General features: G+C 36.3%; 2 protein-coding genes and 1 pseudogene across 4 annotated transcripts in view; 1 reads left to right on the top strand and 2 right to left on the bottom strand.

The window, feature by feature from the left end:
- The window catches only part of LOC145039780 (eukaryotic peptide chain release factor subunit 1-3 pseudogene), a 4600-nt pseudogene extending 641 nt beyond the window's left edge, over positions 1–3959 (bottom strand). The window contains exons 1-3 of the transcript XR_013679836.1: positions 3798–3959; positions 1185–1343; positions 1–919 (exon numbers count right to left, since the gene is read on the bottom strand). The exon at positions 1–919 is cut by the window's left edge and continues 641 nt beyond it. The product of XR_013679836.1 is annotated as a eukaryotic peptide chain release factor subunit 1-3 pseudogene (transcript). The remainder of the gene's footprint in view (positions 920–1184; positions 1344–3797) is intronic.
- Positions 3960–20056: 16097 nt separating this feature from the next.
- Positions 20057–22997, top strand: LOC145039786 (eukaryotic translation initiation factor 2 subunit gamma-like). Its single transcript, XM_078987797.1, has 9 exons — positions 20057–20230; positions 20370–20546; positions 20691–20752; positions 21139–21251; positions 21340–21442; positions 21514–21741; positions 21825–22043; positions 22105–22365; positions 22444–22997. The coding sequence occupies exons 2-9, from the start codon at positions 20441–20443 to the stop codon at positions 22744–22746; spliced, it is 1395 nt and encodes a 464-aa protein (XP_078843923.1). The 5' UTR covers positions 20057–20230; positions 20370–20440; the 3' UTR covers positions 22747–22997.
- Positions 22998–23503: 506 nt separating this feature from the next.
- On the bottom strand, positions 23504–26106 carry LOC145039793 (uncharacterized). 2 transcript variants are annotated; one of them, XM_078987811.1, is made up of 8 exons: positions 25798–26106; positions 25133–25374; positions 24922–25069; positions 24610–24801; positions 24408–24536; positions 24132–24301; positions 23908–24038; positions 23504–23780 (listed from the first exon to the last, which is right to left on the bottom strand). In XM_078987811.1, exons 2-8 carry the CDS (start codon positions 25359–25361, stop codon positions 23721–23723), a joined length of 1059 nt encoding a protein of 352 aa, XP_078843937.1. In that variant the 5' UTR covers positions 25362–25374; positions 25798–26106; the 3' UTR covers positions 23504–23720. The 2 variants fall into 2 exon arrangements, with proteins under 2 accessions (XP_078843937.1, XP_078843931.1); XM_078987805.1 differs by having other exon boundaries at positions 25133–25392.
- Positions 26107–72089: the final 45983 nt, after the last annotated feature.

Below are 72089 nucleotides of genomic sequence, written 5' to 3' on the forward strand. Positions count from 1 at the left end.
AACACACACTTGTCCATATCCTGGCTCATCTCTTCAAAATACTTTCCAATCAAACGTTTTTCTTGTATAAACTTCAGATTAGGAAGAACTTCAGAGGACAACTGGATAGCTTGATTGAAACCATGCTCCCCTCCATATGAAACAGCAACCACATTCATGATTTTAGCTCCAAGACAAGGATCAAACATGTCACATTGCATCAAATCGGTTTCCAAACCAGCAGATCCAGCAAGTATAAGACCAGAAACGTTTGATTGACCAGTGGCAGGATTGATGTACAGCTGTGTTGCCAGCTCAGCTGTTTTTCTCACATACTTATGACGTTTCTCCATATGAAAAGCTGCAAATGGAAAGCCAGACTGCTTTCCTCGCCCATGTTTCATTGGTAAATCCTCTGTGAATTTGTGTACAACTTCCCTTGTGTTGCCACTCAATGTCCCAAAAAGTGTCCCGTTAACATCCATGATAATGAAACCAAACATGTCATCAGATTCCAACAGTTCACTTACAGCTTCTGTATGGAACTTGTTATCACAGAGATAAAGGGAGTCCTTGATCGGTTTGAAGGGTTCAAAGTCTTTTGTAACTTTCTTCTCCTTTTTCCCGTCATCAGTAAGTATGGTTCCTGTATAAATCACCAGTCCATTGGGAGGAACCTTGTTGTATCGCATAAGTCTCTGTTGGGCAGATGTTATGGCGCCTAAAACATATTGACGATTCACTCTGCTCTTCATCTTTGAAGTAGTTTCGAATTCATCTTCAAGCATTTTAGTGACTCGAGAAATCTGATCTCGTGGAGGGATAATAAGAGAGATCATGCTGGTACCATTGCCTCTTGCAGCTTCAAGTTCCTTGATAAGGTTCTTCATCTTCCATATCGCTATATTCTTATCGGCTTCATCAACGTCCGACATCTTGACTAAAACAAGCGAAGAGATATTATTATTTTGCAAAACTGTTACACCGCTATTTCAATTTCTACTAATCGTACAAAGAGCGATCAGACAACTCAAAGATCTGAGATAACAATTTAAAAAAATATAAATAAAAAATCCACAGGTTTTTATGAAATCAAAGCAGAGGAAAAGAACTTCAACAATTTCACAATCATTACAGTGAAGCATATCAGGTTTGATCAAACAGATGTAATAACACTTGCTAAGATCTGGGGAAAGAGTTCTTACATAAAGAAGAAGGACGCCTGCGGCTTCGACGACGACTGGTGTCGGTTTTTGGATTGAATTGTGGGTGAAAGTTGAAACTTTTACCCAATTGAAACTTTTACCCAAACATTACCTTTCCGGAAATTGAGGAGCCTAACTTATTTACAAGTCTTTCCGGCCCTAAAAAGATTTTTTAGATATAGGATTTAGGGTTGAATATCGTTTGATTTGTACAAAAATATTCATCTTACCCGATTAGTCTTTCTCACAAAAACACAAAACAAATCTAAAAAAAAAAGCGTTGGACATTTGTGCCCTAACCAAAAAAAAAACACATACAATATCTCCATCATCCCATCTCCGATCATCCATACATGCTAAATTTTGAACTTACATGTTGAATTTATGAGCATACATGCTAAATTTTGGTTATGTATGATGTTCTTTCGAATATACATGCATAATTTTGGTTATATATTTTGTTTTTTTGTACACATGCAAAATTTTGGTTATATATGCAGCTTTTTTGTATATACATACTGAATTTTGGTTATATATGTTGGTTTTTGTACACACATGGTGAATTTATGAACATACATATTGAATTTTTGTTATATATATATATATATATATATATATATATATATATATATATATATATATATAGAGAGAGAGAGAGAGAGAGTTGATTCGTACACAACACATTTTCTCCGTACACAACAATTTGTGCTTTAAAGTGATGTATTGTATAACTCTATAATGCATCAATTGTTGTATATGGCAAAAAATTATTGTGTACGAATCACTTCTCATATATATATATATATATATATATATATATATATATATATATATATATATATATATTGTTTTTTTATATATACATGATGATTTTTTGTTATATATATTGTTTTTTGTATCTACATGCTGAATTATGTATATATATATATATATATATATATATATATATATATATATATATATATATATATTTTGTTTTTACTAACTATTGTGTGCCAGAATGCATAGATCTGGACCATCGGATGGAATATAATCAATGGTCATGATGTGAGAGTCTATGATATTACAGTAAGGTAGCATGTACTATGTACTCACATAATTTTCAGCATAAGGGTATTTTGGACAATTAACTATATTTAAAAAAGGAAATTTTCGAAAATTTAGGGATAATTAATTCTCCTAATTTTAAAATTTTGAATTTTTTTAAAGTAATTCAATATTAATTGATTTAATTCTAATGTATTTTTTATAATAACCGAATTTATTCTGTCAGAATGACATTTTGTTAGAATGATATATTCTATGAGAATGTCAGAATACATATTGAATGCTATAATACATATTCCTATAGAATGAATATTAGTTCATATCTTGAAACATTCTTTTAATTCATGTCATTCTAACCGAATACGTTTATGAGTATCTTAAAACATTCTTGAACCATAAATGAATAAATATTCTGACAGAATACATAATTTGAAGGAATGAACTTCTTGAAAAATAACAAATTGTTGAACCATCAATTGAAAAATAAAAACAAAAATTACACAATTCTTAAAAAATATGTGTAACAATTGCTAAGAATAACATTTATTGTTAAAAAATAAAACTAAAAACGGTTAAAAATTGAAAAAGAAAACATCAAAATCTAACAAAAGGCACTAATAAAAATTGTTGGTGGGAATCACTTTCAATTTTGCAGTCCGTTCTTCAAGCATCTATGAAACGAAATCCAGTTGTAGTTTAGAACCCAATAACACATTAGCAAATGCAAAATAAAAAACTAAAGTCTTTTGTACAAATCTGAAGACAAGTGAATTGCTCCAAAATCCATAACCAATAATTGTAGAAAATGCACAAATTAGTGATGAAATATCATGATTCCATTCCAACAGAAATGAAATTATTGATTTCATTCCCATAGAACTGTTTAAAAATTAAAAAGAAAAAAAAAAAAAAAAAAACATCAAAATCTAATAGCTTTAAATTCATTATCACAAAAAAGCAACGAACAAAGCAATTCTCAAATTGCTTTAAATCCAACGAAATCAATTTTCTAATTAAATAAGAATACGCCTGTCTTTTAAAATTATGGTCTAATCTTGATTTTAAATGTCTAAATGAACCATATTTTTCATAACAAAAACCAAAAGGAAATAAGAAATTTAGGATTTACCGAGTGACTTCAATTTTCAAATGAAGTTTCAAAATCTAATTAGTGGAGTAATAAAAATAAAAAAAGAAATTCTATATTCTAATTAGTCATCTATATTCTGAAGAAGGAAAATTCTATTGAAAGCGGACGTTAATGAAAAAGAAATTAATTATTTTTTGGGTAGATTTAGACTTAGGCTTCCTAATGCTTCCATTATTATATCAGGTATTTGAATGAATTCTATGTGAATGACTTTTTTTAGTTTATTTTAATTATTTTTCCCCATATTTATAGGCTCATAATTCATAATATTTTAAAGAACTTGTGAAATCGGCGTTTGTAGATTGAAAGATGATATACAAACATTGAAGTTTTTTTGTTTTATAAAATCAAGTTTTATCAAAACCTCCCAAGTATATTATTTAAAAAATCAAAAGTGGATGGAAAAAAAAACTTACCTACTCATAAAGGGAAACGAAGATGCGTGGGATTGCCTTCCTCTTGTTCTTGTCAATAAAGGGTGCCGACCAATGAAGCCTACAACAATTGGGTACCTACATAGTTTCTTGAAGCCCTTTGATTTCTTGAAGAATGAAGAATTTGGTGATCGGGGATGGAGATGATGGTGAAACTGTGAAGCCGATTCATTTGATTTCTTTTTCTCTTTTGTAGGTGAAGAAGACGTGAAAAGAGAGAGATTAGGTCAAACCTAATTATTTTGTTTTCTTAATTGAAGGGATTTAATTAAATGATCTCATTAATTGAATGTGTCAAAAACCCAAAAATACTCTTATTCGTTAAATAAATTATTTAATTATTTGCTAAACTGTGATTGGTGCATTTAAGAACACAATATTTGCTAGAAACATTTGAACATAACTCTCTCTCTCTCTTTCTCTCTCTCTCTCTCTCTCTCTATATATATATATATATATATATATTGTGACATCCTCATTTTCACGGCCAGAAAAGACCGATTTGTTTATGCTTTGTTTTATAAAATTAGAGTAATCTTTTAAAGAAAACGGTTGCGGAATTTGTTTCCAAAACAAGATATGATAATAACTTATCAAAACATTTCTCAAAGAGAACGTATTTTCATTTAATAATAAAACCTCGGGATGTCATGTTCCGATACAGACATATAAGCATAAACAGAACTTACATTCAATTACACTAATGATTTATATCTCATTTAAATCTCTCTGTGAAATATGTCTTCGTATCAATACCTGTGATACAAAGAAAACTGAGTGGGTCAGGCTTGGGAGCCTGGTGAGCATATAAGGTTTTCATCCCACAATGTTATATCATATATTTATAAATATAGAACATTCAAACTTGTACAATTTCAACATATAAAGGCAACTCTTATCCCGCCCCATCGATCCTCAGAACGACACGATCTAAATTCTCGTATCTAAAATTTTCCTTTTTACCTGATCCCTACTCACGGATCTAAAACTATCCTCTTCACCTGATCCATACTCACGGATCTAAAACTACCTGATCCATACTCACGGATCTAAAACTAACCTCCTGATCTGATCCATACTCCTGGATTAATGATTGTACCCAATCCATACTCCCGGAGTAAGGACAATTAACTATACCCTAATCCTGATCTGATCCATACTCCCGGATCAATAACTGTGCCCAATCCATACTCCCGGACTAGGGACAATTAACTTAGTCTTAATCCATACTCCCAGACTAATAACAAGTTTTATCTCTTTACCTGATCCATACTCCCGGATCTACAACTAACCTCTTGGTCTAATCCATACTCCGCTGAATAACTAGATCAACAACAACAACATCGGGGCCTCTCATCTGTTTATCACACATCAACTATCTACCCATGTTCTACCCAACATATTAGTAGATAAAAATATATATTTTTATACATAGTTTAATACCTGTATAGCATTCTCATTCAATACCTATTCCACATAACAGATGAGGCACACCCACATAACACGTATTTCATAGAGAATAAATCAGATCAATGAGATAGAAGAAAGTGAATATACATTCACACACATAACAACAAAATTATACACATAACACGTATTTCGTATAAAATACTTCATAGTTATGCGTTAGAAGAAAGTAACCACACACTCACTTGATTAGAAGATGATCGGACAGCACTACGACTTGTATAAGTAGTATTCTTCGGTAGATCTGGAAGATCTTCACAAAAACCGAGCTCCTTGCGGGCAGAGCTTCGGCTCGGGAATCGCACTTCTCGGGATCTTCGGGGCCTCAGGACTTGCTTCGGGGCTCGGGAATGATACCGGGGCTTTGGGATATTTCTTGCACGAAAAACGATGCAAAAACGCGAGAAAAATGGAAGAAATGAGCAAAGAAGTCGGTTGCCCTCAACACCCTTTTATAGGGGGCTGGAAACCCATTTACGCTGGGCGTAAATCTACATTACGCTGGGCGTAATGGGGATAAGAACGTTGACTCCCCCCCCCCCCCCCCCCCCCGGATAATATCAGATATTTTTAATTAAATTTAAATACCGAAATTATTAAATAAACTTCAAAAATTCATATCTTCCTCATACGAACTTTGTTTTCAACGTTCTTTATATCCCCGCGTAGGTGAGACTACGCTCTACAACTTTTGTTTAGATTCCGTTGGCTAATTTTGACTTTATTTTTATTATTTATTTTTAGTAGGCCAGGACAGGAAAACTCCGTAATAAAATCATAATTTCGTTATCCGACATCCGTTTTCGCCTATCTTTTCATCGTTTCACTACACTTAACGAGATCTTCGATTCTCGTTTAGATTGTTTCAGCTAAAAACCGCTCGATCTCAAATTGAGTATTCGGGCTGCATACCGCTAAGTCGAAACTTAGAAAAATCATAACTTCCTCATACGAAGTCAGATTTGGACGTTATTTTTATGCACGCTCATGGTTTAATGAACTCTACGAATTTCATTTATATTGTTAAGGCTAAATATCACTCTAACGTAAATTCATTTTTTACATCATTCTGCGTCGTGTCGGTTCTGTCGCGAAACTTCGACAGGTCATAACTTCTTCGTTATAACTCGGATTTTGGCGTTCTTTATATGCACGAAAACCTTGTAACATATACTATAACTTAGTTAAGATTATTCATTCTAAATAATCTTTCATCAAAAATTCATTTTTGATGTCTATCGTCTTTAAATTGATTAGCCCGGATCTACGGGCGTTACATATATATATATATATATATATATATATATATATATATATATATATATATATATATAATATATAAATTCTTTTTTATTATAAATATGTCACAAAGAAAATCTAGAATAAGAGATACTGATTCGAATGAGTATGCGTATATGCAATATATGATACATGGAGACTTTGTACAATGTTACAATATGATGCGTCTTACACAAGAGGCATTTGTATTATTATCCAATCACTTTACGCAATATGACATCCTCAAATTCACAGTCATTTTAAAATTTTTATTTATGCATATTTAAAAACCATAGTATCATTTTTGAAGAATAATATTGCGGAATTTGTTCCCAGAAAAAATAATAATGATATTATCAAAGCATTTCCAAAAAATGTATATTATTTATATTAAAACATTGGGATGTCATCATCAATACAAAAACATAAACATAAACAGACCTTACATTCATATATATACTAATGATTTACACCTCCTTTAATCTCTCAGTGTAATATATCTTTGCATCGATACCTGTGATACAAATAAACTGAGTGGGTCAAGTTGGGAAACCTGGTGAGTACATAGGGTTTTCAACCGACAATAATATAATTATTATGTTTAATCATTATACAATTAACCTAATGTAACGACCCAAATTTCAAGGCCAAAAATTTCATTTTTGAATTAACGCATTTAATAAACATTTTACCAAAACCTTGTCAATAAAACATTCCATTACAAAATCATAATGTTGTATTTCAAACCATAACATCATAAGTATTGAAAATCAGAGTATAGTCCCAAAAACTTCTTGCGGAAACATGTGTGTGTGATGCGCTGCTACACCGTCGGCTCTTTCCCCTTCGACGAAGAGGTACCTTAAACCAAAATCAAAATTGTAAGCACAAAGATTAGTGAGTTCCCCCATCATACCACATACCATACAATATCATCGGTATCTTTCAACCAGTAACCTTCATCGGTATCTTTCAACCGGCAACCATCATCGGTATCTTTCAACCGGTAATCAACATCGGTATCTTTCAACCGGTAACTGGGGACTATTTCACCCCTACCACTAGCATACAATCAACATATATGCATACAGTCAGGCATATCCAGGTACTGATCTACCCTTGGATCCTAAGGACCATTGTTAGGGAAACTAATCCCAACCATACACATAACATAAACCTAGTTAAACCTCTTAACCAACACATAACCAGACCAAGATAATTATCACAAAGACCACTATCTTCTAAATACCCCTTTTTGGTGGGTCGACATTGTGGCCTTAGACCCACCCTTACTGGAAAGTAACTCGCCTCAATGTCGTGCAATGTCTGAACTATCCTCGGCGCACAAGTCAACTCCCAACGATTCCTTGATCCCTACACGACAACCTTCAAGTCAAAACATATCACATACAACCCTAAACAGGGTTAGCCCAAGTTTAGTCAAAGTCAACATTCAGTTGACCTGACTCGCCGAGTTGGCTTACCAACTCGTCAAGTCCATGCTTTTCTAATCCCACACAAAACCCCGACTCCACTCGTCGAGTCTAGCAAAAACTCGACGGGTTCTCCTTCAATCATAACATCGGGATCATCTTCATCCGACTCGTCAAGTTCCTTCTTGAAGTCGTCGAGTTCATATCCAACTTAAGAACTTGTCCAGTATATGACTCGCCGAGTTGTATGAACAACTCGTCGAATCCATATTCAAAGATTAGGAGATTGATATGGACTCGCCGAGTCTGCTCATACCACTCGTCGAGTCCCATGGCTTCCAGGTCCCTTTTTGCGTCTAAACCCACAAGGGACTTCCTTCCTAACACTTACCCATTCACAGAAAGGGTTTGGTGCACAATGGTCACCGACTCGTCGAGTGCTAAAAGCAACTCGCCGAGTCCACCCTTGACCAATTCCATACAATCGATTTAAATGAGGTCTAACACACCAAAACCATAGATCTGGCCTCCTAATGTCCATTTTATACGTAAAGTTCCAAACTTGATGCACATGCATGGGGTTTTTAGCTCAAAAAATCCATATAAAGTGTCCTACAATGTGCATGGGGCTCTCATGGCCCTAAAGTTGGCACCTTTATGCCATGAGACCCCTCTTAAGGCCCAAATCTGAAGGCTAGAGTCAACATAAAACTCCTTAAATCCGAAAATGGATTGAAAGCCCTAAATGCACCCAAGATCTACAATCTAAAGATGAACAACCTGATGGGTTTTGGACATAAGAACTTTCCCTATGTGCACATACAACCCTATAGCTTGGATCTAGGTTTCTCTAATTGAACATGCAATATATCCAAGACTTTCATGGCTAGATCTAATGTAAACTAACAATCAAAATCATATGAAAACAGATCTAGAATAATACCTTGAGTTACTTGCCTGAAACCTTCTTTTTCTTGGAGCTTAGAGTCACAAATGTCACTCCTTTAATGGGTTACAAACACCAACTAGCAAGAAGATGATTTGAGATAAGGAGAGAGGTGAGAAATTGGATCTAGGGTTTCCTCAAACATGGAGTGGCCGATTTCTTGAACCCTAAGGGCCTATTTATACTGTGAGCTCTTAGGGTTACACCTTAAAACCCTAATTGGATAACTTAGCCTCAAACCAATCCAATTCCCCTCTTGATAAGGCCTCAGACGATTTCTAGGTGATCCACATCCCTAAAATCGTCCAACCTATATCCATAAGGGTTATTAGCTCAAAATACAACTTTCACACATTTGATAGTGTATGCCCCTTTATTCAATTAATCTCTTTAAGTCACCAAATTAATTCCTAATTAATTTATGACTTATATTAATCAAATAATATTATTATCCATCTAACATATTATCCTTATAATACATTAATAATAATATCTCTTCTCTCTAAATCACCCTATCAAGTTGCTATGGTGAAGGCAACCCAAAAGGACCATACACAATCGGGTCAAGTACTTACCAAATATAGTTACAGCCTTAGACACTAATCCAACAGTCTCCCACTTGGATAAGTCTAGTAACTATAAACATAAACATAATCCGATTAGCAATTGTAGCTCTCGAAGACGCTGTCAACTCTGATCTTATCAGCAACCTGTCCTTTAGATAAGGGATCGTACAATCCTCTGTTTTGATATCGTGCAGACGATTATATGAAACATTGTCATACTTATTGTCCAACAACTATTTTCTCGATCTCATATTTATTCGATATAGAACTTAATTGAACACATCAATTCAGTCCTGACCGGGCCCGACACATAAGTCAAATGAAATCATCGAGCGGCCGTGATATCGCTTTTACCCTCTTAGGATAAAAGTAACAGACAAACTTCGACTTATATGCATTTACTTATCAACTAATTACCTATACACAACAATGCATTTTATGACATCAATTTACTGATGCGGTTTCGCATTTTCAATACACAAACAATTAGTAAATAATAAACCATATATCTAGGTTTTAAGACCATATGATATTATCGTCTTGCGATCGCTCCAAAGTGATTCCAGCAAGCGCGGGTTTATTCCAATGCTCAAAACTTGTTCATAAGCACTCATGAACGTTGTAGCAAACCTTTGCTATGTCTAATACCATTTAGACAATCTACACACCAATTCACGACAATCTTCACTCATACCTACTTCCAATATATAAACGATTGTGGACTGTTTAAATAATTCATTATTCTCAATAACCTCAATTATTTTGGAAGTCAAAACATGCAAAGTGAAACAATAGCTAAACAATTAACATAAGACAGTAACTTTACTTATAAACAATACTCTTTTATTTAATCATCAAATTTCAATTACATTTATCTATTACATGTTTCTAAAACTATCTAATCTAAACTAGTATCATCCTTCAGCCCAATACTCCTAGCATGCTGCAAGTGCTTAACCCTGCTTAGTCCCTTCGTAAGCGGATCTGCTGGGTTATCTTCTGATGATATCCTCTTAACCACGAGGTGTCCTTCTTCTACTCAATGTCTAATAAAGTGATATTTTCTGTTGATATGCCGAGATCTACCATGATCCCTCGGTTCCTTGGTCAAGGCAACAGTTCCTTCATTATCACAGAAAATTTCCATGGGCTCCTTTATAGCAGGTACAACTCCAAGATCGACAGAGAAGTTCTTAAACCATATTTCCTCTTTAGACGCTTCGCTCGCTACAATGTATTCTGATTCGCACGTTGAATTAGCTACATTTTCCTGTTTGGAACTTTTCCAAGTCACTGCTCCTCCATTAAGGGTAAAGATCCATCCCGACTGTGAACGGTAGTTGTCCCTGTCGGTCTGGAAACTGGTGTCACTATACCCTTGCACCTTTAAGTCATCTCTCCCTCCGAGGACTAGAAACCATTCCTTGGTCCTGCGAAGGTACTTAAGGATATTCTTGATCGCAATCCAATGCTCTCTTCCAGGATTCCCTTGATATCTACTAACCATGCTCAAAGCAAAGGCCACATCAGGTCGAGTACAAGTCATAGCATACATGATCGAGTCAACTGCGGAAGCGTAAGGTACTCGGCTCATCTCAGCTATCTCGGCTTCGGTACTCGGACTTTGAGTCTTACTCAACTTGGTATTACTCTGTATCGGTAGTTCTCCCTTCTTCGAGTTTTCCATACTAAAGCGTTTTAGTACCTTATCTAAGTAAGTATTCTGACTAAGTCCTATTAGTCTCTTACTTCTTTCTCTCACTATCCTTATTCCCAAAATATAGGAAGCCTCTCCGAGGTCCTTCATAGCGAAACACTTCCCGAGCCAGGACTTAACTTCCTGCAAAGTCGGGATGTCATTTCCTATGAGTTGTATGTCATCTACATACAAAACGAGGAAGCTAACTATACTCCCATTGGCTTTGACATATACACATGATTCATCTTCGCTTCGTACAAAACCAAACTCTTTGACTTTCTCATCAAAGCAAAGATTCCATCTGCAAGATGCTTTCTTAAGTCCATAAATGGACTTCTCAAGCTTGCACACTCTATTTGGATGCTTTGGATCGACAAAACCCTCTGGCTGAACCATGTAAACATCCTCAGCCAACTTTCCATTAAGGAAAGCAGTCTTGACATCCATTTTCCATATCTCATAATCATGAAATGCGGCAATAGCTAGCATCACCCTAATAGATTTTATCTTCGTCACTGGTGAGAAGGTCTCATCATAGTCAACTCCGGGAGTTTGAGTAAAGCCCTTCGCCACCAATCGCACCTTATATGTGTGCACATTCCCGTCCACATTATTCTTCTTCTTGAAGATGCATTTGCACCAAACCGTCTTACGTCCGGGCACATTGTCAACCAAATTACAAACTTGGTTGTCATACATGGACTGAATCTCGCTGTCCATCGCCTCTTTCCATTTTACAGACTTCGGGCCTGCCATGGCTTCCTTATAGCAATTAGGTTCATTTAGATTTATTAGTGTACTATCACTAATATACGTTTCCCCTTCGGTAGTAATATGAAAACCATACAACTGGGGTTGAACTCTAACTCTTTCAGAATGTTTAAGAGGTAATGACTTGTCAATTGGTTCAACCGGAGTTTCCTCCTCGGGTTGAGTGCCAGCGGTAGAGGTTCCTTCATCACTCAACTCTTGAATCTCTTCAAGATCGATCTGCCTCCCACTGTCTCCTTGGCTTATGAGTTCTCTCTTTCTCGGAAAACCCCTCAACTCGCAACGAAGACAACATTGTCACTCGGTCTATAGAAGAGATATCTAAAGGATTTCTACGGGTATCCGATGAAAGTACATCGCTCACTACGGGGTTCGAGCTTGTCATGAGTTTCTCATCTTACGAAAACTTCACAACCCCAAACCTTGATATGTGCCAACGAGGGAGCTTTCCCTGTCCACATCTCGTGAGGTGTTTTGGTAACCTTCTTTGTAGGGAATCGGTTAAGGATATGGGCGGCAGTCTCTAAGGCATACCCCCAAAATGAGATAGGTAGCGAAGCATGACTCATCATTGAACGAACCATGTCTAACAAGGTTCGATTGCGCCTTTCTGCCACACCATTTAACTGCGGTGTCCTAGGTGGCGTCAATTGTGAAACTATTCCACATTCCTTGAGATAGTCGTGGAATTCAAGACTTAGGTACTCTCCTCCTAGATCGGATCGAAGCATCTTGATTTTCCTGCCCAACTGATTCTCCACTTCATTCTTGAACTCTTTGAACTTTTCAAATGTTTCAGACTTGTGTTTGATTAAGTAAATATACCCATATCTATTATAATCATCGGTGAAATTCACGTAGAAGCGGTTTCCATCCTTTGTGGTGGATCTATAGGGATCACATACATCGGTATGTATGAGATCCAATAAACCCTCACCCCTCTCACAAGTGCCAGTGAAGGGTGACTTGGTCATCTTTCCAAGTAAACAAGACTCACACGTGTCATCTTCCCTAAGGTCAAATGACTCCAACACTCCATCCTTTTGGAGTTGGGCTATGTGCTTCTTGTTGACATGTCCAAGACGACAATGCCACAAAGATGCTTTATCCATACTATTGGAAGAATCTATACACAACACATCATTTCCTAGGTTATCTACAACCATAACAATTTCATAAATTTCATTACAAGGCATTGCTTCAAAGTATAAAACACCATTTAGATAAGCATAAATATAACCATTTATATTATTAAACTAATATCTAAATCCTTATCTAAACAAACCCTCAAATGAAATGATGTTTCTTGCCATATCTGGCGAATAGCAACAATTATTTAAATCTAAACCTAATCCATTACTAAGCACTAAAGAATACACTCCAATCTTGGTAACAGGCGATGATCTTTTGTTCCCCATGATTAGGTTTATTCTTCCTTGCTCCACATCTCTATCTCTTCTTAGTCCCTGCAAATCAGAACAAATGTGGTAACCACATGTAACATACACGTTCTGATATTGTGTATTGTTATTATTAAAAGTGAATAAAATTGAGTGTTGAGTTCTAATATCTAGTTTTTACTAGAAATGAAGTAAAAGTATGTTTAGAGTCACTCATAAAATATTGAAAGTCTTATGAGATTCCAATTAATAGCCAATAATGAAAATTTAGTGAAAATATAAATTTTTAAATAAGTACAATTTTATTATTTGATGTTGTAAATCATCTCGTTAGAAACTTTTAGGCGAAAACCTCGTCGAAATCCGAGTTATAACGAAGACGTTATGACCAACCGAAGATCCGCGACAAAACCGACACGGCACCGAATGACGTAAAAAGTGAGTTTTTGATAAAATAATTTTTAGCCTTAGTGATCTAAATGAAAGTCGTAGTATTCATTAAACCGAGAAATTCGATAAAAAGAACGCCAAAATCTGACTTCGTATGAGGAAGTTATGATTTTTCGAAGTTTCAACTTAGCAGTAGACAGCTAAAAACTCGAATTTTAGATCGAGCGATATTTGACCAATACATCCTAAACGAGAATCAAAGGTCTCATCATTTGTAGTACAACGGTAAAAAGTCTGACGAAAACGAATGTCGGATGAAGAAGTTATGAATTTTTAACGAATTTTCATGTCCCTGTCTGTTAAAAATAATAATATTAAAAATAAAGTCAAAATTAGCCAACAAAGTCTAAACGAAAGTTGTAGAGCGTAATTTTAGCTACGCATGCATATAAAGAACATAAAAAACGGAGCTCGTATGCGAAAGTTATGGATTTTAGAAGTTCGGGGCTCAATTACCAAGAAATCTCGCATGAATAGTAACATACACGTCACCTCGCACGAAGCAGGTGCGTCACTGAAGTCGTGGCAGAGTCCGGATCCAACGCGTGTTCTCCAGCTGTCCCGGTCTCGTGTGGCTAGCCTCGTGGCCTCGCCTCGCAGTGCCACCTGCCCCTACGCATGTCCGAGCCTTGCTTCGCCACCGCCGCCCCCCTCTCGCATGCGAGCCACGTGCTCCATTTCGCAGGAGCCACATCTGACCTCGCTGCCCCTCGATGTTGATGCCACCAACCTGCTTCGCTGCCTAGTTCCTTCCCAGTCGACTTCGTCCTCGCGCCCTATATAAAGGGAGGCTGCGAGACTTGCCAACTAATTTTGGAATTTTGCCATTTTCACCCTTTTTTCCATATTTTCTTCATTTTGACTTTCCCCGAAACCCCGGTATCAATTTTAGCACCCGAAACACGCCCTGAGAACCCCCGAGAAGCCCAAAAATTTTATCTTTTCGGTTTTGAAGCCCTACCTTTGTAGAGCCCGGTTTTCAATTAAGCTTTCGGTTTTCAACATAGAAAGTCATATTTAAAGCCGAAGTGCTGTTCAAATTACTATTTTAACCCCCGGTTAATTTAAGGTGAGTTCAATATATATGAACAGTTGTATGTTATGTGTTATATGTTCTATGTGCTTTTCAATTTTATTATTCTGAGTTATTTTCCCGTGTTATTTTATTCGCTAAGTTTATAGCAAATATAATACCTTTGACCATGTGATCAGTGAAAGGACTTAGATTCACATTCGTACTGGTACGAAGCCTCTGGCCATGTAGAACATGTCTCGTAAGAGAAGGACTTCTATTCTATGGCATTGGCAGAAGGTTAGATAGGAATGGTATGTAGCCTCCGACCATGTAGAGCATGACTCCGTAAGAGAATGAACTCTATTCTATGGTATTGGCAAATGGTTAGACAGGGCTATAAGCCTGAAATCTACCAAAATTTCCATCATAAATTATACGTCTTCTGTGCCATTTGGGCCAAAGCTTTATTGATGCATATCAAGTATTAAAATCGTTATGTCTCATTGATCGTAAATCTTTGAATCAAATCTTGATTTGATATTGAAAGCCTGACATATGATACACATATGCTATTGTTGTTCTTGTTCCCTTTTACTTCTGTCATATTGGTATATATAAGGCATAAGATTATATTGTATCTATTTACTGAATTCACTAAGCGTTATCGCTTATCCCTCTCAATGTTTAACAATTGCAGGTGATGAGTATCCAATATAGTTTTATACTGCAGAAAGATTTAGAATAGTTATTACCATTTTTCTATATTTTAATGTTCATGTATGTATATGAATAGTAGATTACTGGGTAGATATGAAATGTAATAAAACTTAGTCGGTTTGTATCCAATCTTTTGTAATCACTTTATCAATATAAAATATTGTTTTATAAATATGCATGTAGCATGTTTTGAAGAAGTAACTTAAGAATTTTTTTTTTTTTTTTTTTTTTTTTTTTTTTGTGAATTATGAAATTTTGGGTCTTTCATAAATACGAAAGTTGGGGTCTTTCAATCATGGTATCAGAGCAATGGTTTAAGTGAACTAAATATCACAGATTGATATTTAGACTTAAACTGTTGGAAGCTCAATATATGAGCTGATTCATAATAAGTATATGGATACAAACCATTGGAAATATCTAAGTGGGGGATTGGGTAGTGATAAACCCTAGTATTCTAAGATATTAAGTTACTTCAGAATTTTAAGAAAATTAGTTTAAGTGAACTAGAAATTTTAAGAATTTCTAAACTTAAACAAGAATTATTAAGTAAAGATGATACGATATATTTTAGGTTGAATACCTAATGGAGGCAAGCACTAGAATATTAAGAGGAGATATGCCTTATATTCTATTATGTGCTAAATGATAAATGAATATAGAGAGGAGATATGCCTTATATTCTATTATGTGTTATTATTTGAGAAAGCTTAAGGTCTGTTGTCGACCTTGGTTTAGAAAATTTTAAGAATTTTCATAATATAATTTTTCAAAGTGATAAAGAGACTTATGATAGTTGACATCGATAAGTTTATAAATAAACGATTGAGAGATATAGTAAAATAATAAATATGAATTGTTATCGTAATAAGCGTATAAATACCAATAGAGTGGTAATATAAATCTAAAGTATGTTTGATATATAATAACATCTTTGGAAGAAAGATGTGCATTTGAAACACGTTTGGACAAGATAAATGTGTTGGTACAAATCCACAAAGTTGTTCTACCGCTGTTCAGATTGAAGAAGTGATTGTTTAATAGAGTCAAAAGAACCGAAGATGGTAATCAGTACTTCGGCAGTATCACAATGAATTTTGTGCAAGATTTAGAAGAATTAAATGAAGATCAAAAGAAAGGCTAATGAAGTTTTCAGACTTAATAGGCTAAGACTTTGTGATGTATTATGTAGTTCGAGTAGTAACCCTATAAAAGATGTTCAAACTTAGTATTTAATAATACTAAGTGATGATTGACTTCTATCCCATCCTTACAGAAGTTCCATTGTGTGTTAAGCCGACTTTAACATACAAGATTGGGATGGTGAATTGAGTCATTTAGTGGTAAATGGTTAAGCAACTTACTCGTTTAAGTAAGGTAGAATGCTTAATTGAAGAAGAAATACACCCATAGTATCGTATGATAAGAGATGTTGTAGTTAGGAATGACAGAAAACCAAGTTGAAGCTAGTAGAGCTTGCTGAGATACAGCTAAGATGCAGACTTCTTAGGATAGACTCCTATGAAGTAGACTTAAGACTTACTCAGATACAAGAATAACGATGTCAAGGAAGAATAATGAAATGAAAAAAATATACATGATGGATTACATGAGTTAGAAGATGATGCAGGTAGCAGAAGAGCGTTTGTCTCCATGTTGCTAAAGTAAATTTTGGAATAGTGTGTCTTGTAGAGTAGACACTACTCAAGAAATAATTAATATGAAGAAATGGAAGTAAAATTTCTATCGACCTATGGAAAAGTATTAGGATATATTAAATCGAGCATATGCATGAAAAGAATCCTAAAAAGTGAGTATAGGTAATCCAATATATGTTTGATAGAATCGTGAAAACCCTAGTTGAGTCTAGGAGAAACTGTTGTATGTATTTGTTTGAACACATTCATATGTAATAAGTTGTTTTGTGAAAACTTTTGAATGGTGACTTGGGAACTGCGAGACAATACTTGGGACGAGTATGAGTAGGTGTGAATAGTAGTAGAGGCCTATACTACTGGAAGCACATGAATCACACTCGGATAAGGAAAAGTCATAAGGTTACCAAGAAGCTAGTAAATGATTTCGTTTTATTCATGTGTGTCGTTACCTTCGATTCGGTAATGACTAAGAAGACAAGTATTGTTAAACTCTTAAAGAATCGAGTCCGATTAGTACAAATCCGCGAAAGGAGTTAATTGGTTCAGAGAACCATGTCTTATATAGTGACAAAACTTTAGTAGGAATACTGAAGAAGTAAATGGTCGAGATAGTCGATAGAAATATAACAATCTTCATTAAAGAATTGAGCAATCATTAGCTAGAGATGTGACTTGCTATGTGGTGTTACCGGCCACAAGAAATGTATCCGCCCTACTCTTACTAGTTAAATGGCGGGGAGTCAAGTTGTCGTTCAACAATCAAAGAATACTCCAACTAAAAAGGAGGAGGTGTCAAAAGCTAAAAGATGTGTATATCCGAAAGCATGAATTAGAGATACGTAATGTTATTCGTTCTATTCTTAAGCATCCACGTGTTGATCAAACTCTTTTTGTTTTCGCTATTCTATCAGCTCGATTTATTCGATCTGATTCTAATACAAGAGTTTGGATCGTTATGTGTCTTGTGCGAGATAAAATCAAAGGTCATTAGAATATGAACATTCGAGTTGTTGTTATAGTAAAAGTAAGGACCTTATCTTGGGTTTAGTCTATAAACCAAGCAGGAGCAGGAGTGTCCAATGAGAATTGAGTTTTAACTCAAAGATTAGGATCGAATGTTCAATAGAGAATGAAGAGCGGGTGCAAATTTGAACACCGCCCGTAATTAGGAAGTTTGAAGAATTTGACAATCGTTTGGCAAACTAAAAGTTAAATATCGTACATTTTAGATTACCACAAAGGAAGTAGGTTAAAACTCGAATGTTGTGACTAGTAATTTTCTCGTAAACTCTAGATCTACTTACATCTTATTTGATTTCAATGCCTCAGATTCTTCCGTGCCTTATAAATTCACATATTCTTTTCAAAATTGCTTGTTACGCAATTGTCCAATAATTTCATATAGATAACATAGGAAATATATCATTACTTGCTGATAAAGCCTATAGAGTTAGTGTTATAGGAATTGAAAGTTATAATCTTCCTACTAACCTAATTCCTATCTTTGATATTATTCTCGACATGGATTGGTTGTTAAAGAACCATGCAGAGCTCTTGTGCTACTAAGAGATGATATGAATCCCTATCGAAACGGAAGATTCTATTTATGTCTATGGTGAAAATAATAAATTTCTTTCTTAAAAACTCGTAAATTATGTCGAAGGGATATTCTACTTATCCGGCTTTTACAGTTAATACCTTGTTAAAAGAGAAGAAAACTGTGAATGATAACCTTTTGATAATTATCGACCGACTGATAAAGAGTGTATATATTCTCGCCATACGTGAAACGACTCCAATGGAGAAATACACACAAGTATACTTGGATGAAATTGTTGCAAGACATGGTGTGCCACTAAAGATCATTTCCGATCGCGATACTCGCTTCACTTCTCACTTTTGGGCGAGTATGCAACGTGAACTAGGATCTCGAGTTGTTCTCAGCACCGCTTATCATCCCCAGACAGATGGTCAGACGGAGAGAACAATCCAAACAGTAGAAGATATGCCTCGTGCATGTGTCTTGGAGTTCGGTGGTAACTGGGATAAATACTTACCGCTTGTCGAATTTTCGTATAATAACAATTACCACACTTTAATCAAAACATATGAAACATTATATGGTCGCAAACGTCGTACGCCGTTATGCTGGCGTAATGTAGGACAGGAGATCCTTGGAGGCCCTGAAATGATTCAGGACACCACCGACAAGATTCAAATCGTACGAGAAAGAATGAAAGCGGCCAAGGATCGACAGAAGTCCTATATAGAACAGAGAAGACGACCTATAGAATTCCAAGTGGGTGATTTCGTGATGCTGAAGGTATCCCCATGGAAAGACCTTATGCGATTTGGGAAGAAAGGAAAGTTGAGTCCTAGATTTGTTAGTCCTTTCAAAATTATCCATAGAATTGGAAAGCAAGCATACCTGAAGATTTGATAGGTATTCATGATGTGTTTCATGTGAGTTATCTGCGCAAATGCTTGAGCATCTACGATGAGACAGTTCTATTTTCCGAGGTGAAATTGGATAATAAATTAAGATATAATCACTTTTTAAAAAACAATTATCGAGTTAAATAATCAATCCCAAACATTATTACTGGATGCATGAATATGAATAAGCAAAAAATAAATAAATCCAAACACCTAAAAATGTTTATACCATGTCAAATCGAAATCGAAATAAACTTATAAATACTTTAAATGATTTTTTTTATATCATCATTAATTTTATATTTAATCCAAAAATAAAATATATATCACAAAAAGTAGGTTGCTATTTTTTTTTTCTTTTCAATTTGGTATATTCCAATGGACATATAAAACGGGGTTCCCAAGTATGTCATGTGCGACGTCAATGCTGCTTTTCTAATTTCTACTTTGCTGTAGAACCCTGAAACCCTAGCAACGTTACTGCTCAATATTATCGCCTTAGCCACCACCAACACCAATCGTCTAAGGATCGGAGAATCTCTCCAACGTCTCCTCGATTCGGTGTTTCCTCACTCAAAGGTTAGTTCTCGCTTCAACAATTTTCGATTTCTCTAAAAGCAGGTTCGAAATTCGTTAAGTTTCCACGAAAATTGCGTTGTATGTGTTTCTCTGTATGTGACCGCTAAGGAGAGCCTCTGATAGTTGATATTTGATGCAGGCGAGGTGTTAACTTAGGGTTTCTACAATTTGTGTGGCTGAATACTGAAAAGTCCTTGAAGAACAGTGAAAATGTCTCGAAAAGGTTTAATGGAGCAGGATTTGAGCAAGCTGGATGTGACGAAACTACATCCGCTCTCACCGGAGGTCATTTCTCGCCAGGCTACGATTAATATTGGTAAACTACTTAGATTTTCTTGAATGTTTGTTTCTCCGATCTGCTCATGTTATAATCCTATTCCTTTTCCAACTCTGGAGATTTCATCGATCGCCTAAATACCTTACATTGCCTTAACTAGTTTTTTTCTGTCTCTTTCAACAGGTACTATTGGTCATGTGGCTCATGGCAAATCAACAGTTGTGAAAGCAATATCTGGTGTGCAGGTCCGTACTTATTTTCCAGTCTGCTTTGAACTAATTATCATACCACTAGTGTAGGAAGTGAAACAATACCTTGATACCTTCTATGAAATGATCTCTACTCTATAACACTTCCTTGATGTATATAGAAGCATATGAATGGAGCAAGGATTAGTACACTAAGTTCTTAGTTTTATGCCATCTCTTTATCATTATTTCTTTCTAAAAGTAGTCAACATGTTCCCAAATTCATCCCCTTGGTATGAGATTGAGTTTACACTCGCTTCTAGTTGTAAGTTGTAACTAGAAAACCGGTGAATTCAGTTACTTGATGAATGTCTTTTTCATGTTTATTCTCTTTGCATATTTTCTAAAGAAGCTTCTCTAATGTCGTTTTCATTCATATCCAGACTGTTCGTTTTAAAAATGAGTTGGAACGTAACATTACTATCAAACTCGGGTATGCCAATGCAAAGATCTACAAATGTGAAGATGACAGGTGTCCTCGACCTATGTGTTACAAGTAAGATTACAAGCAAATCATTAATGTTGTTTCTTGGCATTTACTATAACATTGTATGTCATTAAAGATGCATCCAAATTTTTCACAGGGCATATGGAAGTGGGAAAGAAGACAGCCCTCAATGTGATGTTCCTGGATTTGAAAACAGCAAGATGACATTGATGAGGCATGTGTCATTTGTTGATTGCCCTGTAAGTATTCCATCATATTTCAGATAATACTAAATCTTTTGAAATGTATATAATGACAATTATTTTCATAGGGACACGATATTCTCATGGCTACTATGCTTAATGGAGCTGCAATCATGGATGGAGCATTACTTCTCATAGCTGCAAACGAAAGCTGTCCTCAACCTCAAACCTCTGAACATTTAGCTGCTGTTGAAATCATGAGGCTCCAGCATATCATAATCCTTCAAAACAAGGTTGATTTAATTCAAGAAAACGTAGCCATTAATCAACACGAGGCAATCCAGAAATTCATCCAGGTCATTTTAGTGTTTAATGTGGATATTATAATATTATTATAACTTGTCACTTTCTACCCTTGGATTAAAATTATTAACTCCAGGGAACTGTTGCTGATGGAGCACCAGTGATTCCAGTTTCTGCTCAACTCAAGTATAACATCGATGTTGTGTGTGAATACATCATAAAGAGAATTCCAATTCCAGAGAGAAACTTCATTTCACCCCCAAATATGATTGTGATTCGGTCTTTTGATGTTAATAAGCCTGGATCTGAAGTTGATGAGATTAGAGGTGGTGTTGCTGGTGGAAGCATCCTCAAGGTTTGTGAATTTTTTTTTTTAAAACTCCAGGGACCAAAAATGTAAATGTGTTATTGTACAGGGTGTGTTGAAGGTAAACCAGTTCATTGAAGTTCGCCCAGGGATTGTTGTGAAAGATGAAAGTGGGAACATTAAGTGCACTCCTATATATTCTAGAATTGTTTCACTATATGCAGAGCAGAATGAGCTTCAGTTTGCTGTTCCTGGGGGGCTTATCGGAGTGGGGACCACAATGGACCCTATGTTGACCCGTGCTGACCGGCTCGTCGGGCAGGTTCTTGGAGAAGTTGGGTCTCTGCCCGATGTTTATGTTGAACTTGAGGTAAATAAATTTAGTAGAAAAATGAGTTTTGATAATAATAATGGAGTGAAAAAGTGATGTAAAGTGGAATGTGAACAGGTGAATTTTTTTCTGTTGAGGAGGTTGTTGGGTGTGAAGACGAAAGGAACAGAGAGGCAAGGGAAGGTGTCCAAGCTGGCAAAGGCGGAAATACTGATGCTTAATATCGGGTCCATGTCGACTGGGGCCCGCGTGTTGGCGGTTAAGAATGACCTGGCGAAACTGCAGCTGACGTCACCGGTGTGTACGAGTAAAGGTGAGAAAATTGCGCTGAGTAGGCGAGTGGAGAAGCATTGGCGGTTGATTGGTTGGGGACAGATTCAAGCGGGTCTTACTCTTGAAATCCCACCTTCCCCAATCTAAAAACACATTTTCGAATTGTTCTCCAGTTTTGCCTGTTGCTGTTTCTACTACATTACTACTACTTGATTCTTGTTATCATCTATTATCTGGTTTAGTTTTTTTTTGGGTAGAATTTGTGATTTGACTTGTTTTGACTTTTGATACACAAAACTTTGCTTGGTGTTTGAAGGGGGGATCATAAGACGTGGTTGTGCCTTTTCCTTTGCTTATATTTTTCTTTTTACTAAATGACGAAAACCGCAAATTTTTTATATTGGTTTGGTTGAGGTTGGCTTGATACATCATATGTCCAAAAAATTTGAAATTGCTTTTCACAACTAGTGTTAAAAATGATTATAAACGTTATCTTGTCCATTTGCTTTAGTCAAAATTGTATATTTCTTACTTGAGTTTAAAGTTTCATTGGAATCATGGTTTCATTTTGTTGCATTTGTACATCCTAACGTCTAGAATCATTTGATTCTGGTTAATTTTATCGTAAAATGTCCATGTACCGTTTTCTTGCAATCATGTTTGATGAGGTTTCCACTTAAGCGATCTTATCTTCACTGATGTTCTTTATTCTCCCTCAACAAAGAAATCATGTACATATTGGATGCATTTTACACTACAAAAATTCTTATATTTTTTAGTAAAGTAAAAGCACCTGAGAAGCTAAGTGTTGCTCATTAATGAAAAATCTATTGCTTATATTCAGCCAATATAATATCAAAAAGTAATAGAAAACAAACATACAAGATATATGCCACATTTCGAATGACACGAAAAAACAGGTGGTGCTTCATTTAAATGGGACATAGCTCCAAGTTATTCTGGTAAAAGACTATTAGCTATCTAACATCAAAGCATGATACAAATAATTGATCAATACAGAAAAAAAATCTTGTGTTCTTTTATCACTACTATACAATTAAAAAATCACTCTTGCATCAATAATGGTCAACTTATTTTTCTTTATTTCTAGCTTGTCAACGCTATGATTCTTCCTTTAGAAAATTCCATGCAAGCAAAGCTGCTCCAACCGCAGGCTCCACCTAATTTCAGACAGTTCATTCAGTCCAAAAAGAAACAGTCTTTATGTATACAACACTTAGTTAATCAGGAAAAGGGAAACTTTTTTACTTAATGCATAAAAAACGACTTAATAGAAAAAGTAATTACCTTTGGCCTAATTGGATGTATCCTTGGGAACTCCTTGGAAACACGATTAATTACTTCTTTTCCAATATCCCACTTCCTATTGGCCTCAAGAACACCTCCAACCATCACAAGAGGACACGTGTCCTTGCCATCTGCCAAACAACTCATATAAATCTTACATCTTTATCTCTTTACATTATTATAAAATAAAATTCAGTTTAACTATTAGGGTTTGCAAAATACACCTTCACCACACAACCCGAGTCTTGAAACAACTGCTTTGACACTTTCAGCCAATTCTTGAACTGCATCAAGTAATATCCCATTTGCAACTTCATCACCTCCTTCTGCACAAGATACCACAACAGGGACCAAAGCTGCAATTCGGGCCCACGATGAGTCAGCATATGTCCACCTATACTCAAATCAAGTTTATGTATATCAGTAATAACATCATAACAGAAATTTCCTAAAACCACAAGATTCTATCTTTATCATATAAAGATTCAAGAAACATATACCCAATTAGTTCATCTGGTGAAGAGAGTTTGAGTTCTTGCAGGATGCTGGATGTAAGCTTTGTTTGTGGGCCCCGGCCATCATAAGCCCTTATTACTGATGTCAATGCCATTGCAGCTATACCATATCCACTACATGTACATAAGATACATCTTAACAAAAGTAGGGTTAAATGCAAGAAATAGCTAAGTTTTTCAAAACTACCTTCCCCAATCACCTAATACGGGTCCCGCACCAGCAGCTCGAGCTTCTCTTCCATCTTCAGTATATCCATAAGTAATTGTCCCTGTTCCAGCAATTAATACACAGCCATGAAGCTTTCCCATTGTTCCACTAGCCATGGCAGCTACAGCATCATTGTGGACAAAACATCTAACATCATTCGGGAATATCTCTCTGTGTAGATGAAGAAGAAAGAATGAAGAAACATCAAACTCCAAAATCTATGGAGGTTTTGTATTTGGAAAGATAAGATGAAGATGATGGATTGATGTAAGGGGAAATTAAACACCAAACCTAAGCCAATTTAAGATTCTTTCCTGGTCTGTTGGATGATTAACTCCTGATACAGCTAAACAAACTGCTCGAACTGAAGATCTGGTAGAACCTGACTTTGAAAGAGCCTCCGCCATAACATGTTCTAGCGTCTCCCTTGCAGCGGTTTCTGTCAAGTACAAGTTATAGATGCAGAAGGTGTTGAGAGAAAGAGAGAGGGAGAAAGTAGTACCTCCGACGCTGTTATGATTGGAGCAGCCAGCAATAGCACGAGCTAGGACTGGAGGAGGGTCGGGCGGAAGACTGCCGTCGTTGAAAGGGAACACAGGCATGCATATACACACCGTCGAAGTAGTCCCGCCGTCCAATCCGAGAATCAGATCCTCACCGCCGCTCGCCGGAGCAATACCAAGCTCAAAATCCCATATCCCCCCATTTCTCTCCCGTTTCATCGCTTTCATCAGCTACTACACACTAAACCCTGGCTCAAATCTTCATGAATTTCATAAAATATACTCGGATTACAAACAGGAACATGACGAAATTGTCTCACCTAGAGCGTGAAACAGCCCTACTACTATTTTATGTTAATTATCATGAAATTTTCTAACTGCTCGCCATAAGAGAATCTGGATGGCGAAAAGCCCAAACACTAACGACCAAGAGAGACTAAGAAATTATAGTTTATTGATGACCAAACACATCATTATTTTGAACTTAATAAAATTAGATACCAAATTGGAAAACAATTGGCTACACTTTCGAGTTTCCAACATCTACCAATAACGATTATCAAACCAAACATTGATCGGATGAGCAACTACACTTCAATCTTTCAGTCGACATGAAATCATGAATACATGTGGATGTGAATTGAAAAATAGGGAGAAAGTGTACCAGATAAATAGTAGTAATTTCTTAAGAGTCTTCACTTGTTCGTCGATCTTGGCGGGTTCTTTTCTTCGTTATAATTTCTGCCGCTGCAAATTGACCACTTTGATGTTCTTGAAAGCGGTTTATTTTGAGTGTGTCTTGTTCTATAAAATCTTTGTGATTCGCGAATAGATAATTTTGAGCAAATATTCCGAAGGGAGACAAAATTGCAAAAATGGTGTTTGCCAAAATTATGTCACTTGTTCAAAACGAAAGCTTGATGCCTCGCTGTTTCAAAATTGGATTTTCCATTGTTTTTGTCCCTCACACTAACTTCAGTCCATATGCTCTATTACCTGCAATATAAACATAAACAGGGTATTTTCGTCTTTCCACCTCTATATCATCAATTACCGCCATATTGAATGATATACACAGTTAATGACCCTTCACTCTACCCATTAAACCCACTTTGTTGATCGAAAGCCCTAATCGTTTCTTGAAATCCTGCATTTGATCATCAACTTCAATCGTAAGTTCGAATTCACAAGTATGCTCCAAATGTGGGAAATCAGGCCAAGAAATCAGTGTTTTGATGCAATCCGAATTTACGGTAACGTACTCTGTTTCTTACATATTTCTTTGAAACAAAAAAAATCTTTTACAATCCATATAAAGTAATATATATATATTTTTTTAGTTTGGTTCATGATTTTTACAGAAAGATATCCCACGATGTTCAGTATTGAGCTCCATCATGGAGAGAGGTTCACAAAATTCCCAAGGATAAGCTGCATTGAAGGAAAATTAGACCACGTTAACTTGGTAGACATGGATGAGTTCTATGTGCATGAGTTGGACGTGGTGATGTTGAATCTTGGTTATGAGGTACCACTAGTCATTTACTACCACTATCAATTGCCAAATGGAGATTTGGAGTTTGGTCTTAGAGCTCTAGGGAATGATGTTGATGTACTTAGTCTTGCACAGTACATTGAACATCATAAGATCATCAAGGTCTACACTGAACATAATGAAACTAAGTTACTTACATACTTTATGTCTCCAATAGTTAAAACTAGGGTCATAATTGAGGAAATAGCAGATAATGTGCCCATACCAAAATCAAATTCAATAGTGGTTGATTTGCATCCTGTAAACCAAAACCAGGAAGATGTCCCAAATCTTAAATTGTGTTTGGTAAGGTATGAGACACCCGAATACAATTCAAATAAGAGATTGAGGTTAGTTGAAGGGAGTCAATCATGTAGTAAGAAATTGTGTTTCAACTTGGAACACACTGTAACTGTTGGTGATCAAGATGCACATGTTGAAATTGGGAATGAAGGTGCAAATATTAGTGATCAAGGTGCACCTGTTGGTGATCAAGATACAAAAGTTCATGATCAAGGTGCAAATCTTGGTGACCAAGAAGTAAATACAAGAGTGTTTGATACCTTTGACGACCAACCATTTCAATTTGAAGACTTTGATCCTTTCTTTGATCAATATACTTTTAATGATGGTAATGATCAGAGTATGGGAGTTGGTGCAGAACTTGGCACAAGACTAGGTGAAGTTCAATTTGAAAGTGAGGGAGTTTGTGAAGGACTTGGTGAAGGAGGTGGTGAAGGGGGTAGTCACGGGAGTGAGGAAGATAGTGACTTTCTTGAAGATGAAGAAAATTATGTAAGTGATATTGAGGTGGACATGAGTGATTTCTATATGAATGTTGATGTAGATGTTGAATATGCTGACAGAGAAAAGAGTGTTGAGACTGAAAAGGAAGATGTTGATACTGAATATGTTGAAGATGTTGAAGTAATTGATAATGATGAATGTGACTCATTAGGTGAAGATACTGATGATGAAAGGAGGAAAGCAATATTAAAACAGATGGTGAAGGAGAAGAAGTGCTTTCTTGGTGAAGTCCATGCAGTTACTTTTCAAGTGGGTCAAAAGTATAAAAGTAAAAAGGAAATTAAGGACAAAGTCAACAAACTTGCCATTGAGACTAGAAGGAATCTTGGCTTCACAAGGCTTAGGGTTGTGTGTAAAGGTAATGTACCTGATGTAAATGCAAGTGGGGTAGGTAAGGGCAATAAAATGAATTGTTCTTGGTCAATGCAAACTTCAAGGTCAAAAGATAGTGATTATTGGTATGTGAAAACTTTATTGGACAAACATACTTGTGTTCAAACTAGAAAACTTAGGGCTTGCACTGCGAAGTATATATCTGCAAAAATCTTAGACATGGTTGAGTCTAACCCTACAGTACCCCTTCAAAGCATTCAAGACCAAGTTCAAAAGAGGCTTCAAGGTAGTAAATGAATGGTTTATTTTTTGTAGTTTATGGACACACAACTTCTGACCAAGTTCAGAAGAGGCTTCAAGTTGGTGTGTCCATATGCAAAATTATGAAAATTGCAAAAATGGTCCCTGTGTTTGGCAAAATTATGCGAAGTATATATCTGCAAAAATGGTCAATGCAAAATTTATGTTTATTCTTCGATTTATTTTTTGTAGCCTTTATGTTTTTCATCGAGAACATTCTAATTTCTCTTTATCATAATCATATGATAATATTATCATGGTATTATAACGAAGGTTTGATACATTATTAGAAGAATTTGTAGCAGTCATTTATGACATAGATCGAAAATTTCTAGGGTTACTGTAGTCGTTTCATTTTCAATCTGTTTGATGCTTCTTTGTTGCTGATGTTTATTTGTTTGTTGGTACTCGCTTGCTATTGCCGTTAGTTCGTTGTTGCTGTTTGATCTCTTGCTATTCGATTCATTGCTTCCGTTGGTTTGTTGTTCTTCTCATTCTCAGATTGCTTATCTATTGTTGTAGTTATTTATTCATTGCCAACATCACTGGAAATGATGATTTCCTTCAGTCAATTAGTACTCATCTAGATGGAATGAATTATACATATTGGAGTTATTGTCACACCCCCGGGCAAGGCGGAACATGCTGGGAGTGCGACTAAGTTCATGGATCATAAATAAATTGAATATATATAGCACAAGTACAAAGATAAACAAAACAATATTTGTATTCCATCATTAAGTTTGAATACATGTTTCTTACATATAATAATAATAATACAGTAGTTGTCTTAAATAGGTAAACAGATAACAAAAACTAGATAGCTAGGTCGTCTGTATTCTGTAATCAATCTTCTGTCTGAACGCTTGTGTAATGATTTTCTGAGAATATATGTAAGTTTGAGGGTCAACACAAAGGTTGGTGAGTGTCACAAGTTTTCTGAAAATAATAATGCTTTTAAAACGATAAAAAAAAGTAATGCCTTTGTTGTAAGTAAAACCGTGTTTGGAAATGTTTGATAAAGAGAAGACTAAACTGTGGTTTCTAGATAATGAAATCTAGTTAAAGTTTACAAGGACAAAGTTATACGGATAACGGATAAACATACATACAGATATACAAATAAAGTTATTTGCCAAGATTGTACTTAACAACCGCAAATACGGGTAAACGGATAAACGACAAGTATATTTGATAGGCATACACATAAAAGTGTACGATACTTGTTTAAACAGTTGGTAAAACTTAGTATAGTGTACACAAGCACATGTATGAGCCTAAGATACATGTTCTAAAACTTGTATAAATATATAAACCTATATATTTTTGTGCACGTATGAGGTAAATTGAAACTACCAAGCTGATAACTGTATATACAGTCATATCACATTTATAGTTAGATTGTATATGTTATTTTTATTAGTTGTATTATTTTAACAACATAACATAGATAAATATTGATGTTTTAAAACCGGGATGTGTTGTTGAGAGGTCGTGATCTCCGGGATTACTTCGATTTCCTAGTTAAATTTCAATATATATTAATATTTGGACGTTATTTAGTATTTTGATTAAGTATAATAATTTCTCAAGATTTGGTAATTCCAAATTTATTTAAATAGTTATTTTAAATAAATTTTCAAAAAAATTAATTTATTATTTTCCCCAAATATTTAAATAAATCCCAAAAATTATTTAAATTGAAATCAAATTAATAATTTCTAAAAATTATTCAATCTAAGATTAAATTAAATTAAGTTAATAAAATAAAATAAAAGAAATTGATTTATATTAAACTTTGGGTTTAATTGAAAAGATTTTTCCAAACTATGGTGGAATTTGAAACTTTCAATTGGAGTTTTATTAGTTTAGGATTTGTTTTGAAAACAAATTTGAGGGAGAAGGGCTTAAACTGTACCATTTCGAAGTTGAGGGGCCCTATTTAATTAAACTGTATGGATGTTTTATTTAATTCAGGAGGTGGTTACCTCTTGATTCCTACGATCCCGAACGAAGAAGACGAAGAAAGAAAAAAAGATATTGATTCTGTGATTGTTTTGCGATACAAGAAGGATTAGGTACGGGAATAAGGAGGTGGAGAAACTTACGGGGTGGAGTAACAGCAGCAAGAGGCGGTGATGGCGCTGGTTCTTGAAGCTACGACAAAGGGTAATGGAACCTCTTACGGCTTCGACCAAGAAGGGAGCGGCCCTTGACTGGGAAGGGAAGCAAGAGGAAGAAACCTTTGGAATTCCAAGTGAGAGACCAAACTCTTTTGGGAAATCTCACTATGGGAAGGCTTGATACGCGTCGGAAAGCGTGGAAAGCTAAATCCAAGATAGTTAGGACCTTCGAGATTCTTGCCGGAATCGGCCCTGTAACTTACAAATTCAACCTACCCACGAACTTAGTAATGTACATTTTACCCTCCACGTCTCGAACTTGAAAAATTGTCTGTCCGACGAGACTCTTGTAATCCCACTCGACGAGATCGAGATAAAAAAGAGCCTCACCTTCGTGGAAGAACCGTAGTGACCATGGACCGAGAGGTCAAGTGAACGAAGCAAAGTCGCTTCCCATTAGTGAATGTTCGCTGGAATGCCAACCGAGGACCTGAATTCACTTGGGAGCACGAGAACTAATCGATTAGGAAGTATCCCTACTTATTGGATCGATTATTCATCTACTCCTTTACCTAAATTCTAATTTCGGGACGAAATTCCCTTTAATAGGGGGATGATGTGACAACCCGAAATTTTCATTCGTACAAACTCTAAAGTCAATTACTTCAATTAAAAGTCAATTACATTTTTTTTATAAATGTTAGCCAATTTAAAAGTCCGTTTGAGTGTTATAATTATTTATTCTTCAAACGAACGAAGGAAATGAAGTACTGTCTCGGGTCTTGAAGTAGCAAACCCACCCAATGCACCCTCATAAAGAGTTCACGACCAAACTTATAGAGTTTGGGCCGTACACTCTTGTGTGGTCATGAACTCATGCCTTAGGCATGAGTTGACTCCCCAAACTCCTCATTTCTCACTTCCACCCTCAAGTTTACTCCCCGTTCTCTCTCAACTATCATCCCGTTCTTCGCCTGATCTTCCAAAAACGTAATTGTTTCTCGACTTGATTTGTTGTTATACCTTATCACCTCGTGTTTATACATCATTTCATCCATTCATTATTGCTTTTCAACTATATCTTCAAGTGTTCTTCAAAACACCAAGAACACCAAGAACACACTAGTGTTCTTGGACCTTAAGCACCCAATCGAGCTTCTATCTTGTAAGTACACTTGCCCTAGCTTCTTTGTGATTAGTATGATCTTAATAACACTTGAAAATCATCAAGAATCATAAGAACAAAGGAGTTTACGGCCAAGGATGTTCTTGGGCCGTAAACCCCTCTTAAGGTGGCTAAATGGACCCTAGTTCCTTCCTAAGCCTTAGATGCCAACCTTGATCCTTCCTAGATGTGTTTAAGACCTTAAATAGCAATCAAAACAAGTCCCCATAATATTTTACGGCCGTGAACACCTAAGGAAGTGGTCCTTAGGCTGTGAACTCTACAAGGTAGTGTTAGTGTGCCCCTAATGCTTTCCTAAGGCTTGGACTTGATCATCAGATGCTTAATCATGACTTGTAAGACCTCAAAACACAATTTGGCACTTAGTAACATGATTTTATGGCCATAAACTCATGGGGAAATGGTCATGGGCCGTAAAATCCATAAGGAGTGGTCCTTGGGCCATAAACTCCAATGCCATGTCATACAACCCTTAGATGCAACCCTTTGGTACCTATATCACTTGATTCAAAGTGTTTACATGTCCTAGGGTGTCTTAACTTGATTAATTAGTTGTTAAGTGTCTAATTAGATACATATATGTTTCTATTATATGTTAACTAGGATTATTGTGTGTGTTCAAGTCTTCACTTGACACCTAGCACCTTGTCCAACACTTCCGAACAAACCACTCACTACAGGTGAGTTCATACCCCTTAAATAAACCTTTTAAATGTTTTTAAATGCTTTTATGGGGGGAATACAAGTTGAATCATGCTAGTTAGTATATCAATCACATGTGATTAATAACTACCATACAAATGGATTTACTACACTTTTAGCTGTTTTACCAAACAAATTACTTCAAATGGCTTCCTCAAACGTGTTTACATGTTTGAAACTCTTTATCAAACTGTCTTACATACTGTATGTTTCCTTTCAAACTCTGTTACAATTGTGTTTCAAATAAAGGTTTCCTTATACTTAAAATTGTTCTTATCAAACAAACTGCTTTCAAATCATTTTACAAACTGAAATCAAGTCATCATTTCTTAGTTATTAAACTTTTTAAAGGTTTTACAAAACATCTTTTATACTTTTATATTGTCAAATGCATGCCTATATATGTATAGTTATAGAAGTAATGTTTAAAGGAATTAGGACGGCTAGCTCACTTTATTTCCTTTTCCTCATTGGGATGTGGCATTAGGGTATCGGTTATTCGTCCGAATGTCGTCTAAATATTAGTTATATATTATGTATACATATATAGACATAAAAGTTTCATCAGTTAGTTCAGTACCTTTGGGTAGCAAAGACATACTTAGGTTATACACGTACATTACTAGTAGCTATAATACATATAGTTAGGAGATACTACTTACTATTCCAAGTACAAGGAATCACACAAGAGTCAGTTCATTCATGAGTCTATACTAGTACAATACATACTATATGAAGAGATACTATTACATACTATTACATAGATACAATACACGATAACATAAGAGAACACTGAATAATGAGAAACAGGGAGGAAGATACAATACACGATAACAGAACAAACATAACAAGGTGCTATAGCATGGAAAAATTACATGATCTAACTATACCAATGAATCACTAACGCATTGTTCTAAACAAAAGTTGATAGTTATATTGGGTATACATGATCATAATAATGTGGATGTTCACGACTTACAATCATTGAAGGGGTCGCGTTTGGTTCTCAGAATCTCTTGACAGGGGAGCGTTTAGTATGTGATCTAGCCATCACATTATACCTTAATACTCAATTAAGGCAATTAGTACAATAGTAGTCACTTATTACAAATACTACAATACTTACATTTTACATACGACAAATACAAAAGGATACAAATCTAGTTATTATATTATTATTACCTTTACTTTGTGTCACATTCACATAATCGATGAGGTAGATTAGATTTGAATAATAATAGTTGTACAAGGAAAAACCTTCACTTATGTAGAGGTTCATACTTTCAAAACAGTCGGGTCTTGGTAGAAAGCTACTTTCAAAACAGTCGAGTCTTGGTAGAAGGCTACTTTCAAAACAGTCAGGTCTTGGTAGAAGGCTTCTTTCAAAACAATCGAGTATTGGTAGAAGATTACTTTTTATACTAGTAGGGAATATGGGATTTTCTAGGGTTTTCAAACATTTACAATTACTTACAAACATTTTCATACTTATACAAACTTTCCTTCAAACAATTACAAGTCTTTTCTTTACAGTTTTACAAATCAAAGACACATAAATACTTATGAATTCACCAGCTTTATTGCTGATACTCGCTTTCAAAATAACTTGTATTCTCAGGTCACAAATAGACAGGTACAACGACCAGGTTTTGGGAAGACGAAGCGGTCAAGACTTGTCTTTTATTTTGAGTATTCATTATGTTGTTTTATACTATGAAAGAACACGCTTGTATTAAAAATTATACTATTAATGCAATGGCTGATGTTGTTGCTTGTTTACTACTTTACATTGTTGTGATACTATACATGACGTCCTCCGCCCCAAAACGTTTCCTCCGTTCTCAGTTTTGGGGTATGACATAAGATATCATCTGAAATCATATAATAACTGAAATAAAAGTATTTATTTTACTTTAGATGCACTAAAACTCAATAAGTCAGATTATCACATGATTCACGGTGAATTGGCCGACTATAATTTTTTCCCTAAATTTCAGGATGTCACAGTTATGTTATGAAGAACTTCCTGCGTGGGAAGAATGTGTGGGGCTATGTCACTGGGACTAAAGCGAAACCCTCAGTGCCTCAAACTGAGAATTTTGATTTGTTGGTTGATGCTTGGGAGACTGATAACTCCAAGGTCATTACTTAGATTAACAATTTTGTTACTGAGTCTATTAGTATACAGTTGGCTAAATATGAAACAGTAAAGGAAGTTTGCAATCACTTGGAGAGGCTATATACTCAGTCCAACTTTGCTAAACAGTATCAGTTAGAATATGATATCTGTGCCCTTCAATAAAATGACTGGAGTATTCAATATTTCTATGTTTCTATACCTGATTTGTGGGATCGACTGGCTTTTATTGAACCTAAAAAGTTAAAATATTTTGAGCCTTACATTTCTAGGAGCGAAGAAAAACGTTTGGTCCAGTTCTTGATGGCCTTGTGTTTTGATTTTGAAGGCTTACGTGGAACGATTCTTCATCACTCTCTCCTTCTATCAGTGGATTCTGTTGTTCATGAGTTGATTGCTAAAGAGACTCGTATCAAGTCTTAAACAGATAAAGGGTTTAAAGCAACCGCCATTCCTACTTCCACTCCTCCTGTGCTTGCTGTTTCCTCTAATCAGTCTCGACAAACTTCAAGGGTTGTTTATGATGAGTATGCATTCTGCAAATAGAAAAATCATTGGAAAGCTCAGTGTCCATTGTTAGTCAACAAGGGTAAATCTGGGGAGCCTCAGTCGGGACAACAAAATAGGTATGGTCAACAAAAGTTTCAGCCACGTTCATCTGGTACTCCTCCATGGACACCTCTTCCTCCACAGTTTGTTGTTGCTGCTACACTACCAGTTGACATAGAATCTATTGGAAACATGCCACCATCTGCATTGGATCCCAAGGTTTCTGAGGGTTTCAGACAGTATCTGGCCTCTAATCCCACTACCATGTCTGCATCTATGTCTCATTCTGGTCCTACTTCATCTGGTACATCAGGTATTCCCTCAACTTTGTAGATTTTAGATTCTGGTGCAACCCATCACATGACTCCTCATTTGTCATCATTTACTTCTTTGTCACATGTGTCATCTATTTCTGTCATGTCTTCTAGTGATGCATCTATGCTAGTGGAGGGTGTTGGGTCTTTCCCTATTTCTCATATCACTCTCCCTGATGTTTATTACACTCCCAAACTTACTTTGAATCTTGCCTCAGTCAGTTTGTTATGTAAGTCTGGTAATTGGGTGTTCTTTACTTATTATGTCAGTGTTATACAAGATTAACACACCCAAAAGGTGATTGGGATTGGCCGTAGGGTGGGGGAACTTTATATCTTGGAGGTTCTCAAAGTATCTGGTGTTGCTACCTCCATCATTGATTTGTATTATTTTCGTTTGAATCCTGTGTCATCTGAGTTTTATCTTTGGCATTCTCGTTCGGGACATGTGTTTGTATCATGTTTGAGTTTTCGAGCATCTAGTGGTGTTTTAGGTTATTTGAACACTTGTGATATTTCTGATTGTAGTGGTTGTAAACTGGAAAAATTCGCTACTTTACCTTTTAGTAAAAGTATGTCTTGTGCTACTGGTCCTTTAGATATTAGTCATTCTGATGTGTGAGGTCCTTCACCAATATCCATAAAGGGTGGGTCAACCTATTATGAATATTTTATAGATTATTATACTCGATATACATTAGTTTATCTTATGAAACGTAGATCTGATTTCCTTAGAATTTATAGTAATTTTAGAGCTCTTGTTAAAACTCAACATTCGGCTGTGATCAAGTGCTTCAGGTTTTACTTAGGGGGTGAATATACCTCTAATGATTTTACTTAGTTACTTTCTTGTAATGGTACCATACACCAGTCATCGTGTACTAACACTCCTCAGCAAAACGATGTGTCAGAACGAAAACACCGTCATATTGTTGAGACAACCCACTCATTGATCCTGTCTACGCAGGTCCTTAGTGCCTTCTAGGGAGAAGCAGTCCTAACTGATGTTTATGTGATTAATCGTATCCCTACTTCATTGAATTCAAGAATGTCTCCTTTTGAGAAGCTATACGGTAACCTACCAGACTACTCTTCCTTATGAGTTTTTGGATGTACTTGTTTTATTCTTCGTCCTCATATTGAGAGGAACAAGTTGGGGCCGAAATATGCTATTTGTGTATTTTTGGGGTATGGTGTTGGATAAAAAGGATATCGTTGCTATGATCATGTGAACCAAAAGTTATGTCACTTTTCTGGATAATATTCCTTTTTACTCGATTCCTGCTATAGCCCACAATGTAACTGTGACATCCCCAATTTCACGGCCAGAAAAGACCGATTTGTTTATGCTTTGTTTTAAAATCAGAGTAATCCTTTTAAAGGAAAACAGTTGCGGAAATTGTGCCAAAAACAAAATATGATAACCATTTATCAAAACATTTCTCAAAGAGAATGTGTTTTCATTAAATAATAAAACCTCGGGATGTTATTTTCCGATACAGAACAAAAGCATAAACAATATAAAATAGATTTTACAACAATTATTTATAACTATTGATCTATAATCCAAATTCCCTTGTTAAGTCCACCAACTTATACCCTTGTGCCATTACCTGTAATGCAAAGAAAACTGAGTGGGTCAGGCTTGGGAGCCTGGTGAGCGTATAGGGTTTCAACCCACAATAATATAATCATTATATTTAATCATCAAACAATCAACCTAATTACCCATCCCCATTATCTTCGTTTAATCTTCCCTAGAGATATTATCCTAAGGGTCATCTCCTATATCATGTTTACTTCCCATCTCCTTACATCTTATTTCCTTCTATGTTTGTTCCTAAGAACTTTTCCTAAGGATCATCGCCGACATTGCATAGACAATACTAATTCGGGGATCACTCCCTCAATATGTGTCTAGTAAGAATTAGGGTGCCATCGCGTGATTTCGCAGCCACAACATCGTCTGGATTCGTAAATCATAATAAGAGTTAGACTATCATCACATGAATACACAGCCACAACATCGCCTGGACTCGTAATTCTTAAATAGGGTTAGACTATCATCGCATGAATACGCAACTACAACATCGTCTGGACTCGTAATTCATAATAAGGATTAGACTATGATCGCATGAATATGCAACCACAACATCGCCTGGACTCGTAATTCATCACCTATCTGTGATCACCTAATTATCACCACCATTATATCCTCACCTATCTCTTATCAACACACATCAACTATTTCATCTACCCATGTTCTACCCAACATATTTGTAGATATAAATTACATATACAGTTTAAATCATTTAACACACGTATAAAAACATCAATTCTAAGCCCATCTCAAATAGACAAATAATATATAACACATAACACGTATTTCGTGGCTAATACTTTATATTTATGTGTTAGAAGAAAGTTACCACACACTCACACATATAAACAACAATATACTTAATACATTCAAACAATACTAATATTATTATCGTGTTTATGAAAGGGACTATACACTCACCTGATTAGACGATGCTCGGACAGCACTACGACTCTAAGAGTAGTATTCTTCGGTACATCTGGAAGATCTTCACAAAAATTGGCTTCTTGCGGGCAGAGCTTCAGCTCGGGAAACTTTACTTCTCGGGATCTGCCAGGCTTCGGGACTCGCTTCGGGTCTCAGGATGATACCGGGTCTTCGGGGTATAATTTGCACGTAAAACGAGGCAAGATGGGTGAGAGAGAAGAGAATTGAGGCCCGAATGTTGGGCGTTCCCACACACGTCACTGCTTACGAAATTTGGATTTGACCATTAACACTGTGCCTCGAATGCGGTGCGTTCCTTGAACAAACGCATGGCGTTCCCGAACGCAGTGTGTTCCCTGAAGGAACGCATGGTGTTCCCGTCCAGCTTCGCCTCAAAGTTCGTGCCCAATCTTTGAACTTCCGTAACTTTCACGTACGATCTCCGTTTTCGACGTTATTTATATCCACGCGTAGGTGAGACTATGATCTACAAATTTCGTTTAGACTCCATCGACAAATTTTGATTTATTTTTTTATTATTTATTTTTAGTAGGCCGGAACAGGAAAACTCCGTTGTAAATTCATAACTTCTTTATCCGACGTCCGTTTTCGTCTGTCTTTTTACCGTTGGACTACTATCGATGAGATATTCAATTATCATTTAGATTGTTTCGGCTAAATATCTCTTGATCTCATATTCAAACTTCGGGCTGTTCACTGCTAAGTCGAAACTTCGAAAAATCATAACTTCCTTATACGAAGTCAGATTTAGACATTCTTTTTATGCACGCTCGCGGTTTAATGTATTCTACAACTTTCATTTAGATTTATAAGGCCAAATATTGCTCTAACGTATATTCACTATTTACGTCGCGTTGTGTCGTGCCGGTTCTTTCGCAAAACTTCGACATATCATAACTTCTTCGTTATAACTCGGATTTTGGCGTTCTTTATATGTATGAATACTTGTAACATATACAATAACTTAGTTAATATTAATCCTTCTAAATAATCTTCCATCAAAAAGTCATTTTTGATGTTTATCGTCTCTAAATTGACTAGCTCGGATCTACGGGCGTTACAGTTATCTCCCCTTTAGGATGATTATGTCTCGGAATCATCAACGAAAATAGAACTTGTATAATGATTCCGTACGTTATCTTTTCATCCTTGGTAATAATTGTAACTTCTATGTTTCCTTGAAAGAGTATCTAACTCTTGGACTTCTCGATAGCAGGTAGTGCTCAATCCTGCATCTGCTCTTCGTACTATGTTGGACTTTCAATCGTAACATTCGAGTTACAAAATAAATCCTTATTGAGGACTCCTTCTTCTTCTTAGGATAAGTACTTTCCCTTATCTATTGTAATAGACCGATGGGTCATGTTCTAATGACCTCTCATCGTAGTCGGACTCAATTTGATCTGACCACTAGGGTTGGAATAACATCCATCTTACTAGTCATTACCGAAACATGTGAATCAATTAGAGCCACAGGACCATGGTGACTCTAAAATCACAAATAGATTTACTTTATTTTAGAATTGATTAACTTTATTTTACATTATTTTAGTTTGTTAGGTTTATAAAGTTAAAACTATATTTGTAGTTTAAATTAGGTTTATTTTATTAGACTATTCACCGCATATAATGATACATTGATTATGTTGATGCGCTGCTGCTAATATGTTCTGCTGATTAGCACTGATGATACACATTGTTGATGCGTTACCTTGTCTGATACGTTGGGGAGTCTGTGTGCTTCATGGATGCATTATTTCCCTTAATAGTGCTCATGGTTTTGCAAATGTTCTCTTTATGTTACAAAGGTTCTATATTGGTTCAAAAGTACTCTCTTGGTGTAAATGTGTAATCTTAGTCTAAATGTGCTCTTGGTAAGAAGGTGCTTCATGCATGGTGAAAGCATTCCATGTGCATAGTTGTGGCCATACATATTCCTCAAGATAGAAGGCTCTAGAAGCAACAACTATGTGATCTTAAAACAATTCTCTCACAAATTGATTGTATCAAAAGCAATGTTTGTACACTTTTAGGAAGAAAAAAAGCACCCAAGTAAAGGATCATTTGGATAGCTACAATTGTGTCATCCTCAACTTACAACGAGTTGATGTAAATATTGAAGATGAAGATCAAGCTCTCATACTATTATATTCATTGTCAAATTCTTATGGGAATTTTGTTGACACCATCTTGTATGTTAAGGCAACGATCACTTTGAATGATGTGAAAGATTCTTTCTTGTCTAAAGAACTGAAACAAAATGTTTATGTTGGTGAAGATGATTTCGATTCCAGTTTATTTATAGGTAGAGGAAGAAAAACACAAAGAGAAAGGTGGAGGAAACTTGGGATTTTGTTTCGTTCAATTAAAACATTTTAACTTTCTTTTGATAAAATTATTTTAAATCACTTTAAAACTACTTATAAAACATTTTATAAAATTTATTCTGTAAAATATAATTTTCATATTAGTTAGTTAGCACTTTAGTATATTTGTTTATGTTTAAATTTTAAAATCAAGTTTTCAAGTCATACATGCATAAATAAAACATTCAATTAAACAATTAAACGCAATCACATGCAAGTAATGGTATTATTGATTTAATCCTATCCGTTTTTTTAGTGAGCAATTAGATGGAAAAACTAGGTCATTATATGGACAAACAACCACAATGATGCACGACACCTACTTGTTTTGCCATCCACACTTGATGCTCAAATGGAAGGCCATCAAGACTCCAACCTCCATGGTCATTGGTTGGTTGACTTCAGTCTTCATTTATTTACAAATGAAAATCTAATACATTTTCCTATCTAATTTATATTATGACTACAAAAGATAAAAGTACATTACAAGGAAAATGTATAAATACCATGCCAATCACATTTAGTAAGCTAAAATAATTCAAAATATAGTCCATAAAATGAGTAAAACAACTAATAAAATTAAAAAGCCAAATAATTTTAGAAGAACTTTGACGAAACAATAAATAAAAATTATTTTTTGTGCGTGTTACAATGTCAATGAAAGAAAATTAAACGTGTATATATATATATATATATATATATATATATATATATATATATATATATATATATATATATATATAACATGCATGTTTTATTGTATGGTTTTAACCCAATAAAATAACATACAATCAAAAACGTTATAGAATCAAAACAAAGAGGAATTAAAGTAATAATATTCAAATAATTTGGATAAATCCTTATTAGATATATAGTTGCTAAAAAAATGTTTCTTTGTTTGCTCCAAATTTTGATGTGTCTTTTTATACACAAATTCTCATATATGGTACAAAACCATACACCATCAAGATAAGACAATATATTCATGAGCTAACAATTAATAAAAAATGAATCTTATACAATAGTTGGATCATAGTGTTAATTTTCAAATTACATATATAAAACAGAAAGTGAAAAGAAATAACCAAACACTATGATGTAGCCAATTGGATCATTGTTCGTACATTAAAAACAACTTACTTAGCTTGCAAGAAATATTTTAGGGTTAGGAAAGTGGAGATTATGGTCAAAACCATAACCCATCTTGCAATATCGCATCCCTTATAAAGCAAGCAAGCAAGAATATCTATTGGAAAAATCCTAGTCAATTTTGGCCAACTCCAAGAAACCTAGCCACAACAAGGAGGGAGAAAAGATGTGGGAGACCCTATGTCCTTACCCCTTTATAGTTGTGGGATCCTTGACTTGAATTTAATAAATTCCCAATTTGAATTTAATGATTATCCACTTATTTTAAAATTATAATTTTTTTTGGAACGGGCAAATATTATCAACAAAGAAAAACCTCGCCTAGCAAGGAGCTAGGCAAAGGCAAGAACGAACATATGCATAGTGGAAAGAAAAAAAAAAGAAACATTACAAACTCTCAAACGGACTAGAACACCACCATGCCAATTAAAATTACGACATTTACCCCTATGTTTGAACCAAACATGCACCAATGAATCAATCAAGTTGACTACCTTTGGGGGAGAAATTATGTTCTTGTTAAAGATTCACTCATTTCGAGCCCTCCAAATACTCCACAACGTACCATAACACACACCCAAGATAATTTTTCTTTTCTACTTATAGTTTCCACACTTAGATATTTCTATGAGCAACTCCTTGACTTTGGTGCATTGAATCACAGGTATTCCACACCATCCGAAGACTCAATTGTACATCTCCTTCACGAACTAACACTCACATACCATATGGTCAGTTGTCTCCTCCATGTTATTGCAGTAACCACAAATCGTAGTCAATTTTGACACCACGCTTGATTAAACCAACGACTGTTTGAATTTTTTTATCGAATATATCTCCAAATGAAACACTCAACCTTTAACGGAACCTGCTTAATCTAATCAATCGACTCTAAATAACAAATTTCACTTTTTTGTCAATATTGTCGCAGGACATCCGACATATCATGCCCATCAATCGCCAAAATCACAAATGCACGACTCCTGCATTTTAGTAAACTAAATGGGTCCAATAACCTGTGTAAGCTGAGTCAGAAGGATGCTTGGGGGTAGGGATGAGAATATGGCCTGAAAACCCGAATCGAAACGAAGCTCGAATCGAACCGAACCGAATAAGCAATTCGACTCGGGTTTTGGGTATCTATATTATGCTTATTCGTTTCTTGGGTTATTCGGTTTGGGTTACCCAAATAAGAGCTTATTCGGTTGAAAATACCTGACCTGAATAAGCATTCCTCATCTCATTTCTCTGATTGACAGGAATCAAAATCACGATTTACACTTTTGTCCTTGTTGTTCATAACATAAAAAAACCTACGCTTGTTCTTGTAATTTCAAAATCGACTAATCTTCTCATCTATTTCCAAACTTGAAATCACTTATGTTAATCCTTCCTCTTCTTTCAGACTTTTAAAAATTAACTCTTCCTACTGTCTCCAGGGATTTACGAATTCCTCATTTGTCTAAGTCATGGAAAATCTGGCTCCAACTCAAGAAAATCAATTAAGAAATTAATTCTCTTTATGTTAATCTACTATGTAAATGCTATTCTTTCAATATTTTATTGTGTTATGTTAGCCTTTGAATGTTTTATGTTGATATATAAAATTACATTGTTATTCTATTATTCGGGTTATTAGGGTTATAGAATTCTAATATGGTTTATTCGGTTATATTAGGTCCTTAATCATCTTGTATATGTTATTCGGGTAATAACTGCACCGAACCGATTAATACCAGAACTGAATCGAACCAGTATTGGTTAATCAGTTTGGTTTTTGGTTAATGCAATTACCCTTATTCGATTTTCAGGTTATTCGGGTTCGGTTCGATCCGGTTCCAAGTTGAATAAAATCCCTAATGAGACTATGGCAGAGATCAATACTAAGTTTTGGGAGAGGGATTTGTTGGATCTGCAATATACAACAGATGAGGAGATGAAGAAGGTGAGTTATCATGATATGCTGATGTCACACCCCCAAACTGGAATGATGAAAATGTTCGGGGGCGGAGGACATCATGTACAGTATCACAACAATTGTATAATAGTAATCAAATCAAACACAACCATTACATTGATAAGGTAAAGTATTTACATCTGTTCAATACATAATTTGGATGACATCAAAATGTATAGCAAAAGTATAAAAGACGCGACTCTAAAAGCTCCGTCTTGTCAAAACCTGCGGGTGTACCTGTGTTAACGGTTCCCTGAGAATACATGTGAATTTGAAATTGTAACAACATTTAATTTGGTGAGTTCATAAGCATGTTTGTAATTGAAAACCATCAATTTGCTCCTTGAAAATGTAAGTATGTTTTCCCAAAAAATCTTATATTTTCTTTTGAAAATTTGTTGAACTAGAAACGTATAAATGTTATAATACTCTATAATAGTAAAAAGTTAGTTTTTAATTCACATAAAACTATGAAAATATGTTTTCTCTGTACGGGAATAGTCTTTTGTATTCGTACTCATGTTAAAAACCCTCTGGATTCACCCGTGGTACTTGTTCTTTCACTAATCGTGTTGTTAAATACCAAATTGTGAGTTCTCATAACCATACTAATATGACAGATGGCCTGACACGACATTCTTCATGTGTCAAAATCGTTCATGACATTTGTCACCACAGGCCTACCAGCCTAGCTGTTGTAAACAACTATGGTGCGGGAATGGCAGTCCCGTATAGATCTATACACAAACTCACGCTCTACCTCTAGGAGACTCTGGTTATTAAGGTCAGGACTTTTGTTGACACTTTAAAAAGTACTTGAAAACATTACCTCATAAAGCTATATCTACGATTATGTGTAGAATAATTGAAAATCCTTTTAAATGAATAATTGTTTATGCGTTCCATAAACTATACCTAATATAGTTTATATGTTGGTTACTATTGTCAAACTTATGCTTAGTAAGATAGTACTTATGTTCACAAACTACACCAGTTATATTTTATATGTTCATTTGTTTTGTATCTCTGTATTTTTGTAAATAGGTTATCGGGTTCCATAAACTATACCTAATATAGTTTATAAATATGTTCCATTTGAAACGTAGTTATTCTGAAATTTTTTCCTTTACTCAGCATGTTACAAAGGATTAAAAAATTGTACTTGTATTTATATATATATATATATATATGTGTGTGTGTGTGTGTGTGTTATTGTAAGTACAATGGTTACAACTAATTGAAATAGTTTAAATTCATTTGAAATTGTTTATAATCGTTTGAAATCGTTTTGCTGTTTACACAAATTTAATTGCGTTGTACTTGTATTCTCCCCCTAAAAACATAGAAGAATATTGAAAACGTAGGGGTATCAACTCAGCTCAAATGTGCGTTAACTTGAATTAGCAAGTTGTAGAGACGATCCCCGAGTAAGCGTACTCACGAATAACGTTATCCTAAAAATAATTATATTCGACGTTGTATTTAAATTAATAATATATTAATTTAAATATTGAGTTAAATAATATTGGAAATACTAATTAAAGTGTTAAACAAAAGTTTAATTATGGGCGGAATATTTACAATAATTATTTGTAATTGATTAAGATGTTGAAAATGGGTTTTCGGTTGAATAATGGTGTTTTCGGTTGAAGTTATGGTGTTTTCGGTTGGAGTTATGGTGTTTTCGGTTGGATCTTGGTGTTCCCGGGGAATATTATGAATATTTGAAGATCACATGAAGATTTAAAGGTGGGTTTGAATATTCTTGATGGGAATATGAAGATTTTAAGGAATCTGGGCGTAAACTCTTGAAGATTGAGAGAAAAGGGTGTTCACGGATGGTAGTTGAGAGGAAATTTGAGAGTGTTCTTGGATGAAAAGTTGAGAAATGAATTGATTCACAGATGAAAACATATATATATATATATATATATATATATATATATATATATATATATATATATATACACGGGGTGTTCTCCGTTCTAGTGGGCCTTGGGCTTTGGTGTTCACGGTTCTGCACTTTTGGGTTTTCGCCCTTAATGGGCTTTGGATTGTGTTTATGGTCTAAAAAAACCGTAAACAACTTGTTTCTTTTAATCATTAGACCGTGAAATCCCTTTGGAGTTACTTTCTTGGGTGTAAACTCCATTTGGAGTTTACCCTTGACCGCCAACCGTTTTGGGGTTGGTTTTATTGTTTTAATCTTTAAACTAACCACCTATATTAGTTTTATAATATCATAATTCCTTTAAGGCTTAAGCTATATTTAGTTATTAGCTTATAATTAAGCCTATGGGATAATAGAGGATATATAAACTTAAGGATCGAAATGTGGATTTTGACTTTTGTTGAATTGAGAACGATGGGTTGTTACATTATCCCCCCCCCCCCCCCATTAGAGGAAATTTCATCTCGAAATTCTTTCTATAATGAATACATCATGGACTAGGGAAAGGATGCAAGTACTTTTGTTACATCTGGTCTTCTCGCTCCCAAGTGAATTTAGGTCCCCGCTTGGCATTCCAGCGAACCTTCACTATCGGTATACGACTTTGTTTCGTTTGTTTGACTTCCCTATCCATGATTTCTATTGATTCCTCCACGAAGTTAAGACTCTCATTTATCTCGATTTCATCGAGTGGAATCACAAGAGTCTCATTAGATAGACACTTCTTTAGATTTGACACGTGGAATACATGGTGTATGTTGTTAAGTTCTTGAGGTAAATGGAGTTTTTAAGCTACGGATCCGATTCTAGTGAGAATCTCGAACGGCCCGATGTACCTTGGATTTAGCTTCTCACGCTTTCTAAAGTATATCATGCCCTTCCCGGGTGAGACCTTCAATAGAACGCGGTCACCAACCTGGAATTCCAAGGGTTTCCGTCTCCTGTATGCGTAGCTCTTTTGTCTATCTCCTGAGGCTTTCAACCGTTCTCGGATCTGTACGATCTTTTCTATGGTTTCTCAAATAATTTCTGATCTAGTGAGAGTGCTATCAGGAACTTGTCCTTTAGCTAGGTGCGTGTCCCACACCTCAACCCAGCATAGATGGGATCTGCACTTACAGACATAGAGGGATTTGAATGGAGCAACCTTGATGCTAGTGTGATAGCTATTGTTATATGAAAACTCGACCAACTGCAAATGGGTGTCCCATACTTTACCAAAGTCGATCACATAAGCTCTCATCATGTATTCTATCGTTTGAATGGTTTTCTCACTTTGCCCGTCAGTTTGAGGATGGTAAGTTGTCCTCATGTGTAGCTTAGTTCTAAGAGCCTTCTGAAGTGACTGTCAAAATCACGAAGTGAATCTACTATATCTATCCGAGTTAATAGATATGAGCTCACCGTGCAGTTGTACTATCTCTCAGATGTAAGTTTGGGTCAACTTCTCCATCTTTTCTGTTCCTTTGATTGGAAAGAAGTAGGCGGATTTGGTTAATCTGTCGATGATTACCCAGATAGTGTCATGACCTACCGGCATCTTGGGCAACTTGGTAATGAAATCCATTGTGATCCACTCCCACTTCCACTAAGGTATTTCTGGTTATTTTAGTAACCCTGAGGGCTTTTGATATTCCACCTTTACTCTGGCGCAAGTTAGACGCTTGCCTACGTAGGTTGCAATTCTTCTTTCATGTTTAGCCACCAATAGAGTTTCTTGAGATCCAAATACATCTTACTAAACTTGGGTGGACGGATTATTGAGTCTTATGTGCTTCATTCATGACAACCTCCATGTAACCACCGAACGTTGGGGTCCAGATCCAGTCCATGAAATAACGAACTCTGTCTCCCTTGATCTCAAAGTTCTTCTCCATTCCCCTTAAGGCTTCTTCCGCCACATTTTCTGGTTTTAAGGCTTCTAGCTGAGCCTCCTTGATTTGTGTGGAAAGATGAGAATGGATTGTCATGGTTAGTGCATTCACTCTATGACCTAAGTACTCCTTTCGACTAAGGGCATCCGCTACTACATTGGCTTTACCGGGATGATAGCGAATTTCACACTTGTAATCATTGGGTAGCTCTATCCATTGCCACTTCCTCATGTTAAGTTCTTTCTGATCAAAGATATGTTGAAGGATTTTGTGGTTGGTGAAGATAGTGAACTTGGTACCATAAAGGTAATGTCTCCATATTTTTAGAGCAAAGACCACTACTCCTAACTCAAGATTGTGAGTTATGTAGTTGACTTCATGTGCCTTAAGTTGTATCGAGGCGTAAGCAATAACTTTCCCCCGATACATAAGCACACAGCCTAGCCCCTGAATGGATGCATCGCAGTATACAACGAAATCCTTTGTCCCTTCTAGAAGAGACAATATAAGTATACTGCACAGGGGTCGCTTCAGTGTCTGGAACACAGTGTCTTGTATTTCTCCCCAACTAAAAGTGATGCCCTTCTGAGTTAGTGCAGTAAGAGGTTAAACAATTTTGGAGAAATTTTGTATGAACCTGCAATGGTAGCCTGCAAGACCCAAGAATTGATGGATTTCTGCGGGTGTTTTCGGTGCTACCAAATTCTTGATTGCCTTTATTTTTTATGGGTCCACGTGTATGCCTTCCTCGCTAACCATGTGACCAAGGAAAGTCACCTTCCTAATCCAAAACTCGCACTTGGAGAATTTCGCATATAGCTTCTCCGCCTGCAATGTCTCTAGAAATTGTCTCAATGGATGACTATGTTCTTCCTCACTTCCTGAAGAGATAAGTATATAATCTATGAATACTATCACGAATTTGTCTAGGAAGGGACGACACACCCGATCTATTAAGTCCATGAACACGGCGGGTGCATTGGTTAGACCAAAGGGCATCACTACAAACTCGTAGTGACCATATTGAGTTCGGAAAGCTGTCTTAGGAACATCACTCTCCTGGACTCATAAATTATGGTACCCGATTGCAGGTCTATCTTTGAGAAGTAGCTCGCTCCTTGGAGTTGGTCAAAGAGATCGTCTATTCTGGGTAGGGGTAGGGATTATTAATAGTGACTTTGTTTAGCTTGCGATAGTCTATGCACATACGGAAAGATCCATCCTTGTTCTTCACGAACAAGACCGGTGCACCCCACGGTGAGAAGCTTGGTCTAATGAATCCTTTACTGAGCAACTCGTTTAGCTGGTTGGATAATTCCTGCATTTCTGCTGGTGCTAGACAATAAGGGGATTTAGCTACAGGGGTAACTCCAGGAATCAAGTTGATTCAGAACTCGACTTGGCATTCAAGAGGAACTCCTGGAAGATCTTCAAGGAAAATATCAGGAAAGTTGCAGATTTCGGGGATGCTCTCGAGGTCCTTAACTTCTTGTTTTTCGTTAACTACATGAGCTAGGAATGTGTGACACCCCTTTCGTAGGTATTTTTGGGCTTTGATGCACAAAATGATGCGAAGGTTCATGCTGAGTTTATCGCCATAGATAAAAAGGGCTTCGCCATTTGGCAGATTGAAGTGAATGGATTTTTCGTAACAAAGGATATCAACATGACTGGGGCTCAACCAATCCATATCGATGATGATATCTAAGCATTTTAGAGAGACCGACATAAGGTCGATAGGAAAGGAATAGTCATTTAGAGTTAGGGTACAACCTATGAACACGTCATTAGTGCTCTCTTTCTTCCCATTAGCCATCTCGATGGTGAATGTTTCGGTTAGTGGTTGGGGTTTGTGTTTGAGTAAATGTTTGAATTTATGACTGACGAAACTCCTCTTCGCACCACTATCAAAGAGAATGCATGGATAAGAGTTGTTGAGGAGGAACGTACCTGTGACTATGGTAGGATCTGCCTCCTCCTGGCCCATGGGTAGCACTCTCCCCACGTTTCCAACATTTGTTGATTTAGGGCAGTCCCTCTTGTAGTGCCTGTTTCGCTACATCCATAGCAAGCTTGGCTTACCCCTCCACTAGGGCTTTCTTGGTTGGTTGCACGGGCATCCTACAGAAAACCGGGGGGGGGGGGGGGGTGCCCCTTTATGTTGCATTTCTTGCAAAGCATTTCTCTGCAAGCTCCCGTGTGGTGGTAGTTACATTTGTAACATAACGAGAGGTTTCCAGCATATCGGCTGGGAGGTGTTGGAGTAGTGGGAACAACAACATGAATGGTAGCAGCATGGAATGCCACTGTTTGCTGTTTCTTCGAGGGCTCATGCGAAGATTGGCACTTTCGTTTATTGCCAATTTCTTTTTACTATCGCTCTCCTTGGGCTGTTATGGAATAACTGTCATGGTGTCTTGGTGATTCCCCTATCAGTGTTCGTGCCAGACGTTTGGCACTGTCAAAGGTAAGGGGATTGGCGGCCAGGACATTTCCTTGAGTCAGGGGAGTTAGTCCCTATATGTATCTTTCAATCTTCTTGCTCTCCGAGGTGACCATCCCGGGACACAGAAGGGCCAGGTCACTGAACCTAGCAGTGTAATCAGCGATGTCGGAACCTAGCAGTGTAATCAGCGATGTCGGAACCTTTCATCTTTAGATTCCAGAGATCCTGCTCTAGTTTTTTGCATTTTGTCCCACGGGCATTATTCAGCGAGCATCAGTTCTTTCAAATCGTCCAAACTCATAACATTAGTTATCAGTAGGGTTAGGGATTTGACGCTTTTCCACCAAGTTAGTGCTCTATCAATGAAGGTGCATGCTGCAAATTTTACTTTGCTCGTCTCGGGTCACACACAGATCTTAAAGATTGATTTGGTCTTATTGAACCAACGGGGGAATGACACCTCCAGTGCCATCGAAGGATCGAGGTTTGGCGTTAGTGAAGTCTTTATAGGAATACAACTGGATGGTACTGAGGAGGTGGCGGCGGCGGTGGATTGATGTTCTTTCTGTTGGACTTCTTCGGAGGCATCTTTCTCTAAAATAATTTAAGAGAAAAATAATGATAAGTCCTCTATAGTGGACACGAGTCAGGTGATGTTGAACATGCTATATAATATCCTGTTAGTTATAGTGTTCTATCATGCGATTTACAATGGAATTCTAATTAATACATGTAAACAATCGCCATGAAATTTATAGCAACACCTGGAATGAAATTGTACAATGTGATTTTGCCTGATTCCCCTTATAATCACACAATGTACACAAATTATATATATAATTAATACCAAATAAACCTTCAATTAATTGATCCAACTCTATGTCCACAACCAAACAAGGAATAAGAAGTAAAGTTAAATCACATATTCTAAGAGTATAAAATATTGTTTATATATAACTTATATGTATACACTTAGCAATTATAGATCTATCAGTAGGAGTTCTTTGTTTTCATGTGTTTGGCTCTAGCATTATTGTGCTATAAAATACTCCTATAGTATTTTAATTGTATGTTCGGTTATATCGTTCCCTTTGTATAGAGTTTGGTATGTTTTAGACTTGTTGCAACACCAGAATCACTTCCAAACACATGTTGGTTGTATCTCAAATAAATATAGTTGATGAGACTATATTTAACCCAGATATGATTACATAACTGTCCAGGTTTAACCGTAGTGTCCAACATCTAAATACTTTTGTTTTGTTCTTCCTGTGATATTGTTTTTGGTATGTATGTATACTTGTATACTTTTTTTTAAAATACTTAGAACTTAAAAGTATACTTTTAGTTCAGAGCGCTTCGGCCCCTTAATGTTTATAGTTGTATACCATGTAAGGTTTGATATACTTAGTTCACTATAAACAATGCTCTGATACCAATCTGTCACACCCCCAAACTGGAACGACGGAAACGTTCGGGGGAAGAGGACATCATGTACAGTATCACAACAATTATATAATAGTAATCAAAGCAAACACAACCATTACATTGATAAGGTAAAGTATTTACATCTGTTCAATACATAATTTGTATGACATCAAAATGTATAGCAAAAGTATAAAATACACGACTCTAAAAGCTCTATCTTCTCAAAACCTGTGGGTGTACCTGTCTTAACAGTTCCCTGAGAATACAAGTGAATTTGAAAATGTATCAAAATTTAATTTTGTGAGTTCATAAGCATGTTTGTAATTGAAAACCATCAATTTGTTCCTTCAAAATATAAGTATGTTTTCCCAGAAAATCCTATATTTTCTTTTGAAAATTTGTTGAACTCGAAACATGTAATGCTATAGCACTCTGTAATAGTAAAAATGTAGTTTTTAATTCACATAAAACTAAGAAAATATGTTTTCTTTGTATAGGAATAGTCTTTTGTATTCATACTCATGTTAAAAACCCTCTAGATTCACCCGTGGCACTTGTAAAATAATGTTTTATAGCCTTATTATTTAAATAAAACTACGTGAAGTGGGTACTTATTCTTTCACTAATCGTGTTGTTATATACCAAATGGTGAGTTGTAATAACCATACTAATAAGACGGATGGCCTGACACGATGTTTTTCAGGTGTCAAAATCGTTCATGACATTTGTCACCAGAGGCCTGCCAGCCTAGCTGTTGGAAGCAGCTCTGGTGTGGGATTGTCAGTCCTGTATAGATCTATACACAAACTCACGCTCTCCCTCCAGGAGAATCTAGTTATTAAGTTCAGCACTTTTGTTGGCACTTTAAAAAGTACTTGAAGACGTTACCTCACAAATCTATATCGACGATTATGGGTAAAATAATTGAAAATCCTTTGAAACGAACAATTGTTTATGCGTTCCATAAACTATACCTAATATAGTTTATATGTTTGTTATTATGGTCAAACTTGTGCTTAGTAAGATAATAATTATGTTCCATAAACTACACCAATTATATTTTATATGTTCATTTGTTTTGTATCTCTGTATTTTTGTAAATAGGTTATCGGGTTCCTGTAACATCCGAAATTCCAGGTATCATATTTTAGTTATTTATTTTTGTCAAAAGAGGGACTCGACGAGTCGACGCCTAGACTCGTCAAGTAGGATCACGATTTGCTGACTGGATTTAATGAAGGGACTCGACGAGTCCGCGCTGTGGGCAGAAACCCTAAATCCTCGAGCCTATTCCTTATTTAAGGGATCTCATGGCCCTCATCTCTGGCCACCTTCACCCTTGAGAGCACCAGAGAACTAGAGAGTGTAAAGAGAGAGAGAAAGAGAGAGAGAGAGAGAGAGAGAGAGGAAGCCATTTTCATCATCCCTAGTGTGATTTTGCAAGGAAGAAAGAAGGAGGGCCAGCTTGACGGCTTAAGGGGCTCAGATTTGCTACCATCTTATCAGAAGAGGCTACTAGAGGTATGGATCTATACCCAATCTCGTGTTTATGGTGATCTACTTGAATATGGGGTTTTCTTACCCCTTCTTTAGCTTAGATTTGAAGCTTATGAGGTCCAAAGGTGGAATAACTCTTAGATCTGGACCTTAAGAGGTCCAGAGAGTCCCAACCATTCTGCTTTATGCTATTCCATTAGAGGTATAAACCTAGGGTGCCATTTTAGAGGCTATTTCACCAAAAGAAGCATTATGGACGTTGCATGTGTGCCAAGATTGGACCTTTACGTGATTATTGAGCATTGGGAAGTCAGATCTATAGGTTAGAGAAATAGATCTGACCACAGAAGGTCATTTGAGTGTGGATATGGAAGGATCTCGCCAAGTCCATAAGAGAACTCGATGAGTTGAGTCGGGGTTGCCCTGCGATCCATGTCCAGTAGTAACCCGTTTAGTGGAACGTTCACTCGATGAGTCGAGTGAGGCCTTAGAAGGATTCAAAGGACACGCTCGGACTCGCAGAGTCACCCATGTGCACTCGACGAGTCTGGTCAAAGTTTGACCGCTGACTATAATTGACTACGGGGTGTTGGTCAAGCTGATTCAAGAGAGGTCAGAGAAGGGTAGAATGGTCTTCTACCCATTATTATAGATGAGATCATGAGAGGATTTCTATTAGAGATGTTATCCTATTCTTAGGAGGAGGCTAGGTCGGGATATCAAAGCATGAGAGTTTATTTGACTTCATCGAGGTGAGTCTTCTCACTGTACATTACCTAGAGTGGTAGCTATGTGCAGACCGGAGGTTCTTATGTGTTATGTGTATGTTTGAGATTATGTGCATGGTGCTATATGTATGTTATGTGTTATATAGATTGGATCAGAGGGTCCAACAACTCATGGGGCCGGAGGGTCCTCAATCATACCAGACCGGAGGGTCCAACAAGCTATGACCGGAACAGAGGGTCCAACGAGCTACGAGGCTGTAGGGTCCCGCTGAGACACATCGACCGGAGGGTTGTACTGTGATATAGCCTTGAGTGGCGTATGTGTTATATGTGGTATTTTTGGGAACTCACTAAGCATTTATGCTTACCGTTTGTGTGATATGTATTTCAGGTACCAACGAGGATCGCGGGAAGGTGCCAACAAGATCTATACACAGTGGAAGAAGAGTTGTTGAGATTATGGGATTTGTTATTTTGACATTTGACATTATGAGATTTTGAGAACTATTATATGAGTTATGGTTGTTTTTAAAATGAAAAATTGTTTTAAATTTTTATGTCGTTACAGTTCCATCAACTATACCTAATATAGTTTATAAATATGTTCCATTTGAAACGTGGTTATTCTTAAAATATTTCATTTGCTTAGCATGTTACAAAGGATTAAAGAATTGTAGTCGCATATCTACACACACACACACACACATATATATATATATATATATATGTATATATATATGTATATATATATATATATATATATATATATATATATATATAATATGTTACTATAAGAACAATAGTTACAACTGACTGAAACAGTTTAAAGTCATTTGAAATTATTTGTAACCATTTGAAATCGTTTGGCTATTTACACAAATTTAATTGTGTTGTACTAGTATTCTCTCTCTCTCTCTCTCTCTCTCTCTCTCTCTCTCTCTCTCGCCCCCGCCCCCATCCTCTAAAAACATGGAAAAATATTGAAAACGTAGGGGTATGAACTCAACTCAAATGTGCGTTAACATGAAGATATGAAGATCACATGAAGATTTGAAGGTGGGTTTGAATGTTCTTGATGGGAATATGAAGATTTGACACACTCTTGAAGATTGAGAGAAAAGGGGTGTTCACGGATGGTAGTTGAGAGGAAATTTAAGAGTGTTCTCGGATGAAAATTTGGAGAAATGAATTGGTATACGGATGAACATATATATATATATATATATATATATATATATATATATATATATATATATATATATATATATATATATATATATATATATATAGGGGGTGTTCTCGGTTCTAGTGGGCCTTGGGCTTTAGTGTTCACGATTATGCACTTTTGGGTTTTCGCCCTTAATGGGATTTGGATTGTGTTTATGGTCTAAAAGCAACCGTAAACACTCTTTTGGAACAAAGCCATACCGTAAACAACTTGTTTCTTTTAATCATTAGACCGTGAACTCCCTTTTCGAGTTACTTTCTTGGGCGTAAACTCCATTTGGAGTTTACCCTTTATCGCCAACCCTTATGGGGTTGGTTTTATTACTTTAAACTTTTAAAGAGAAGTCGAATCACGAGGGACCGAAATGCTCGGGGGATAAGAAGAGAAAGACTCTTGAATCAAGAGAATGGTGCAAGAAATATGAGAGCCTAGAGGCTCTTATTTATAGTAATTGAAATTTCAAAAACCACCATCTATATTTACTTAAATGACTAAACATCCCTTTATAATACTATTTTAAATAGACTTAATAATATTTGTACTAAACTTATGTTGAAAGTACTCAACACTAGTCTTATAACGACCGCATCACCGATACCTTTCTAATGATATATACATATGTATATATGTATACGTATATATGATTTACACTTTATTTTAATACGTAAATGTGCTATTAAAAATTATAACTCTTTCAAACGAATCTGTTTTTTTACGTTCTTTATATGCACACGTAGCTATCGACGAGATGTACAACTTTCGTTTAGACTCTGTCGGCTAATTTTGAATTTATATATTTTTTTTTCCATATTTTTATAAAATTAAATGATTTTGGTAAAATCATAACTCTCTCGTACGGACTCCATTTTTGTCATTCTTTTTCTCAAAATTCCTATTTTAAGGAGTACTACGATTTTCTTTTTGGTCGCATTAGCTAAAAGTCAATCATTCTCTTCGTAGATTTTACATCATACATTCGTTGTGCGCGACTGACTTTTATATCTTATAAAAATCATATCTAATTCATACGGAGACGGATTTCTTCTAAATTTATTTTTTTGGGATACGGAAGACGTGTACTTTATATATATATATATATATATATATATATATATATATATATATATATATATATATATATACATATATCTTTTGGCGTACTTATTTTTACATTTTACTGACGATTCGATTGATTTTTCTTATTTTATTATATTATATTAATAATGAAACATATAATATTAAAATCATTTTTCTTTGTTGCATCAAAAAATCATTTTTCTTTGTTGCATCAAATAGGTTACACTTGTTGACCCTAATTATTAGCTATTTAAGATTATTTATCTTAAATAATCTTCTATAAAAAAAATCATTTTTAACGCTTATTATATCTTAGTTGACTAGCCTGAATCTTCGGGTGTTACAATTTGGAGCACCTCGGGAGGAGGAAGCCAGAACAGGTGCAGATAGTTGGGGGTCCTGTGAAGAACCCCAATACTTCTGATCACCAAGTGAGAGGCTAGTAGGGTGAAGGTTGGTGCGACACGTACGAGAAGAGGCATGATGGAGTTTGTCGATCTAGAGGTTTGGGTTGCTACAAGTGTGGCAGGCTTAGTCATATAAGCAGAGATTGTCCCCAGGGGACGTGCCAGTTATGTTTCCACTACAACCAAGTAGGCCACAAGAATGCCAACTATTTAGAGTTAATGAGGGGAGAAGTGAGGGACACCTGCTCCAACTACTCTGAGAATTACTGATGGTCGTCCACGCAGGGTGGATGTTTCTGTGGTGAGGAGTTGAACATTATAGTCATAGAACGAGGAGATCCGAGTTCCACTATTTGACGTCGCATACATTCTATTTTGAGAGTCTTCATATGTCATTTTGTATACCGAGAGTCGTGTTTAGGGGATATTCAGGTAAGCCACTTTTGGATTTAGATGTGAGAGGCATCGATCATCATCGGAACAAGATTAAAGTAAGATAAGATTAGAAGTCGGTCCGATCATTAGTGGTATCAACAAGAATTCAAGGAATCCGTGAGGTGGACATGCCCAGCCTAAATACAGGATATGAAAGGGTTCTTCATGGTTTCAAGTTCATACCTTCGGATTGTGGTCGGTTGCATGTTCGCAGGGGAATTTATCTAGTGCAAGTAGGTCGTTGAATTGGTTAGGTACCCGTTTTGATAGTTGAGATTTTGTTCTTCATCATCTGATAAACTCGTTATGGACTTATAGAGGATTCAATGGAAAGTTCTTGGTAATATTGAGCTTATTGAGATTTTGGGGAGTATTCATTCAATTTTTACAGGTGTGTTCGCTAGGATTGGCTATTAATGGAGCGCTAGTATTTGTAAAGCTCAAGTTGTCGGTTGCTACCATCAGTAGGGAATGAGTATGGGTACCATATCACACTTAAGTAATGGGAAAGTGTTGTACACATGGGTTGTTTCAGCTATTGGTATTGTCAGCATAAATTGAATAATATCTATTGGCAAACTTTGAGTGCATCAATCCTTCGACAAGTGAGTTGTTGAATTGGTGATCTGTCCATTTCGATAATGATTTTAGTTGTGATTGTCATCAGATAGGGTTATGAGTAGGTTCGAAAATCCAATAATTATGCAATCGGAAGAGTGCAGTAGAATCTAAGTGGGGGAGAACTGTTAGGATTATTAGGAATAATTCCAGGTGTGAAACAAGGAGGAGTTTTATACCGTAGGAAAGGGGACAGATTGCTCCAATAGCGGTATGGACTGAGATTTGAACAAGGACTGATTATTCATGTTATCTTTTCCCGAATATGTGAAGCATCAGTCATGGCGTATAGAGGATATGCGATTAGATACAGGTGGATGGATTGTGTTAAAGCCTTTCCGCCTATTCTTGTATGATAAAGGATTTAGGGTTCGAAGCATAACCCAAATACATTATTAGAGTATAGTCGAATAAGGCCTCGACTCATGATTCACTAGGTTGAAGGTAGTGATTCAGGTATTGTAAGACTACGGGGTGATTCGTAGCATTCACCTGGTCCATAAGCAGCTGTGCGCGAATCTACGATTTGGCTCGTATTTTCCTCTAGGTGGGATTAGACCATGGCAGGATGGGCAGTGAGACTATAGGAAGACCACAACATTCATGGAACCAAGGAAGGTTGTGGGCCGTATGGGTCCAGGTGTGATGTAAGACTTTAGCTGGGCGTGTAACATTCATTTAGAGCAAAGTAAGTTACGTTGCATCGGTGTGATGGTTGGTTATGATATCCATGGTAGGAACACGAGGGATATTGAAGCCTTATAGATAAGTAGGTTAGGGTAGCTATGCCATATAGATTCTTGGATAGATTCTCGTGGTGCATTAGTTTGAAAGGATGTCGGTTTCAGCGACCGGTCGAAAATCCGATGCTTTAGATAATTGATATTCAACTTAGAGCTTAAAAGATCTTCGATCGATTGAAAATGGGAATGTTGGTTAGTAGGATAATTTAGGGTCGTAAGGATTTTGTTCAAAGTATTTTGCGAAGTAGGGCCGTATTGGCTATGATTCATGTCACATATAGGAAATTTTATATCCTTGTAACTATAACAATGATAGCAATTGTAACCAAAATTTTGAAAGCATGCTTGGTGTTTATTCAATGACAATAAAGTTCATCAAAAACCCTATACAAGCACTTCAATTGGTCAACGAAATATTGGAAACCCTAAAATTTCCGGTTTAAGTCCAATATGGACTAGGATTTCCATATTGGGCCTAATGGACCAATAAGTTTCCAATTTTACTTTTTTGGGCTTAGAACCCTTAAATGGGCTCAAATTGGACCCACTTTCAGGAAACTAACATTTTGGGCCATAATGGATCCAAAATGAATTGGTTTATCTTAATAATCCTTATTGGGCCATAACTAACCTAATTAGCCTTAATGGGCCATAAATCCATTCCTTTATATAATTTGGGCCGTGAACTACTCTAAAGGCCCAATGGGCCGAAAAATTTCTCTATGGGCCTTAAAAACCTCGAACCAAGATTTGAAGTGGGCCAAGTTAATCCATTTCTTCATCCTTTAGCCCATTTTCGGCTATATATATATATATATATATATATATATATACACACACACACACACACACACACACACATAAAGAAAAGAAAAGAGAAATATATGGATTAAGGATAAGTAAACACCTAATTTTTATCTCTTGGATTTCCATCCAAGTTCCCATATCTCCAAGAAACTATCACTTCAAGCTTCTCTCTTCTTCCCTCTTCTTCTTAGTTTGGCCGTGACTCACACACACACACACACACACAACTCACTTGAAGTTTCTCTCAAGAACTCACAGCAACAACCTCTTATTTCCTCTCAAAAATTTCGAGATTCATAAGAGCTTCAAGGAGGATTTCATCCAAAAATCACTTCAAGTTATATACTAGTGGTAAGATCTTACAAACATACTTTCTTTATACACTCATTCACCCCTCTTACAACCTTAATCTCTTGATCTTACTCCATAAAACTCATCAAATTTTGAAGGTCCCTTCAAGAAGCTTGCTAAGGCCAAAAACCACACAATTTTCTTCCACTCTACTTCAAAACTGAAACCACAAACCCAAGGTGAGTTCATACCCCCCTTGTTTTCTGTTGTTACTTGTTTTTAGGGGGAGAATACAAGTTTTATGTGCTGATGATATGTGCTTATTTAGTGTGTATTAAGTGTAGTTTATTTATTCATATATTAGCTAAATTGTAGCATATTATGGACAAAAGGTACTTAAAAGTGTTAAATTATGTTTTTCAGTCCAAAGATGAAGCTCGGAAGCGAAAGGAAGCAAGAGAAGCGGTTAGGAGCTCAAGAGTGGAATGAAGAAAGAAAACACCTATAAAAAGGCTTCTACTCGTCGAGTCGACCCTTGACTCGATGAGTCCGGTCGCGGAATCAGAAAGATAATCATTCGGAAGTCAAGATAGTTATCGGATTACGAAGAATGTGAGAGGGACTCGACGAGTCACCATATGACTCGACGAGTCGGAACGCATATATAAAGATAACTCCACAAATCGAGAAGGGGGAATTCTGGGAAGTTTCAGAAGTGCTTAGCTGCGAATAAGAAGCCAGAAGAACCCTAGAAGTCGACCAAGGAAGCTAGAATCCAATCCCGGGAGTAATTAAGGCATAATTTCACCATTCTACTTAATTCTTTTGTTTTGTCAACATGATTAAGCAACTTGAACTTATTTGTTTGCTGTTATTTACCTTAATTATGAACTAAATTCTTTAGACTTCTGTTTGGGAATACAAAGTTGACAATATGGTTTGATTGATTGGTAGGATTAATTCCAAGTTGGTGATTAATTGTTATTTTAGCTTGCTAAAGAACCTTGTGTATGAATGATAATTAATTTTCTGTTAATAGGAAGATAATTGATTAGCATGAACATCTATTGATTATCAACCTCATATGATATGTGACCACTATACCATATGTCTAGAATTAATGAACATGAAACTAGGATTAATAAGGAAATTGAGTAAACTCATGTGCAAGCTTGTAAGATGATCATCAAACAAGAGGTTAATTAAGAATAATGAATTAATTAGCTATTGCAAGTCTAACTTAACCCGAATAATTAATCTAGTAAATATAATTAAATTAAGCAATTGGCCACTGTTTGAATTAGTTTATTTGCTAAGGATTAGGGTAGTGAACACAAACCTAATCACTTGAATCGGTAACCAACGAAAGAATTAATCCATTGCACTATTACCCTAAAATCAACCATAAAGTTAATCCAGTTGAACTAAACAGAAGTTCCTTTCCCATTATTGAATCTAGTTAGTTTGTCCTTTTCTAGTCTTGAATTAGTTTTAGTTAGTAAGTTTCTAGTCTTGTAAAACTAGAAAAAAAAACCCCTATTTGCTTAATCAACTTAGATAGAATTAGTTTTTAATTTAATTTGCCGTTCCCTGTGTTCGATACCCTGCTTATTTAGCTATACCACAATTGATAGGTTCACTGCCTTTTGTGTGTTATTTGATAATTAAAGTAGGATTAAAACTAAGTGAGTTTTACACACATCAAGTTTTTGGCGCCGTTGCCGGGGAACGGTTCTAAAATTAGCATTAAAATTCTAATTCAATCGATCCTTTGTGTAAGATTTATCTTACACAAAGTTAATTTCTGTTTAATTTTTGTTTAAGTTTTTAGGTAAAAAAAAAAAAAAACGCTGATCTTAACTTGAACTCGCCGGGTGTATTCGTCCCGACTCGGCGAGTACAACGCTGAATCAGAATTAAATTTTTGTTCTTTTTTACGCGTTTTGTTTTGTTTTTGTTTGTAGTTGGTTCATGACCCAAGGATATGCTACGCCTCTAGTTCCCCCTCTTGAAGATCCGGAAATCGCATTAAGAAGAAACAAGGGCAAAACCGTTGGAGAAACCGCTTCTTCAAAGAACTCACCACTCAAAAACCTCAAATCTGTTTTTAGCAAGAAAAGGAGCAGCAAATCAGGAGCATCCAGTGCATCGTTGACAACCGAAGACCCGATCCCAAAAGACACCGACTACGAGACCGATGAAGAAAGCGAGCACACATCCGAGTTTGAAGACGATTTAGCCACCGCTATGGCTAATATTGACGAAATCCCCATGGGGGAGTGGAAGAAAAGGATGCGTGATGACACCGGCCCGGGACTTGTGCAACCCGCAATCCCCGCTACCACTAGGTTTGAACTAAAGGGCCATATTCTCGCTCAACTCAAGGAGATACCTTTTCACGGGAGAGATCATGAAGACGCCTATAAGCACTTGGATGAAGTAAATGATGTGGCGGATTACTTCAATGTACCTAATGTGCCCCGCGAGATCCAGCTACTACGCATGCTTCCTGTCACATTTAAAGGAGCTGCAAAGGATTGGTTGAAGTCACTCCCTCCCGGATCGGTTACCACATGGGCCAAAATGAAAGAAGAGTTCATAGATCATTTCTGCCCACCTTCCAAGATAGCCAAGCTAAAGAAAGTCATTGCCAACTTCGAGCAACAACCCGGAGAATCTCTTTATGAAGCTTGGGAAAGATACAAGAGCCTACTTAGAAATTGCCCCCACCATGATCTTAATAGCCAACAAGAGGTCTCTATCTTTTATGATGGAGTCAATGTCACCACAAGGCAACTACTCGATTCACAAGGCCCACTCACCCGAAAGCCACCTCCGGAAATAAAGGAGTTAATTGAAGAATTCTCCAAGCACTCTAGAGAATACCACAACCCGAGAAATGAAGTGAGTCGTGGAGCAGTAAACTCGGTAAACGATGGCATGGCGGCGGTGATAGCTAAACTCGATAGCCTAGACCGAAGAATGACGAAAATGGATCAAACGATCCATGCTATTAGAGTTGGATGCGAAAATTGTGGCGGTCCCCATCTTACTAAGGATTGTGATCGAGACGAGAATGGAAATAAAAAGGCTCAAGTATTCTATTCCAGTGGCGATAGATACGATGAAGACTGGAGGAAACCGAAGAAGGAATGGCTCCCATACGAAGAGTACAAAAAGGCTAAGGAGGAGAAATACAAACAGAGGGAGAGGGGATATTATCAAAAGGAAGAACCGGTGACGGACAAGAAGGCGAATTTAGAAGATATACTTACAAGATTCATAACCGCGTCCGAGAAAAGACATAATGATCATGATGTGGCAATGCAAGAAACCAGAAACATGTTGAGGAATCAACAAGCTTCCATTCTCAACATTGAGAAACAGCTGGGCCAACTTGCACATCAAGTAAACGAAAGAAGACCGGGCCAACTTCCGAGCGACACCGAGCCCAATCCAAGAAATGAGAACGTGAGCGTAATAACCTCCAGCAGTGAAGAAAAATTTACAGAAACGCTAAGAGTCTCCAAGAAGAAGGTAGAAAAGGAAGAAAAACCAGAACCAGAAAAACTCGATCAGACTCGCCGAGTCACCATAATGGACTCGACGAGTCCAGTCGGGAATGAAGATACTGCCAGTGTTCTAAAGCCATACAATCCTACTTTGCCATACCCAACCAGAGCCATGCCTGCAGAAACAGTTCAAGCCTATAGAACCTTCATGGAGCATGTTAAAGCTTTACAAGTCAATATGCCATTTGTGGAAACAATGCTCCAAACTCCTAAATACTTTAACTTGCTTAAAGGCCTTTTTGCTGCTAGGAAAGATCTGGCTGAAGTTGCGGAGATATTGATGAGTGAGCTTCCTGAGAAGAAGATTGATCCGGGTAACATAGTAATTCCGTGCCAATTTGGTAATGAAGTTTCTACACGAGCATTGGCTGATTCAGGTGCAAGCATTAATTTGATGCCCTATTCATTCTTTAAGAAGCTGAATTTACCAGCACCAATGCCGGTAAATATGAGAATCCATTTGGCAAACAAAACAATAATTCATCCACAAGGCATTTGTGAAGATCTCCTTATCAAAGTGGACAAGTTTATTTTTCCAGTAGACTTCGTGGTGGTGGAAATGAAAGAAGACCCCGAAATACCAATTATTTTGGGAAGATCATTCTTAAACACCGCGTGTGCCCTAATTGACATATGTGAGTCTACATTGACATTAAGAGTGGGTGATGAGTCGGTGATGTTTAAAGCTAATCCAGAGGTCAAGCAAGAAGAAGAAAAGAGAGAAGAAATCTCAATTATCCAATTAGATGATGAGGTATTACAAAAAGAGCTTGAAATTTTACTAAAAGAAGACCCAAGTAAGTTCACGCTACACCCAGAAGAAGTTGAAGATGCTAACAAAGACTTGGAGGAGCTAGAAAAGCTACTGAAAGGAGCCAGCTCAGAAAACACTCCAGGATTGATGGAACCCGATCAGACTCGCCGAGTCACCATAATGGACTCGACGAGTCCAGTCGATTTGGATAAAAACTTGACCAAAGCTGATTTGTTTGTTGATAGTTCTTCACATACCCTGGGTTCAGTTACTGTTATTGATTCTTTGGAAGAACAATCGGCAGAAGAAGTAAAAGGAATGGAGGTCCAACACGCCGATGTGGCATGCCATGATACGATGCCATTTGGAGAAGAGTTGAGCACAAAAGAGGATGAAGACATAAAGGGAAGCAGAGTGGAAGCTGATCACCAATTCACCACTAAACCTAGAGCAAGGACCATTATGAAATATGAAGCTATTAAATTTAAAGAGAAGGAGGTTCAAGAGTTGGTGAAAAAGAATGGGTTGAAAAAGAAGAAGAGGAAAAGAGAAGCCCAAACAGCTGAGGATGATACTGAGAAAAGGAGAAGAGACGAATTGAAAAGGGCTTACAAGAAAAAGATTCACGCCTACAAGACCAAGTATAAACCACAAAAAGTGAGGCGTACATTCCCAATGCTTGAAGATGACAAAACGTAAATGGGAAGGAGTCTAGCTAATGACTCCTTAAAAAGAAGCGCTTGGCGGGAGGCAACACGTCGTTAGAGTTTGCTTTCTTTTACTCTTTAGTTTTTTTTAGTTTTTGTTTCGTGTTTCAATTTTAATCTTCCAAATCATCGGACATGTCTGCTTAAGGGTGTGCCTAGCTTAAGGGTGGGGGTGAAAAGATTTTGAATAAATAACAAAATTTTGAAAATCAGTAATGTTTTACAAGAGACTCGTCGAGTCTGACCCTGACTCGACGAGTATATATTGATTTCAGAAAATCTTTGACTGCGTGATTAGACTCGCCGAGTCTGCCCCCGACTCGACGAGTCGGTTTTATTTACAGAAAAAAATATAATAATTTCGAAATTACTTTTACATCTGGAAAATAGGGTTTTAACCCTAAAAATTCAGTTTCCACACCACACTCGCCAGGTACCTCTTTCCCAAACTCTCTCTCAAGCATTCAAGTTTTCTTCAAATTTGCTTCCAATTTCTCAAGGTTTAAACTCAAAAGGTAACAACTTTATTCTTGATTTCTAGAAAGAATGTGATTATAAGGTCATCTATACCTGCAATTGCATGAAAAAACCCGTTTTTGAAAAGTAATGAAATTCTAGGGTTTCGTTTTTTTTTCATGAATATTGTTGTTTTGAACGTTTATTTTGGCCTTATTACTTAGTAGGAAGTCCATGAATAAAACCCTTGAAAGAATTTACAGGTTTAATGGTCCAATTTTATGAGACCCGTCGACCGACTCGTGCAGGTTGCGCGACTCGCCGAGTCGGGCATGGACTCGACGAGTCCAGTCGATTTACAGAGACAGTGCAGTTTTTAATTATATTCCGTGTTTTCTGGGTTTTGTTTATATGTTTGCAGGAATCATGTTCAGAAGAGGACAGTCTTCAAGTGGTAGCCAAGGGGAGTTTCCATGGCTAAATTTCCCGCAAATTGAATCCGCTTCAACAATGAGGAAGTGGAAGAAGAAGCTCTTTGACATTAAAAAGAAGGAGGTGTATGTGCCGAACAGAATTGATTGGGAGTGGCTGCAAAGTGTGAGATATGAAGAAGAATTAGCTCCTTACCTTTTAAAGGAGTTCCAACATGAAGGCGAGACAATGATATGTGATGGGTGGAGCCGGGTATTCCGCATACAAGATCCGGTCTATTTAGAGCTTTGCTTGGAGTTTTTCTCCACGATATCTTTTACCGGTGGAGTGGATGTGTATCATCCGGCGAGCTTTACTTTTTGTCTTGGGGGCGAGTATCGTCAATGCTCGGTGGTGGACCTTGCCTGCCGACTAGGGATCTATGATCAACCTTTGGTGTCAACAAACCTCTTTCGGGCCTTTTTGGCAAACACTCACATGGTGTTCCCCGATGGAGTTACAAGCACGGGTTGGTGGAATACCATAGGAAATAAAGTTTACATCCCAAAGTCTGCACAAGAAGGGAGCATCCGATCCCCGACTCACCGCCTCATTCACCGCCTTATTTCCTCCACCATCAACCAACGGAAAGACGATGACAAGGTCTCCAACCTTGACGTTTTCTACCTATGGAGCATAATAACACCCGGCGTCTTTTGCAACATCCCGTGGTGCATTGCTTCATACCTCTCGGCGGGTGCGGTCAAAGATCGCAAAACATCTCGTATCAATGGAGGAATGTTTGTCACTCGATTGGATAATTCATTTGGGTTGATGAACTGTGGTGCCTGGAACTTCATGACATTGATCCCGACACCCCCGTTTAATCCCATTCTTTTCCGATGAGCACAGATAATTGAAGACTATGGTGGTGGCCATTATGCCATCCCAAATGATGACTCCGTTGTTGGTCCCGAAGCACCGGGAAGGAGGGTGAGATCAAGAAGAGAACGGGATGTGGAGGACGAGCTGCCAGTGATTCCGGTCGAGAATGAAGACGTACCAATGGATTGGTACAATGTAGAGATGAGGCGGATGCATGATCAAATGGCGAGGGGGCTGAACTTTAGCAACCAATCCCACATACGACTTTTTGACCACTTCAATATTCCACATATTGATGGTGGGAATTACCCATTCATTCCATCTTGGGATGAGAGGATTGGTGCACGACGAAGCGGAGCCGGGGGAAGTGGAGCCAACAATGATGATGAGGAGGATAAAGATTGATTTTTATGTTTTTGTGTTTTTAATCAAACAATTTCAATTTTTATTTTGTTTTTTTTTGGTGTGTATGCTTTGAGATTTTATTATGTTTAATGGTTGTTTGCTTTAGTTATTTTTCAGGATTGAATTATGATTGCTTAGGATGGTATAGAGATGTAAAGCATGGATGTTTTTTGCGAGTGAGAGCGAGTCAAGGAAGCGGGTTTTTAACGTCAAAGTGTCGAGTCCAGTCCTAGGGGTATGAGCAATTGAGTCCGCATGTGAGGAAGGGTTAAAGAAGTTTTTAGAGGCTAAAACAGTTGCCACATACCAAGATTTTTCGTTCAGTGGCCTACTCGCCGAGTGCACTAATCTGACTCGACGAGTCGCCTTGTATTTCCGCAGATTTTGAGAAGGCGCGCTGCTACTCGACGAGTCCATCATAAGACTCGACGAGTCGTTCATTTTTTTATGCCGAACGACTGCTGATTTGATGCTAATACTTATACCACTTGCTTCCTTCTAATTCCATATCCATTCTTGAAGATCTTACACCGATTTTCGCATATTTGGAGCGACCCACACGAGACATGGATGGGATGTTCCCATGTATAAAGTTTATTGAAGTTGGAGCTTAAATGAGAGTGATCAACCTATCCACTGCTATCCCAGGGGAGTTTGTTCCGATTCCCTCTTTATTTTTCTGTTTTTATGCATAATATGCAATGAGGGCATTGCATCACATAAGTGTGGGGTAGGGGGTTGGTTACATAATAGTCAATTTTAAAAAAATTTGCATACCAAAAGAATTATTTAAGATATTAATTTAGAAAATTTTGGTAAAAAATTAGGATTCCATATTAGAATTGTGTTAATAATTGCATGAAAACCCAAATGTTTAGTTGAGCCTATATACGTTCTAGTGCATTTGTGGCTTCCTTATTTCAGTGAAATCATGAGACAAAAACACGACCTTGCTCAGCCTAAGGGATGCAATATGTTTAGCAGCCTAAACCTGAAATGTATCCAAGAAATTTTTTATCATTAGCCAATAAAGGTTGAGATTGAGCGCCCCTGCTTAAGCATGTAGGGATTTGAGTGAAAAAAAAGTGAGGTATACATGTAAAAAAAAAAGAGAGAATTACAAGAAAAATTGTAAGAATTTTGGAGCAAATGAAGTGAAGGTCTAAAGATCAAAATTCCAAGAAATCCAAAAAGTTGAAGATACCAAAAGTCAATACAAGTTGGTGAATTCGAAGATATCAAAGATCAAATTATCAAGCAAGTGAAGAATTCAAAGAATTCCATAGTGGTATCGAAAAGTTGTAATTCTAGATTATGTATGCTTGGGTTGCTCAATTAAAAATACCTTGAGGGTAAAGAGGTTTTCTGAGGATGGATTCGGAGGGTTGCATAAAATGAGCATAGTTTGGGGGTGAGTGGGCGAATGTTTATGAGGATTGTGAGTATTTGGAGTATGGGGGGTTCTTTAGGAAAAATTTTAGACACAAATGCATGCGTTGCGGTCTTAGCATAATGGCTGGGTTAGATTGGAGTTATTATATATGATTCTAATGTGTTAAAATGCAGTTTTGCTTGAGGGCAAGCAAAAGACAAGTGTGGGGTATTTTGATATGTGCTTATTTAGTGTGTATTAAGTGTAGTTTATTTATTCATATATTAGCTAAATTGTAGCATATTATGGACAAAAGGTACTTAAAAGTGTTAAATTATGTTTTTCAGTCCAAAGATGAAGCTCGGAAGCGAAAGGAAGCAAGAGAAGCGGTTAGGAGCTCAAGAGTGGAATGAAGAAAGAAAACACCCATAAAAAGGCTTCTACTTGTCGAGTCGACCCTTGACTCGACGAGTCCGGTCGCGGAATCAGAAAGATAATCATTCGGAAGTCAAGATAGTTATCGGATTACGAAGAATGTGAGAGGGACTCGACGAGTCACCATATGACTCGACGAGTCGGAACGCATATATAAAGATAACTCCACAAATCGAGAAGGGGGAATTCTGGGAAGTTTCAGAAGTGCTTAGCTGCGAATAAGAAGCCAGAAGAACCCTAGAAGTCGACCAAGGAAGCTAGAATCCAATCCCGGGAGTAATTAAGGCATAATTTCACCATTCTACTTAATTCTTTTGTTTTGTCAACATGATTAAGCAACTTGAACTTATTTGTTTGCTGTTATTTACCTTAATTATGAACTAAATTCTTTAGACTTCTGTTTGGGAATACAAAGTTGACAATATGGTTTGATTGATTGGTAGGATTAATTCCAAGTTGGTGATTAATTGTTATTTTAGCTTGCTAAAGAACCTTGTGTATGAATGATAATTAATTTTCTGTTAATAGGAAGATAATTGATTAGCATGAACATCTATTGATTATCAACCTCATATGATATGTGACCACTATACCATATGTCTAGAATTAATGAACATGAAACTAGGATTAATAAGGAAATTGAGTAAACTCATGTGCAAGCTTGTAAGATGATCATCAAACAAGAGGTTAATTAAGAATAATGAATTAATTAGCTATTGCAAGTCTAACTTAACCCGAATAATTAATCTAGTAAATATAATTAAATTAAGCAATTGGTCACTGTTTGAATTAGTTTATTTGCTAAGGATTAGGGTAGTGAACACAAACCTAATCACTTGAATCGGTAACCAACGAAAGAATTAATCCATTGCACTATTACCCTAAAATCAACCATAAAGTTAATCCAGTTGAACTAAACAGAAGTTCCTTTCCCATTATTGAATCTAGTTAGTTTGTCCTTTTCTAGTCTTGAATTAGTTTTAGTTAGTAAGTTTCTAGTCTTGTAAAACTAGAAAAAAAAACCCCTATTTGCTTAATCAACTTAGATAGAATTAGTTTTTAATTTAATTTGCCGTTCCCTGTGTTCGATACCCTGCTTATTTAGCTATACCACAATTGATAGGTTCACTGCCTTTTGTGTGTTATTTGATAATTAAAGTAGGATTAAAACTAAGTGAGTTTTACACACATCAGCTGATCTAGGTGTGTATGCATGTTAAGTGTGATTTATTTGGTTATTGTTGTGAAAAATGTGATAATGTTTGACATATTTCGAAATCTATAGTAGAAATGAGAAATACTCATAAACAAAATCATATTAAACAATATACTTCAAGGATCTAAGTATTTTTATGTATAAGAAAGGAAAAACAAAGCAAAAGATTGGATAAGTATCATTTAAAAAAATAACAAAGATTTGGGTAAAATATGAAATTTTCGGTTTTTATATGGATAAAATTGTATTATTTATATAAAATCGTACTTTTATAAAAATAACACTTCTCAAAGGGCCAAAAACATAAATTATAGCTTATTTGCCTTACATTTGGGCCTCATAGGTTTTGGGCCCAAAATTTTAAAAATGAAAAGTTTTGGGATTGAAATTGTAAATTCACTTAAAGTATGAGTCTAAAACATAATCAAACTATTTCAAGGGCTGAAATGATCTTTATTGCAAGAGTTGGACTAAAGAGCAATGTTTTGGAATTTGGAACAAAAATGCAAAACTTACGGAATTTGGGCCAAAAGTGTAAACTTTCTTTTTAAAAGGGATGAAAATATCAAATAATATATTTTTGGGATGAAATTGTAATATAAATTATGTTTGGGCTTAAAATGCCAAGAAAAGTTATTTAAGGACCAAAAATGTTATTTTTCATCAAAAAGGACTGAAAATGTCATTTTTATTAAGAAAGGGCTGAAAATGTAAGTTTTTTTTATGAAAAATGAGCTGAAATGGTCAAAGAAATATTTTGTTGTCAAATATGTTAATATTAAAACATTTGGGCCAAAGATATTAAGTTTATAACACATGGATTTATATATATATATATATATATATATATATATATATATATATATATATATATATATATATATATATATATATATATTTATAACCAAAGTGTCGTTACAAATCCAACGTCAAGTGTTTTAACATTGAAAGTAAACACAAATCGTAAAACAAGTGCTATACTACTATTTATACCGATAAACAGATACACGATACGATGATTGGGCCTAATGTTACTCATTGTGTCCATTGAGCCTTCGTGGTCCAATTTCATGATTATTAGGCCCAATATAATCAACACATGCTTATTGGGCTTCCGGTGACCCAATTACATGCCTGTGGGACCCTCAGTGGCTTTTACATGCTATTGGGCCTTAGTGGCCCATTGCATTGCTAGTATGGTCCAAATTAATAATATGCTTAATGGGCTAACGTGTCCATAAGCATACTCAGCAACTTATAAATGACACACATTATTAGTGGGCCACAATGACTTTTTTTTTTTTTTTGGTGTTTGTTAGGCTTTACTCTATACTATGTCAACATCAAATGGGTTGTAAACAATTCCATTCAAATTCATGGGGTAATATTTGGGGATTTAGTGAGAAATATCGGTCGGCACCAATAAGTGTCGGCTGTAGCCTGTAAGTTGTAACCAGAGTCTCCTAGAGGGAAGGTGAGAGTTTGTGTATAGATCTATACGGGGGTGACTCCCCCACACATGAGTTGTTCGCTATAGTTAGACTCAGCCAGTCTAGGGTGATAAAATCTTGATCAAAACCGGCATTTAGAAAATGCCAAGTCAGGCGAAATAGTCATTATTATGCATGGTTATAATGTCTCACATAGAGATCCATTACCATTTCATCAATCATGGGGAAATCAACTTCTTACATGGTAGTTATTCAATGTGGTTTAAGCAATAATACAAAATCATCCTATTGTCTCGAATCGGGAAATATCAGATTTTCCTGGGAATTTATATCATTCATTTAACACATCAAATACAAAAAAATGAGCGCTTTTGGGATAGTCATACAAATATACATGTTTTGAAAATCACGTATACAAATGCATACATTGAATTATCGCACCACATCGTAAACATATATATATATATATATATATATATATATATATATATATATATATATATATATATATATATATATATTTTATTTATTTAAGAAAATATCGGATTTTCTGGGTTATTCAACTATACAAATCATTTTTATATCAAACATGCTTATGAACTCACTAACATTATATATGTTGACCCGTTTTCAAATAACTTGTATTCTCAAGAAACCGATAAGCAGAAGATAATTATCAAGCTTATTAGGATTTCATGTTTTGTGACTTTTAAACAATATACGTTATAACTATGTAATATTTGTTCATTGTAATTGATGTGAACTATGGCAGTTGTACTATGTAATGTTGGTGATGTATGTTTTTGTTTCATGTATATTCATTGTAATGGTATTCAATTGTTAGTCACACAAGGCCTCGGACGTTTCCGCCGTCCGGTTCGAGGGCGTGACAATTCAGAATGGTTTTGTATGTCGGGAAGTCATATAAGGTATTGGATTTCTAGATCTAAGCTGAGTACTGACGACTGTCCTTTATTGGTTAAGGTCACCGGGAGAAAGGATGCATTTGTCATCAATATGTGAGTTCTGCTAAGACGTTTATCAGGGATCTGAAATATATGGTCGGATCATCTGAATGCCTAGAAAATAGCAAGGAGTGATTTCGAGGACGATATCTAATTTAAGTGGGAGAGAGTTGTAACATCTTGTTTCGAGTCATTTCATATTTTGGGGTTGTGACCTGAAGATCAAGTATCATAAGGCTTCGGGATTTCGGAAGAGAGTTTTAGACCCATTTGGATGTGGGTAATGTAGATTACGGGATCAAAGAGTTTGGTTTGTGCTGGAGTCAAAGTGTAAAATGGAAAAGTGATGTTTCAGACTTCTTGCATGAAATATGGATTTTTGTTTGGGAAGTTTTTAGTCCAAGATATCTAGATAATATAGAAGTGCTCTTCAATACCTTTACGTGGATACACAGATCATCGAAAACGGATTTGGAATGAAGAAGTTATGATCGTTTGAAGTTAGGAAGGTTTTGGGCTTAGTCTAGTATGTTGGACGTACTTGACGTATGTTGGGCATACTAGGCATTCCTAGAGTACGTTGGGTGTATGTGATCAGTGCCTAAACCCTATTTTCATGGTTTGAGCCCTATTTATTCTCCTTAACTTCCCCAGACCTATTCCATTCTCAGCTGTCACCTCTCCCACACATTCCCTTGAAAACCCTAACCCTAGTTTGAGCCTTTTGAGCAAAATAAGGTGTTCTTGAGTGCTTTGGAGTATTCTTGGTGCATCTTGAAGAAGAAGGAGCTC

The sequence above is a fragment of the Lactuca saligna genome, chromosome 1 (assembly GCF_052625555.1).
Source record: "Lactuca saligna cultivar CGN05327 chromosome 1, ASM5262555v1, whole genome shotgun sequence".
Classification (NCBI taxonomy): Eukaryota; Viridiplantae; Streptophyta; class Magnoliopsida; order Asterales; family Asteraceae; genus Lactuca; species Lactuca saligna.

What these genes read in the sequence shown, in the direction of transcription:
- LOC145039793 (XM_078987811.1), bottom strand. Translation starts at nt 25,361, where the DNA reads ATGAAAGCGATGAAACGGGAGAGAAATGGGGGGATATGGGATTTTGAG. An exon ending in AGAATCTTAAATTGGCTTAG is followed by an intron (nt 24,802 to 24,921) that starts GTTTGGTGTTTA and finishes TCATCTACACAG; the next exon opens with AGAGATATTCCCGAATGATG. An exon ending in TACATCCAATTAGGCCAAAG is followed by an intron (nt 23,781 to 23,907) that starts GTAATTACTTTT and finishes GTCTGAAATTAG; the next exon opens with GTGGAGCCTGCGGTTGGAGC.
- LOC145039786 (XM_078987797.1), top strand. Translation starts at nt 20,441, where the DNA reads ATGTCTCGAAAAGGTTTAATGGAGCAGGATTTGAGCAAGCTGGATGTG. An exon ending in CCTCGACCTATGTGTTACAA is followed by an intron (nt 21,252 to 21,339) that starts GTAAGATTACAA and finishes AATTTTTCACAG; the next exon opens with GGCATATGGAAGTGGGAAAG. An exon ending in ATGTTTATGTTGAACTTGAG is followed by an intron (nt 22,366 to 22,443) that starts GTAAATAAATTT and finishes GAATGTGAACAG; the next exon opens with GTGAATTTTTTTCTGTTGAG.